This window comes from Nipponia nippon, unplaced genomic scaffold (genome assembly GCF_047370975.1).
Source record: "Nipponia nippon isolate SJK-2023a ecotype South Korea unplaced genomic scaffold, ASM4737097v1 scaffold_2, whole genome shotgun sequence".
NCBI lineage: Eukaryota > Metazoa > Chordata > Aves > Pelecaniformes > Threskiornithidae > Nipponia > Nipponia nippon.
In genome coordinates this window covers 54,435,965-54,508,053 of record NW_028262336.1, presented here as the reverse complement: position 1 = coordinate 54,508,053, position 72,089 = coordinate 54,435,965, and positions in this window count along the sequence as shown.

Below are 72,089 nucleotides of genomic sequence, written 5' to 3'. Positions count from 1 at the left end.
TCAATCTCCTCTTTTGAAGAATAATTACTTGCTTATGCACAACTGAACCAGAATTATTTTGAGATGTTAAGACATTCTTGCTCAAGAATGCATTTCTTAGTCTAATCACAGAAACAGTATCAACAGGTTATGTAAACACTTCACAGAAAATTATATGCAGTTCAATAAATAAAGAAATAAATAACATATAAAATTATAAAGAAATATAAAATAGTTTTGTGTATCTGAAACCATAGGACTAGAAAATTATGTTTAGGTGCTTTTTTTAGAAGTTAGTTGCTAAATTATTATTTTGAATAATATTATGTAGTTCATCATGTGGCACCAAATAACAAATATGCAAATAAGTATTTTCCACTTCAGTTTAATAATAAAAAATTCTTGGGTTTATTTTCTAATTATGAAAAAGAAATACTGTTAACAGAAACATATGCTCATAGATGTACTTAGTTGCACAGCAATGATGGAAGGAGGAAAGCCTGTTCTTTGACACAAGATAACATTAAGGCATTTCTGTAATGACTAAAAAGTATTTTTCAAAAAATATACTCAGGCTTCTCAAAATATTCATATTCATACTCAACCATTTGGAAAATACAATGTAAGAAAAATCAGTGAATTGATTACTGCTATATGTGTGAGTTAATTGTGTCAAATAGCACCACACATTTCCAATGCCATGAAAACAGAAAGCTTCAAAAATTATTAGAACTGAATGGAGCTTTCTTTCCCTATATTTTACTTTGCCATAACAGATATAACAGAGTTCACATTTATTGAAATATTGGTTACTTTGGATCTTTCATTCCTTTGAGAAGGGCAATAATTTGTGATAGTTTAGGACACTCAGAAAAACTGCTTATCTTACTTTTCAGTTACCAGCCCAAAGCAAAAAAAGCCCCATCCTTTCTGTCTTTAATTAATATTTTGTAATCAAGTATGTGAATTCACAAAAGAAACTAGTTCTTCTTCCATTGCTTAAGGTTTGTCCTAGCATAATGATATTCAGGAGATATCATCATTAAAATGCAACAGATTCCTGTATAGGAGTAATATATACTTTAAAAAAAAAAAAAAAAAAAGAAAAAAGAAAAAGTAGCTGGTGGGTTTCGGGGCTTTTTGGGTGAAGTTTTTTCCAAATTGTATTCCTTTTTTGGAGGACAACAAAAAGTCTACAAAGCTCCATTTGTAAAAACAAAAGACACTTTCCCATTTGGAGTTCCATCAAAGGAAAAGTATAAAAAACAAAGTTGTATGAAATACAAGTTTGGGAATTCTGAGACTGAGTTTCCATACTCAAGTGTGGAAATAATGTGTTCCCTGATAAGGAAACATTGGGGGTTTTATCAGTTGTTGTTGTTATGATTACTATTTTATTCTTTACATCTTTGACTGATGTAGATGATTAACAAGGCTGGATAAGAAGTAAAGAAAGGGAAATATTCCCAGTTCACAATTTGTTGCTGATGTTACTCAAAAATTAGGAACGTACCCCAATATATAAGTAAGCTAACTATATCGACAATAATCATGATCTCTCTCTTCAATTTATCTATTTATTATACTGTCAGAAAACAGCCTTCATAGCTTTGAAATTCAGCTCCTTTTAGGCAACAATAGCTACCAGCATAAAACATTTGAGGTATTACATTTGATAAACATTATTAATGATTATTCTCATATTTCTCTGATAGACAGCAAAGTATGACTAAGTTGTTACAAAGTGATTGTACATGAGTTCTGTTCATAACCAGAAATAATAAGAACAATTTAAAACTAAGTGCAAGAACTGCTTCTTATCAAAACTGTCAATACAAACTGTTAAGCCTCAAAGAATGCTTGAAATTAAGGAACAGAATACATATCCAGTGAACTTGACATTGATGTGTGATGGATGGGATTGATGTCAATGTTGAATACAAGGCGCCTAGAATATACAGTTAACCAGGTTATGAACAAGTGATTTAGAATAGCTGGAAGCGAGAGGACAGAGGGTACGACAGTGAGGGAAGGATCTCTCTGTCTCATGTGAGTTTGCTTGCAAAAATGAATAAATCATAGAATCATAGAATCATGGAATCATTTATATTAGAAGAGACCTTTAAGACAAAGTCCAACTATAAACCTAACACTGCCAAATCCACCACTAAACCATGACCCTAAGCAGCACATCTACACGTCTTTTAAATACCTCCAGGGATGGGGACTCAACCACTTCCCTGGGCAGCCTGTTCCAATGCTTGACTACCCTTTCGGTGAAGAAAGTTTTCCTAATAGCCAATTTAAACCTGCCCTGGCACAACTTGAGGCCATTTCCTCTCATCCTGTTGCTTGCTGCCTGGGAGAAGAGACCAACCCCCACCTCGCTACAACCTCCTTTCAGGTAGTTGTAGAGAGCAATAAGGTTTCCCCTCAGCCTCCTCTTCTCCAAACTAAACAACCCCAGCTCCCTCAGCCACTCCTCATAAGACATGTGCTCTAAACCCTTCACCAGCTTCATTGCCCTTTGGACACGCTCCAGCATCTCAGTGTCTGTGAGGGGCCCAAAACTGAACACAGTACTCGAGGTGCGGCCTCACTAGTGCTGAGTACAGGCGGGGCACTATCACCTCCCTAGTCCTGCTGGCCACACATTATTTCTGATACAAGCCAGGATGCTATTGGCCTTCTTGGCCACTTGGGCACACTGCTGGCTCATATTCAGTTGGCTGTTGACCAACACCCCCAGGTCCTTTTCTGACAGGCAGCTCTCCAGCCACTCCTCCCCAAGCCTGTAGCGTTGCATGGGGTTGTTGTGACCCAAGTGCAGGACCTGGCACTTAGCCTTGTTGAACCTCATACAATTGGTGTTGGCCCATCAATCCACCCTGTCCAGATTCCTCTGTAGAGCCTTCCTACCCTCCAGCAGGTCAACACTCCCACCCAACTTGGTGTCATCTGCAGACTTACTGAGGGTGCACTCAATCCCTTTATCCAGATCATTGATAAAGATATTAAACAGGACTGGCCTCAATACTGAGCCCTGGGGAACACCACTTGTGATCGTCTGCCAACTGGATTTAACTCCATTCATTACAACTCTTTGGGCCTGGCCATTCAGCCAGTTTCTTACCCAGCGAAGATACACTCCTCCAGGCTATAAGCAGCCAGTTTCTCCGGGAAAACATTGTGGGAAACAGTGTCAAAGGCTCTACTAAAGTCCAGATAGACAACATCCACAGCCTTTCCCTCATCCACTTAGCGGGTCATCTTGTCATCGAAGGAGATCAGGTTAGTACATAGTGTTTACAAATTTGACTTGATAGGTTACAATGGCCTTTTTCTGTTTAACACATACATTTTTTTCTTTCACTTTACTGCTCTATTGATTTCTTATGCCTAAAATATACATGCCAGTTTCATATCTTTCTTCTCATTTTCCAAATGCATCAGTTGGCTGAAAACTAATTCAGGAATTGAAGTTTTCCGTTATATTCACTGTTGACGATTTCTTCTGTGCAATGTTGTAACATACTTTCACTGTCCGTGTGTGCACTTCTGTGACAACAGACTAAGCTGTTAGGAAGCAATGGAAGATAGACATGTGAATTTCTGATGACAGGTAGCTGATAATTAATTCTCTTTAATTATATTTTTTTCCCCACCTGACCTCCAGCTGGAATGTTTACTCAAAGATTCAAGGTCTCAAAGACTGTGGCAGCATCTTATTACATTTTCCTCTGACTAGCTCAACCCAACCCTCTTTGTCTCAGTTATTGGCACCAGTCTGACAAGCCTTAAGGGCAAATGAGAGGGTGTCCACAAAATTGTGCCTTTGTCACCAGGACTTCTTGTACTACTAGCAAGCCAGTAACAAAATACTTGCTTGATATCTGGGAATTTTCCATCTTTATCATATACAATAAAATTTTATATTAGGTCTTTCCTGCAGGGCTTCAGTGGTAGGAAGATTACTACAAAATAGGATCTCATTGTTTGATTCATCATCAATCCAATCTTGTTTAATTCCTCCAAAGACAGGGGTAATGGAATTATTTAAGCTACTGATTGTAGTAACTGTTGAGATTCTGATCTTTCAGCCTATAAAAAAAAGCAGGAATTTTGATCGTATGTTTTACGGTAATTCTTATTAAAGCCTGAATTCTTCTATTAACATGACCATCACTAAAAGAGAAATGTTGGAAATTAGAAGATATCTAATCATTAGCTGCTGCTAATATCTAAATAATGCTCCCAGGTTATATAAACTTGACTGCCCCTTTTTAACTGGCTCCATCAGCTGTCATGAGGAGAAAACTGTTAGTTGTCCTTGAGCAGACTGCAACATCAATTGTTTTTCTCTGGATGGAGAGAGGAAGAGACCAATTCCTTCATTCAGAACTGTTCAAATCACTAACATTTGAATTTTACCATAATTTGTTTGGGTTGGTTTTTTTGTTTGTTTGGGTTTGGGTTTTTTGTTGTTGTTTTTTTTTTTTTTTAAATGAGATGTATTCATTGGAAAGCATTTGGCACAGCAAGGCACTACACACACTGTTGTTCTTGTCTGGAAGCTCTGGTTTTGTGCTACTTTTACTTCCAGAAAGACTGGGAGAAAACAAAGATATCATACATGTTCTATGGGAATAACAGAAAGTGCCTGTCTTCAGAAGATTACTCATGGCTCAAATCATTTGATTGACCGTCATTTAGGTGATGCATCAAAGTAATTATGGTGATTTACTCATTTACTTGTTCCCAATTAACTACTTTAAGCAAATTTGAGGCATAAGTTTTGCAGAGAATAGTACAGTTATGTTAATACTCCAAATTCACATCAGCAGGCTCCTTAACTCAGAAATGCAATAAAAATTAATTAAGAAAAGGATAAAAGTTTTATAATAGATAACTTTTATTTTACTTTACTTTTTGTAATGTAGATTAGGTACTAGATCCACAGACAAAGGAGTTCATCCATATAATGCCATTGCTCCCGTGGACCTTTAAATATGTTAAAGAGTTCTAACTTTCTAAGAAAGGGAAAACAAAGCCCTTAATCCATTCAGGCAGTGAGACACTGTGATGATAAACAAGGAATTTAGAACTTTAGAATTTATCAGTCCATATATTTAGCACCATATAAATAAAGAAAACCTGTTTCTTCAAAGGAAAGCTGATTATCTCTGGCTTTATATTCAATATGATATGTACCTTCGCAAAAAAACACATTTAAGTGGTAGCCTTCTACTCTGTATACTCAGTTCTTCATCTGTAGAAAGATGTGCAGGCAAAGACTCAATCAAGACCAAAAAAATCAACCTATGCTAATATCAGCAAAATATTCAATACATAAGTATAACTTAATAGCATATTTAGCTAGTTCTGCAGAATTTTATATGTTTCTTCTAACAGACAACTCTGGCTTTGATCTTTTACTTTATTCACTTGGACCAAATTAGAAAAAAATCATATTTAAGGAAGACAAAAATGAATAATATTATCAAATTAAGCACAGAGTCTCACTTCAATGGTTGGGACATAATATAAGATTTACAAGGTTACATTGACAACTCTAAAAACAATAGTTACTGTAGATGGAAATAGACATTGATCTTCTAATAACTGCAAGAGAAACAATCGAGCTCAAATTGATCTTAATGATTACTATTGACATTTTTTGTACAGGTGGTTGTTAACAAACGACATCAAACACTTTCAGACCAGAAAGCATTACAAATACATGTATATCTGAAAAAGAGCACTAAGCAAAATTCAGTTACTGCTCTTAGAGTCATTTAACCATTAAAAATTTCTTATACTCTTCAATTTCTAACGGGATTAATTTTCTTAGTGGCAAGTAATATGTAATTAAAATCTAACTATTTAAAGGTAGTTCCAAGATTAATTCAGACTTTATACGTTTCACATTGCATGGAAATGGACGATAGGTGGTGTATTTTTTGACAACTAGAATCAATATCTAATTACCTACAGCACATTCCAGCAATTCAGCATAGATGAGAACCTGAAGCATTTCTTTCTAAGGAAATCTCAAGAGTAGATTCAATTACGTCCTGAAAATTACTTCTGTTAGTCATTTGCATGCTTGTTTTATAAAGATTCTCCTTTCTTTACCCTGGTAACATTTTTATTAGTTTTCCTTAAGGTCTGCTTTCTGAAAGTTGCACTTAACCTTGTAACAATCACACAACTAGTTTCTCTGACATCAGTCTATTGAAACGTATCTACTCTGTGTACAACTACATATAAATTTTACAGAGTAAAGTCATCAAAGTTTGTATTTTGAACACTGACTTATTGACATAAATATAATTTGCTGAAAACCATCCGTACAACACTACTACTGGTATATTTTTGTGCAAGTTACAGCACATGCCCAAGCCACTAGAGTGACACAAGTGATACAGCAACAAGAGAGCAGAATTCAGTGCAAACAAAACACTGACATATTTCCAGCTTCTCAGGAGAGCTTTTTAGCTTGTGCTACATTGTTTTTCAAGCCAAAGCCAGGTAGTTTAAAATCAGGTCATAGATTTCTTCGTAAAATACAGGTCCAGCAATGACATCAGTATAGAAATAGTTTGAAACAGGACTTTATAAGCATGACCCACAATACACATAAAGCTTTAGTATGTTGATCCTGGAAAGTCTTTTTTATTACAATACTGCTTTATTTTCTTTAATTTTATTGAAAATGAATGTTACTGTAAGTTCTTATCTGATCTTTTTACAATTGAATAGTCTTCAATGAAATTTCATCCCTAATACACTGATATGTAAATACACTTGAAAAAAAATAAATAGCTTATTCCAACATCTAGAATCATTTGGAATTTTTGTGAGAATTTTTTTTTTATGAATTTTGGGAAATATCCATTTCTTTGGAAAAAATAATCAGAATGTCTCCTCAGAATTTCTGATTTTTTAGTTCAAAAAATTGATGTAACACTTCCCTATCATGGAGGCTCTTGTCAGTTTTACTCTTTTCCTGTCAGGTATCACAAGAACCCAGGGCTCTCCATTGATCACATGGCCAAACTGTCTTCATGGCAACTAGGCAGGGAGAGGGAAAGAACTTGGGTAGCCAGCCCTTAGCAGCGTTTCAGGAAACTGATGAAAATCTCCCAGATATATAGATGGAAAAAAACCCACAAAGTTATGGAAAAGAACTTTCTTAAAGTGAATTAATTAATGCTGTCCTTCCCTGCAAACTATTCCCTTTGAGAATAAACAAACAAAAAAGAAGAAAAATTATTTTTAATTAAATGAGGAGGTCAATTAATCTCTTTCTGAACAACAGAAAATATCTAAAATAAAACAAAATAAGAAAGACAGGTTTTTTCGCTGGACACCACTCTTAAGAAAGACATTCCAGTTTCAGCAGAAATGGCAAATACTAGACTTCTCTCTTTTAGTGTTCCCTTGTTTTATCTGTGTGATTTCCCATCTGGTATTGAATTATGCTAAAAAATAAAGTCTACTTCTGTTATTGTGAGTTTAGATGAAATGAACAGTGGAATAGCTTTGAAAAATAAAATGAACACTTAATGCCAGAATATTGCTTCTTTCTAAGACTTCTCAAGCTATGCATAATTGTGGGCATAAATTCTTTTTCCCTGCTCAGTACTGTGTTACTGTCATCCTTAACTGTATGAAAATCCCACAGTTTATCTTCCTGTTATGAGCTGTGTGAATTTAACTCTGTGCTTTTTTCATAGAACTGAAGAGTCGTCTTTCACAATAGGTTAATTTCATCAAAAAGTAAATAAAGTAAATAAAATATCCCTTCCTGCACTGTGTTCTCTCATCTAAGAAATATTCATCCCTTGATTGCTCAGGATTTAATTAATCTACTGGGTCAATGCAATTGGGATGATTGTGTAGTCATACCTTGGAAAGAACTTGCCAGTAACATGAATTCAATGCACAGCTATTCAAAATACTAAAAAAACCAAAACACAAAAAACAAAAAAAACCCCAACCAAAAACCAAAACAACAACCAAACAAACATAAGTTACATTTCTGATGCAGATTCTAGGTGAGACTCAGAGTATAACAACTGCAGCTTGTTCAACATGAGGTCTTTCTTCTGTATTTAAAATATTTTGTGAAAACAAAAGAAAGGGTCAAGGAAGACTATTATGGAGCAAAAGGTGCATACATATATAATCTATGTTGCAAAAAAAAAAAACTGAAAAAACAAATCCCCCGAAATGTGTATTTGAAGTTATATGAAACTTACCTTTCAGTTATATGAAAGTTACATTAAAGGAAAAACTGAAGAAATATGAACTAGTTTTCATCTATTATATGCTCTTAAATTATTTTTCCAATTTGAAAAGTTTCATTATTAATATACTTTCCATTCTCACAGAAGTCACTCTTTTTTGAAGATACTATAAAACAAACTTTTTTGTTCCTAGTAACAGCATGAACTTGTTGCATCTCTTAATTGTACACCACACATACATGCATACAACACACACATAAGTATATGAATAAAATTAGATCAATAAAATAGATATCATTTTGTTCTTAAAGGGATAGGATAACTTATACCCAAGCTATACCAGAAATTTGTCCTTGCTCCATGGTCAATAATGCTATCTCTCTAATTTCTTTCATCAATGTTTTGCTAGGTATCAAGTTGGTCTAAAAGTTGAATTTTGCAAGATTAAATGTGGACTCAGGTCTTAGATTCCTAATAGCAATGTATAGTCTTTCCCTAATGCTGATCAGATATCTATTTTCTCACACTTTAAAATAATGGGCAACGGAGGGGCAATTCATAGAACCCTACCTATATACTCTCAAAGCAGATGCAGTGGACATCTACCTTCTGAAATCCCAAGGAGACTGATTAATTGTCTTTTAGATAGCTTCACCCAATCTTCTACCACCTGCTAAAAAGGTCTTTTTACATCCTAAAATTGTTTGGGCCTACAGTGCTTTTATTTGAAACAGTAACCCTGTGTTCCCTTTATAGTCAATGGAGAGAAGTATACACTCCAAGAGCACATTCCATATGAACCGTTTCAACCATTAGCCTTAGAAAGGGATAAGTCTTCACTTAAACTTGTCTATCTTTCTCCTGGAACTAGAATTCTAGCTCAGGATTTAGCAGCTATATTACAAGTATCTAAAGTTAGGGGGGATAAATTCCAAAACAATCTCAATTTTAGTATGATCAACGCTGGAAAAAAATGAAATATTATTAGAAAATTACAAATAACGTAATAATTAAAAAAACCCAAAACTTTTGTTTGTCATTAGTATGTATATAAAAGATACAACACAATGACATTTCTTTCGAAAATATCATTTTTTCATATTAAGACGATATCAAAAGATTCAGTCTACAAGAGCCTGAAGGTGGTGAATGGAAATTAATTGAATTGAAAGGCAAGCAACTGAAAGTTTATCCCTACCTTGCATTTACATAAAATTTAGTCTTAGCTGCAAGTATAGACACTGACTTGCAGCCTTCCTGTAACTCCATTGTCTCTCGCAGAATTTAACCATACATACAGGTCTGTTGCTGGTTGATCTCTGCTCCAACAGAGCTGGAAGACCTGACTTATGATGTTTAAATTGTACTTGGAAGTGATGACTGTTGTTCACAAAACACTTTTTGGAATCCCTGTTTTCTCATCATGCAGCTTGGTAGAAATTAGACCTATTTTAGTTTTCCTTGTTTCTGTGATCTCAAATTTGTGCCCACAGAGAATAGTGAAGATCAGTGACATCAGACCTTTAACTTTGCTCTTCAGCCTTGGCTTAATTCACTTCTAAATACCCAGGAAACACTGACATGAAAAACTGCTATGCAGCTTTCTGTGACTTTATAGTGTAAGAATTCCCAGGGGTCAGACTCCTGCCAGTTTAGGTTCTGCTTACATGTTTATGTTCAGTTTATACTGCTTACATGGGGTAAATTAAACTTGACATACTGGAATACGCTGCCAAGAACATCTAACTTTCTACAAGATGTCCACAAAGCCCAGCATGGAAGAACTAGGATCAGGCTAATAGAAACTCATATGAAATAGACTCTGCAATGTTTTAGTTGCATTTATCAACAGAAACATACTGGTTTATGTACTTTCTTATGATACAAAAAGTAAAAAATAAAGAACTTTGTCTTTAGCTGCTGTGTAGACTGAGCTTCAGTTATGCCTCATCTGCTGGCAAGGGCAAGTAGCAATATCAATGCTCTCCTTTCCCGGAATTTGGGATTTAGGAAAATGCTAGCCTTTGCCAAAGCTTCGCAAGAGTTTGCTGATGCAAGGTGCCCTAGAGATGCAGTGAATGAGTTAATCTTCTACATGTTGGCTACATGCTGTCCTGAGCAGCTCTGCCACCTTTCTGAGCAGCAAAACCAAGGTGTAATCTTTCTGGGGAAATCGGGGTAACAAATTGCTTGAACAGCTATAACCACAATATTCTTCATGTGCTTTCTGTCACTAGGGCCGTCAAGCTTGAATAACTCTGGCTTCCATTAGTAGAAACTATCTAATGATCCATGAACATTAGGTTTATCTATTTTTGTATAACGAATTCCCAGTAATGGATTTTAGACCCAGATTTATTTATTTTTCTTAGTCAGGAACGAGTTTGTTTCAAAATTAGTAAATAACCACATGAATTTTAGCATTCTCAAAGTTCTTCTCTAGGCCAATTGGTTATTGTTTAATGGGTCCGAGGCATACATTTAGTTGGGAACTGGAGCTCTTTTAATGAACTGGAATAATTAATTTGAGATTCCCTGAGGATTTTATCTCTTAGAATACAGTGGGTTAGATATAGATTCTGAAAGAATTACACCTATAGGGGGAAAAGGCCTAAGGGAATTCTGTACAAATAAACAAACCAGTCATCCCTGCTACACCTTTCGTATGCATGGTGCATTACATTGTTTGAGAAAATCAGATCTATTCAGTGCACAGGGTTATCTGTGAGGTGTAATGATACTGTCAAATTTTGTGCCATTACTAGATGATCTTTCTAGTTCTTTGTGATGAGGAATTATAACTATTATGAGTGTCTCTCTCCTACTTGGAATACAGGTCTTCATGAAGCCTTCCCCGTTCTGCTTTTCGCATTTCCTCTCATGGACACAAACATGTTAACTTCTTACTACTTCAGGACTAATCCCAGTGTTCCCTGAGAACTCTACCTTGGATCCTGAGATATTTTCTGTGGCAAAGTTTGGACTTAAAAAAAAAAAAAAAGGAGGTGTTCCTTTTTTTTTTTAATTGAGGGGGTACCAAAGTTGACACATTTTGTTTTATCAGAAAAATTATAATGAAATGTTACTGTTGTCCCCAAAGTGGATTGTTGCAGGATCATTCTATTTATCTCCATCAACTGGTTTTTCTCAAGCAACTAAGAACAACTTCTGATTTAAACTGCTCCACTGCTCCTCCACCCGTTTTCCCTCCCCCCCCCTTCTTTTTTTCCCAGTTTTTTTTTTTCTTTTCCTTTGTCGTTTGTTTTCTGGATAGTCTTGTCTGGAGATACAAAGAATCAGGGTAAGAGTTTCACAATACAAACAGTTATGACAGTCCATTTTACTTAATTTACTTAATTCACTCTGTATTAGAAAAGTCAGAATCTAGAATTTAGTGTTGATAGTTAGACCAGTACAATAAACTGGTCTAAAACCATTTTCAATAAACACAAGAATAACTGCTCTTACCCCTCTGGCTCATTCAAAGTCCCAGAATATCTTTTCAATCTAGTACAAAACGGGCCACTCAAAGGGTCTCAAAGACCATCTAGTCTTCATAGGCAGTTTAGATACAGGCAAGGGGATTTGGTTAAGAAGACATGATTTCAGCTAGCAGATTTTAAAACTTTGGGTAAATCTTAGAGAGTATTTTTCCTGTTTTTATTTTCTTTAATAGTAAAATGTTGAATGTAGGAGAAAAAACTATTTTCTTTGTAAACACAGAAGGTCACTACTATATGCAAGAAGGAAGTAAATTATACTATTGATATGATTAATTGTTGATATTATTAATTCATGAATTGACATCTTATTCTTTTCAGAAATTAAAAGGATTTTTTAAATTCTTCTTAAAGTCAGTTTTTGCTATTTAATCAGATGGGAGTTTTAAACAGTCTGCAAGTGTTAGAAAATACATATATGAAAGCTATAACCAAGGCAGGTGAAGGTTTAAGTGTCCTGATGAATAAATGAAATGGAGCTTATTGGCTTGAATTTAAGCATCTACAAATGCAACACTAACAGTTCAGTGAAAGACAAACAGTTGTTTGTTGTGGGTTGTTTTTTTTTTTTTCTTCCCTCACCTAATAAGCCTAGAGGAACAAGGACTTTTGCCCTGTGGTGAGGACAGTGCTTTTAATGTAGCAAGTGAGAGGTGGGAAAGTTTAAGCTAAAATGAGGCTTGAGGAAGCCTCAGACATCTGTAGAACTTTAGGTAGATCAATAAGCTTTTACCTGGGAATTATAAAGGTAATATTAATACAACATGGTTCAACTTCTGTGTCCTAATAGATGCAAAATATCTGGGCCTACTAATGGTCATTCTGGAGGGTATGGAAACTTTGAAATCTTATGTCAGACTGTGAACTAGTCTGAGGTATGATCAGCTAATTTTAAGAGTAAGCCTAGCCTACAAATATTCCAGTAGTTGATCTTAAAATTAGCATAAAACTATTTGGTATTGTCTGTACAGAATGATATAGCACTTAAGAGTGCTCTCTGCATCATGCCTGAAATTTAATGTTAATTTTAATTTCAACAATAGCCTTAGACTATTTCCAAGATAGGAAGTGTTCGGGAGTTTGAACAAAATGTACGTGTTATACATGTACTTACGCATACACATTGTACCATCTGTCTCAGCTCTAGGAACTCTCATGGTATCAGAATAATATATCAAAACTTTCCTGAGTTCAGAAATCCAATTCAGTGTTTTAATTTGACAGTTCCAAATATCTAAACCTCTTACTAAATTTGAGTAAGCATTCCTTGAATTCTTAGAAAAACATAAATCAAAAATTCTGAAATTCCATATATAATAGGGAGTACTAAGTGCTGATCTAACAGCTTTGCTCCTCTGATGATGACAACAGTAGGGTTTTAACAACACAATAAGAGAAAAATCATCTCAACTGTTAATGAGGTTGAATAGTTTCAACACTGCCTTTCATTACCGTTTTTTCTTCCTATTTTCTGTTAGGCTGAATTCACCCTTCCATATGGCTGGTGCAAGGTGTCATTCACCTCATTAATTGCACCTCTATACCTTTTATCTTGAGCAGAATGCTACTTTGTAAGCAGGCAGAGGATAAATTGTGAGTGTTTTGACAGATACCTGAGAAGAAATCTTAGACTTCATTCACTCCCCTTCGGTGTAAGGCGTTCACAGGATGACTCACTAAATATTTCTGGGATTAAATGTGAAGTAAAATCCGTTGACAGTCATTGGCTCTGAGGTGTAAAAGGTGCAGGGACTCTAGTACACGTACTGAGCTGCACTGAGTTTTCCTGAAGTAATAAAATGCATACATATATTATTTATTTTTCTGTTTAACACTGTACTCCAGCTGAACAACTTTTCCAATTAGCTGTTATTCAACCAAGTGCTGCAGTAAGATATTTGATCTGTTTTGTGTATGTGCCCATGTGCCTTTTTTTATATTGACAAAAACTGTAAGATACTGAAATGAGAAAAAGACAGGTAGAGAAAAACAAGGAAAAATGGCATTTGAGTTTCTTTATTACTGAAAACAGACAGAGTAAAAACACAAAAGGAAGGAAGTGCAATGCAGACAAAAAAGACTGCAGAAGTCTTATGTGTGTTAATATAAAGGATGCACAGCAAGCTAAGTCAACATCAAAATATCAAAACCAACCAAACAAACAAACAAACAGGAAAAAACCAAAATTAAACAAACCATGTCTCAGAGAAGTCCTAAAATGAGCATGGGAGAAAATAGCTAAACACAAATTTTTTTTTTTTAATTTGGATTCAGATCAAGACAGGCAGAACTGCTTGAAAATCTGCTTATTAAGAACTGTATCCTCTGGCATAGGTGCAAAGGAACACTGTATTCCAGAAATCATCCTTTAACCGTGATCCACAGAGACAATCCTGTGCAATATAAGGAGTAGGAGAGCTGAAACGTGAATCAGATTCCTGTCCTGGCCCTGTGTTGCAGCCAGATGTGTTGAAAACCATAAATCCATGTTGCTCTACTGACATTTACTTGGTATTCAGTGTGAGCATAACCACTTTACTCCAAGAAAAAGATAGAGAAACCCAAAAAGTAGAATAAAAAGGAGAAAATTTTATTGTCTTGAAACTCAGCAATTTCCCTTCTGTAGAGCAGCTACTCAGACAAATGTAGTAGTTAAATGGTGTAATGTGCAATTGGACTGTTTTGATTATTCTGGTCTCCTGCTTCAGGTTTGCACAGTGACTGCTGGGGGGAAAAAAAAAAAAAGGAAGAAAAAAGAGTTTTCTTGTCTCTTTCTCTGGAGTCCCACATCTGGCAGGTTGCAAGCTAGGTGTTTCATTAAGGGCTAGAAATCCTCAAATGATTTTGGTGGAGGAGTACTCCATCCCTCATGGCACGTCATACCAGGTTTTATGACTCTGTGTTCAGATCTTACACAGTGTGAAGAAATGAATGGCATTGAATCTCATCATGGTACATCTGAACAGGGATGCAATGGAGGGAATATTTCTGTGAGTGCTTTAACAGACAATTGCTGTGTAAACTCAGTAAACTACAGTACTGATAGTTGTGGCTGCTGTTTTCAAGCATGCTTATGGGAATGCACATGGATGGGGTGGTGGAAGAGGAGTGTCCTAGCAGTCAGTTGGATTAGCTACACAGCTAAATTTTGATAACAGCTACATTTTGATATGTCAATTATCTAATTAAAAACTTTAAATGTCATGACTATATTTACTAAATATATGGCTTCCACTTTGACAAGAGTATCCAAGATTGGACAGTGTAAGAAAGCACATCACATCTAGTTCATGATCTTTTATTTTTTTTAATTCAGACTCCCTATTTTCTGCCTTCTAAATTATGCTTAGCATAATTCAGGGAACCCTACTTACTTCTGTCTTAAATCATTCCCCTTGATTACACCATTCCTCATGATCCACTCCTTTCTCTTAACATCCACAGTGGATTTTTAAGGAATCAACATTCATCGTATTTTCAGTTCCTACTTTTCCAAACTCCCTTTGAAAAGAACTAGCTGGAAATTTATCCTAGAAATCAAACCTGTCTCTGCATTTCTCATAAACTTTCAGCAGTCCTTTCTGGCAGCAACCCTTATCCTAGCCTGCTGAATTTGCACTGTACAAAGAGGAAAAAAAAAATCTCTCTTCAGTCTCTGTGTCTTAATATTACACATAATTTTAGGATACTTTTGAGATTTTGCCAAGCTCTTCTGGGTTTTACCAGATCTTTGAACTGACCTTGTTGCTCAGTTACAATTGTTCAAAAGAATAAGCCTGTCCTGAAATCCAGCATAGCCTTACTCTAATACTAATCTTATCTGTCTTGGCAGAAGCTCAAACACTTGGCAAAAGAAATTCTTTCTCTCAAACTGCCACCAGCACACCAGTCTGATTCTTCAGCAAGTATATATCCCACAGCTACAATTGTTGCTTGGATTAGAGGGAAGGACCCACTTACTATCTTTCAAAATATAGTAGCTCCTGGTAGCCTTATTCATCACCAAGCTGACATGAGTCAGAGGCTATATGTGCCTTCATTTTGCCTTACGGTATTTCTAGAATCAACCATAAACCTTACTTTTCATCCACTACTTTCCTAAATCTTAAACCTATTTCAACATTGTCTCTACTCTTAAGGACAATCAAGTAAATCCAGAAATTACTAAAATTAAGCCATTCATCCCAGTCAATAACAATTCTTACTTCAGTTCTGTGTAACTTGCAGGCTGCCCCCCAAAAAAACTCAGATCTTTCTTTCATGAACCTGAACCATAGTGCTAATCCTGTTTTAAAAATATCTCAATAATTCTACCTTTGTCATCAGAATTCATTTTCTTTCTCTAGCACTTAATATGATCTATGAATGAACTTAGCTACTTAACCCATCATTTCTTGTATAGTATCCCCAACAATAAATCTAGTCAACCAATAGCCCACCAATCCTTGGTTGACCTTAAGGTATTAGGTTACTGAAGACAGATCATATAAGCAGTTGTATAGTTAGGATCTACTAGTAGTCTAGATCTTAATCTCTTCCCAATCCTAAATCTAAATTTAGGTTGAAAGTAGCACACTGATTCTGATGACACTCTCTTAAACAATAAAAAAAAATGATATTTTTCAGCATCAGTCATCATCTTCATTGTATGGGTCTTATAAGATTCACAAGGGCACTTGAATCTTAAACTCCTATCCTTACCACGCATACCCATATCTTAAACATAACATAGCTCTGAAACACAAGTAACATCTATCCTTTACAAGCAAAAGACATTAGCAGCACTGTCAACAAATTATTCTTGTCCAAGCCCTTAAGATCTTGCAGGATACAGCAAGAAACCTGCATGATATGGCAACAATGCTAATAGTTCAGTTTGTTGACCAGCTTTCTATTTTTCTAATTTACCTACCTCTACAGGCCCCTATGCAAGCATAAGAGTTTTCTCTTTGACATAATTCTCCATGCTAATACAACAGACTATGCTGGAACCATCAAAAGGCTGGTTCTTCAGCTTCTTCTCTCTTGCATCCTATACTGAAACACATGGTACCCGTGGCTTTAGCTGAAGTTTAGGAAATTTCCAAGGGTGACTGAGGTTACTCTATTTGCTGAGTAGCTATCTCTTTAGGGGACTGTGAAAAGCTTTGGCAAGGTTGTTCTTTTAATTCTAGTGAAAGGACAGAGGGTACCCAGATGAAGATAAAATGTAGCAGCTAAATGAGAAGAGGGCAGCAAACTAAATTTTACATTCTTGGGTAGGTATCTCTCACACCCCACTTCATGTAGTAGTATATAATGAAAGAAGAATAATTTTAATTAAACTAGAAACTAAGTAAGTATTAGCTGAGGGAGTACAAAAAGAACAGTCCAAGCTGTGTGCTTGAACAGTATGTCTTATTGCCACTGGATTCTGTATGATTGTATTTCAATTAAAAAATCATTCTTATGGCCATGTTTCATATTTAAAATAATTGTTTCTTTAATATGTTCATTCTTACTTACTCTTGTATCTTTCCTCAGATTTCACCCTATCTTCACCTTCATTTGCGTTTCAGTGTAGGGTCTCTGAACACATCTTCATTGACTGTGGTGCTGTCCAGTCACATCAGCAGAATGAAAGCTACGTAGCAGGTGGCTATAGTTATAAACCTTAAGAAAAAATCTTGGACTTTTCCACCTCTTTCTTGCCCTTTGCAGTAGTTATTTTGCATGGATAACAAGCAATACTAACCAGCGAGGCGTGACTGTATGGTCATTGTGACATGCCGTCATCAGTGCTCTCCACAGTGATGGCTTTTCATCTGGAGCAGCAGAAAGACAAGAATAACAAAATGTTCCCAAGTTTTATAAATTTCTCCAGTTTCTCAGGGATCCCACAGTCCAGTCTGATGGTACTCAGACTGAAAAGAAAGTAAGGAACTCTTGCTTTTCCACATAGGCAAGAGGAACAGTTAGCCTTTCTTGTATGGTATTCCTTCTGGTTTTAAATGTTGTTATTTTCAGGTATGTAATGTTTTTCCACTTAGGTGAAAATTAGGCTGAATGACCAGCTAGCATGAAATTATAATTAGCTTAATTCTAGCTACTCAAAAGGTAAGATTTTCAGGTTTGAATTATAGGACAGTCTTTAATTACAAGAGATCTCATGCAGTTTTTACTTCCAGTACTCTTGCCTTATCAGGGCACAACATAAGCAATGTTCATGCAATGATGGGCTATTTGATGTTGTGTTATTTTTTCATTATTTGTTGTATGAGTAAGTCTTTCTTCTATGCTCTGGAAACAAAAATAATTACTTTTTGCATTTTGTTATGGTATTCTTCATTCACTGTACTTAAATACTTCACAAATATTAAAAAAAAAAATGCATCAGTTATTTTAGGGGATGTGTCAGTCTAATTTTATGCAGAAACCTGAGGCTCAAAAATATTTAGATTGAGGCTGTTGACAGTTTTTTTGAGGTTCAGTTTAATGTGTTTCATTAAAGAAACAGAGAAAAACTCTGGAAAAATTACCAAATAAATAATAATGTAGATGGACTAATGAAATCAGAAGTCATTGACATTTAGGATCTCAGAAAAAAACAAACAGAAAAAAAATACTTGTGTAAAAATAAAAGGAAAATTGAATAATTGAAAATATTTCTTCAGGAAGGTGTGCCTTGTTATAAGTGGCAGTGATGGGGCAGGAATATTTTATTTGCAACTTATGAAAATTCATGTAGTCATTAGTACATTAAGTTTGAACAATAACTAGTTTGTTGTGAAATCCAAACTTATTTGGTTCTTCATTGAGTGAGAAAAACCTCCAGTAACGGCCTTCCCAATCCATTTCCTTCTGATCATCATTGTAGAAATTTTGTTTAGGTAATTCAAAGCAGTTTACATCTGACAAAGTTTGTATGCTAACAGATATACCTGTAACAATCCAAATAATCACTATTTCTGTATTTATTGCACATAATATGTTTCTCAATAGATAAATTTTATTTATTAATTTATTTATCTATCTATTTATTTATTTAGAATAGAATAGAATAGAATAGAATAGAATAGAATAGAATAGAATAGAATAGAATAGAATATTTCTGTTGGAAGGGTAGTACAACGATCATCTAGTCCAACTGCCTGACCACTTCAGGGCTGATCAAAAGTTAAAGCATGTTGAGCATTATCCAAATGCCTCTTAAACACTGATAGGCTTGGGGCATCCACTGCCTCTCTGGGAAGTCTGTTCCAGTGTTTGACCACACTCTTGGTAAAGAAATGCTTCCTAATGTCCAGTTTAAACCTCCCCTGATGCAGCTTTGAACCATTCCCATGCATCCTGTCACTGGATATCAGGGAGAAGAGATCAGCACCTCCCTCTCCCCTTCCCCTCCTCAGGAAGCTGTAGAGAGCAATGAAGTCGCCCCTCAGCCTCCTTTTCTCCAAACTAGATGAGCCCAAAGTCCTTAGCCGCTCCTGATAAGACATGCCTTCCAGCCCTTTCACCAGCTTTATAGTCTTCCTCTGAACATGTTCAAGGACCTTCACATCCTTCTTAAATTGTGGGGCCCAGAACTGTACACAGTACTCCGGGTGAGGTTGCACCAACGCTGAATACAGCAGGATAATCACCTCTTTTGGCCAGCTGGTTATACTGTGTTTGGTGCACCCCAGGATGTGGTTTGCCCTCTTGGCTGCCAGGGCACACTGCTGACTCTTATTGAGCCTGTTGTCGACCAGCACCCCCAGATCCCTTTCTTCAGGGCTGCTCTCCAGCCACTCCTCTCCCAGTTTATACTTGTGCCTGGTGTTACTCCATCCTAGGTGCAGAATCTGGCATTTGGATTTGTTAAATTTCATCCCACTGATGATTGCCCAGTGCTCCAATCTATCTACATCCCTCTGCAAGGCATCTTGTCTCTCTCTTGAGTCAACAGCATCTTCCAGTTTGGTATCATCAGGAAACTTGCTAATGGTGCATTCAACTCCTGCATCCAGATTGTTGATAAATATAGTGAACAGAACTGGCCCTAGAATTGAACCCTGAGGAGCACTGCTGGTGACTGGTCGCCAGCCAGATATAGCCCCATTCACCTTAACCCTTTGAGTTCTGCCCTTCAGCCAGTTCTTCATGCATCATGGACCTGCTCATCCCACAGTTGGACAACTTGTTCAGAAGGATGCTGTGAGGGATAGTATCAAAAGCCTTACTAAAATCGAGAAAAACTACATTCACCACCTTCCCTTCATCCACTAGGCAGGTGACCTTATCACAGAAGGATATCAAATTAGTTAAACAGGACTTTACTTTTGTGAACCCATGTGACTGGGCCTGATGGTTGCATTATTCTTTAAATGCCTTTCAATACTACTCAGTATAATCTCCATAATTTTTCCAGAAACTGAGGTTAGACTAACAGGTCTGTAGTTCCCTGGGTCTTCCCTCATGCCCTTTTTGTAAATTGGTGTAACATTGGCTAGCTTCCAGTCAGCAGGGACCTCCCCAGACTCCCAAGACCTTTGGTAGGTGATCGAGAGGGGTCCTGCCATAACATCCGCTAGCTCCTTCAGTACTCTGGGATGAATCCCATCAGTCCCCATGGACTTGTGAACATTCAGCTCATACAGCTGGTCCCTTACAATTTCCCTGTCCAATAAAGGAAAGTCACTGTTCCCACGCTCATGGTCCAACTCAGGTGACCAGGCAGCCCAAGGTCTATCAGTATTAAAGACTGATGCAGAAAAAGCATTGAATGCCTCTGCTTTTTCTTTATCCTTATTAGTCAGATGACCATCTTCAACAGCTATTGGTTCAAATTTATGTATTCATGTTAGTGCAGGGACTTGACGTGTGTTTTTCAGAGGGGACCCAATCACTTCAAATTTTCTTCTCTTTCTTGTGTGTCATTTCAACTCTGATGCAGCCAAATGCATAGCCAGACCTCTTTAACTGTTTCTAAAGGTATGATTATCTTGGTGGATGAAAGGGTAATTAGAACAGCTTGCTTTTCTGCCAGAAATCCTCCCCAGAACTAGCAAGCTGTAAATAGGTACATGGTCATTTCAGCTAAAGATTCAAAAAGGCTGACAAATAGACAGTTAGCTACATCACTGACTTCTGAACTACTGACTGATTACAGTTAAGGCATAGAAGTTTCTATGTTAGCTCAATTTTTTATTTTGTCTTTGACCTTTATCTGGTATTCCAGAGCTAAGAATAGAAAAGAAAAGAAAAAAGTGTCTCAAGCCATTGCCATAAGAGTATTCTCAATCTGGCTATGTGATGAAGTTAGACAGTCAGTTGATACAAAACCTTACAGCTCCATTTACTTACTGAACCTTTGTTGATTTATGCAGCTGAAGACAAGGTATAATAATGTTGACAGGTATGTATTATCTTACAAACTTTATAGAAATGCCTTTGTGCAGTTGAGGTTGTCAATGAATACTTAACTACCTGGATTGTGTAAATAAGGGTAAAAGCAGACATATAGTAATATGCAATAAGAAGATATTTATTTTAAAGAAAAGACCTATGTATTACATTACTTACATTTGTACAATTGATATAATCAGTGTATATTATATATCTTATTTCTGTAGTGATTTTCATGAGATATCTAAGATGCAGAAGTATGCAATAATAGTGTACTCTTTCTTACTTTCTTGTCCTTTTTAAAAAACTCAGACCTCTTTTATATTCAGCTTGAATGTCTGCTTCTAATACTGTTCTAGAGCACAACAGTTTACAGAGAATTGAAAAAGCAATTTTCTTTGGACAGCTAGCTATTCTCCCTAATTTTCACCTGCCAAACTCTTTTCTATGAATGTTGACTCAATCAGATCAAATGCAGGCTTTAAAGATGTTTGATTAGCTGCCTGGCTTACCTTTAGCTACTCACTTTGCATGTAAACTGTCTACATACCCACCACTCTTCCTTTTCCACTGACACAGCTTTCCCCAGAGCTGCACTGAGCAATGTGGAAACAATCTAAGACAATAAACACTTTTCATTTATGGGCTACTGATAACTTCTGTTTTATTAACTGAAATAAGAATACACCAATAGTAAAAATGATATATATTACTTATATTGTGCACCTTCACTTTTTTATATTTTAGTTCAGTTCTTTATAGCAGTTCATTTGAAATCACTACAATAATGACTGAAGAAAGACCTTTACATATTTATTCTGCTGCACCCCAAAATACTTTCCAACAAATGGAATTTCCCAGTAATATGTCACTTCTTATATAAATAATATATTATTATTACATATATTATTATATATTATACATTATTATATATTATAATATATAGTTATATAAATAATAGTAATAATAATAGTAATAATAATAATAGTAATATTTCCCAGTAATATATCACTTGTTTTATAAAATTCAGTTCCCATAGGCTTCAGGCTTTTTCCACCATTACGTTCATTGAATAGTCTCTTGTTTTGTAACCAGTTCTCATGATCTCAGTGGAATGACTCAAAATAATCAAGTATTCTGTCTAAAATTTTAGAATCAATGAGTCACAAATTTTTACATGGACTATAAAGGGAAACCGAGGAACTTAATACCTCTAGCATGTTGCCTAATTTTTATGGCACTAAGTGCAAAAAATATTACCTGCTTACACTCTTAGCTGGCAGCTACTAGAAAGTTCTGAAAAAGCTTTTAGGTTTATAGAATGTGAGTGAGCTCTTAATGTGATAATGATGCATGTGAAGTTGTGTATATGTGAACATAATTGGACAAGTTTTAGACTTTGAAAGCTAAGTTGCTTTCTGACAAAAGCAGACTTAATATTAACTAGATAACTGAAGGACTTGAGAACCTAATAAAACAAAATTGAATTAAATAAAGTTAATGGAACCCATATTAAGCTTAAAGGTAATTGTGCTCTCTCTGTCTAGGAGCTGCTTTGAGCCTCGGGAATACTAGATAAGTATACACTTTCAAATTAGTTTTGTAAAACTATTATTCATCCATTCAAAGCATTGCCTTACTGCCCCCCTGAGTTTTATGACCAAGTCAGTATATATGTGGTCATACCCGCTGTATAACTCCTGGTGCCCCAGTGAGTAACCACGAGTTTTATCTTTAGAGCTAACTGAAAGAAAAAGAAAAAGTATGGTGTGACTGCCAGTGCGAGTCAACAGAAAAAAAAAAAAGAGTTTTCATAAGGGAACCTTAGAAAGTCTATGGAGCTTTCATTTTTTACCTAATCAATAAATCATTCTGATACTATGTGCTGTATTCTGTATTGTAACAGAGAAAAAAAAATCACAAAAAATCTTGTGATAAAAGACCCTTATCAGGCTAACTATAACTAGAAATGCTAAGGAACAATGCCTTATGCTAAGGGAAAAGCAAATCTTACATATTCATCAAAATGCCAAATCAGGCTTAGGCAGTTTTGATTTTTACTGATGATTTTTAAAGTTACATGCAATCCTTTTGTGAAATACACTTGACTTTAAATGGTTGATGCTTCTATTTATAATACGTTTTCCAGAAGCTCTTGTCTTCCTTAGTTTGTGTACAGAGTCCTTCCCGGTTTTCGAAATGAGTTAAAAGAGATCTCTGCAAAAAAGTTTTTATTTCAGATTGTTCTGTGAATAAGTAATCAAGAATTTGAGAGGAAGTGCATTAACTCAAGACACTGGTACAAGTTTCCAGCATGATACCATGATTATTGTTTCATCACTGGCCTACATTAAAAAGAAAATGTAAACACCCCTAAATAAAACAAAAAAACCCACACGGATGAGTCAAAATGGTTTTAACATAACTTGAAACATGGGATTAGAAGTGACCCATTAAATCATCAGTTCTTTTATTCCAGGGAACTTGTTTGATGAAAGTCCTGTCACAGACTTATTTTAAACTCTAGCTTTCTGGGTCACTTCGTGTCTATGGAACGTTGTTAAAGAAACTGACTGATCTAAAGATTAGAAGTCTAATTTCAAACATAAGTTTGTCACCTGCTAAATCTTTTTCCATTCATTCCTAAATCCTGAATGAATCTTCCACATGTATTCAAATTTTAATTTCACTTAATTTATTTTTACTCATTCATGGTATTTCAGATGAGAGTAATCATATAATCTCTTCACTACCATTTTTCTAAGGTGAAAATGGAAATTCTTTTGGTTTTCTTTTTCTCTTTCTTTGCTGACTACTTTTATTGGATTTCTCTGCAGCAGTTTCAGACTTCCTGGAATATGGGGAAATAAAAATAACCATAGGTTTACAGATGCAATTTCACCATTGTCTTCTATATATAATTAATATTACCACAGTTTGTCTGTATATTTTATAGTACATTCACTCTAGGATTAAATTTACCACTTCATGGCAGCAATATACTGACAGTTATCTAGTTCTTCCCTCTCTCCCTCTCTCATTTCTGCCTAGTTCTCTTTTATTATTCCACAGTACGGGTCTCATGTTTTATAGAGCAATGTCTGACTGGCTGGTCCTTATTTTGTCTTCCCATTTCCGATTCTTCATACCTTATGGTCATCCAGTTGCTCCTCTGAGAGTGTGCTGCTCCTCCTTCATGTTGATGACTTCATTAAATTTTTCCTTTTGTTCTTTCTGTTCGTCACTGAAAATATGAAATAATGTGCTCCACAAAACTCTTGCTTGAAAAAACAAACTGACAGCTCTCATCTAAAACTATGATTTTCCTCCTTTTGCTTCTTCTTTACCTCCTATTTTACACCTTTTTTTTCCCCTAATTCCTAGTTTCTTAAACATAGTTATTTGATTGATGATGTAGCAGCATCGAAACCTTTAATGAAAGCCAGATGTACTAAATTTAGTTCATCATCATGATTAATGCACATTAATTGGGTTGGTTAGCTACAGATATTTATCTGCTTAATGCTGTGAGTTGCTCAATTTTCACTGAAGTAACACTGCTATGAAATATGTTTTTTATCTTCATTAATCCAAAACACATCTAAGTCTTCTGCTATCAAATTTAGCAGTCAGATTTTGTATTAACCACTCTAAAACAAATATCAGAAACTACAAATTACTTTTTAAAAAAAAAAAAAAAAAGTGAGTATTGATTTCAAAGCAAAAAGACTCTCTGATACCAATTTCCACTTGTTCCTGTGTGGAACATGTTCTCCTGCACCAATGATCTTCAGGAAGAGCATGAGTTTTATCTGACCAAATAGAGGCTTTTCTACTATATAGATGTCTGAAATTTGGATGGTTAATTAAATTCCTTTGGTAGGAAGAAGAAGAATACATTTCCAAAGCTGAACTTGTCTCTTCTTAAGTTAGGCATCTGTAGTGAGTGGACCTTGGCTGGAGGCCAGGTGCCATCAAGCTGCTCTATCGCTCCCCTCCTCAGCAGGATGGGGCGGGGAGAAAAACACACAGCCATTATTTGTATTAATGCATTCCCAAGCTCAGCAAAATAAAGAGATAAGCAGTGCAGCCAACAAACTCCGTGACCCGCACAGGAAATTGACACTAAATAACTACTATAGTGATAGCACGCTTAATACAAAACTGCCCTTGCCTCATGCCACCCATTGGGAGCCAAAAAGGGCTGTGGTGTGTTGACCTTGGCTGGACACTAGGTGCTACCAAGATGCTCTATCACTCCCCTCCTCAGCAGGATGGCGCGGGGAGAAAATGAGATGGAAAAAACCCTCGTGGGTCAAGATAAAGGCAGTTTAATAAAAGTGAAAGCAAAGGCCGTGTGCAGAACCAAAAGGAAAACAAAGATTTTATTCTCTACTTCCCATCAGCAGGCAATGTCCAGCCACTTCGCAGGAAGCAGGGCTTCAGTACACCTAGCAGTTGCTCTGGAAGACAAATGTCGTAAATAATGAATGCCCCCCTTCCTCCTTCTTTCTCTTAGCTTTTACTGCTGAGCAGATGTCATATGGTATGGAATGTCCCTTTACTCAGTTTGGGTCAGCTGTCCTGGCTATGTCCCCTCCCAGGATCTTGCGCACCCGCAGCCTACTGGTGACGGGGGAATGTTGGAGAGACAGCCTTGATGCTGTGCAAGCACTGCTCAGCAGTAGCCAAAACGCTGGTGTGTTATCAACGCCTTTCTAGCTGCCAATACAAAGTACAGCACTATGAGGGCTGCTACGGGGAAAATTAGCTCCATCTCAGACAGACCCAATACTTCATCTTAAATAGGCCACCTAAAATTTTCTTCATAATACAGACTTCCCTGACAGTAAAAAGTGTTTGCAGTATTGACAGCTTTGTTGGAGGAAGGCAGCTAAGTTTGATAATGTACACTGAACATGTAAAAGTGTATTTCAAGGCATCAAATTACTTCTGTATCAACTCTGTATTATCTGTAGTTATATATATTTTGTCTCCTTGTACAGTGAGTTGTCAAAAAAAATGCTCCTGCTCTTGTATTGTTTTGATTACTGCTAGAACACTTTGAATAGATTAGATTTAGGTACTGTTAGGTCATTCTACTGTTTATTACACAGATTAATATTACATTTTTGTTTATCAATATAGTTTTTTACTATAAGCCAATTAAAGTTGTCCTTGACCTAAAGTCAGTGTGGGAGGGGAAAGGGAAAGGATCAAAACTACCAGTTCCGCCTAAATCAGACCATTACTTAACGTTTCTTTCTTTTATGTTAGAAGTTGAGCACAAGTTCCAAAATGAAAGTTTACACTCAACTGTCTCATAAAAGACTAACAAAAATAAACTATTTGTATGTGAGTGCCTAGCACTTTGCATAGCATGTTAAATAATTTTTTGTTTTAGTAGAGGTTTTTAGTTAATTGGTTGGGTTTTTTTTCTCTCTTAGGAGCTATCTAAATAGATGCATTGCATTACGCCATAGATAAAATTATGGCATTTGTGTCTCTAGTGACATTTTTCAGTATGGGTAACGTGACAGTGGCAGTTTATTTCTTTAGTATTTCCATTCCATCATCATTATTTGCTTTGAAGACTGTATAGATATTATTGGAATAAGAGGGAAAAAGATTCATCTTATCGTGAATGAAAGTGTCAATGTTTTGCCCTCCTCAATTTTCAGGACTCCTATTATGATTGTTTATTTATTTTTACCTTTCACAGAATAATTCTGTTGATTAGGTATAAAAAAGGCTTGTTTGGTTTTAGACAGCTGCTTTAAGAATTAATTACAAGCAAGTTATCCAAAGCCTGTTGAAATCAATAAAATACCAGAAATTTGTAAGAGCCTGGGGTGGGTCTCTAAGACTGGGAATGAAAATAGCTATAAAAATAGCTTTTTTCTTTTTTTTTTTCTTTTTTTTTTCTCTTTTTTTCTTTCTTCTCTTTTTTTTTTTTAATTTTGGTTGGTTTCTGGTTTTGTTTTGTTTTTTTTAAAGGGAATAATCTACTAGAAATATATTTCCTACTGCTTAACACAGTGCTGCATGGTTTAAAACATCTTTACATGTGCCATTTTACCAGAAGGCCTAATTTATTTTTTTAAAAAAAGCCTAATCTACTGGTTTCAGCTGGGACAGAGTTAAATTTCTTCATAGTATCTTGTATGGTGCTATGTTTTGGATTTGTGATGAAAACATAGTTGATAACATAGGGATGATTTAGCTATTGCTGGACAGTTCTTGCACAGCATCAAGGCCTTTCTTGCTTCTCACTCTGCCTTGCCAGCAAATAGGCTGGCAGGGGACACAGCTGAGACATCTGACTTCAACTCACCAAAGGGGTATCCCATGCCATATAACATTGTGCTCATCAAGAGAAGCTGGGGAAAGAAGGAGGAAAGGGGGGACATTTGGAGTGATGGCGTTTGTCTTCCCAAGTAACTGTTGTGCATGATGGAGCCCAGGTTTCCTGGGGAAGGCTGAACACCTGCCTGCTGATGGGAAGCAGTGAATAAATTCCTTATTTTGCTTTGTTTGGGCACATAGCTTTTGGGTTACCTATTAAACTGTCTTTATCTTAACCCATGAGGTTTTGCACTTTTATCCTTCTGATTCTCTTCCCCATTCCACCGGGGGGAGTGAGCAAGCAGCTGGGTGGTGCTGAGCTGCCCAGCAGGGTTAAACCACAACAACAAATAAAACATGTGATATGAATTTAAATTAGTTTGAATTTGTTATCTTTTTTTCAACTTTGGAACCAAGACTATATTTGAAAGCAAATTTTGTCATCAGAAAGTCTCCCAAAATTAGGATGGATAATGCAGTACAAGATGCTATTTCTCACCAGCACTTTCTTGCTGAGTGAAATCTCTAGTTGCTTCCTCCTGTTGTGTATTTCTCTTGCAATATTATTTATTTTTCAGCAGGGGTCTCTTTCCACTGCAGACACTGAATAGATTGTTACTCCTCATTGGCAGAAGATAGCAAGATATTAGGTGGCTGCTCCTGATAAGAATCCTGCAGGTAGCACTGGTTAGCATCACGGACTACTCAGAAGAAACAGAGAAAAAAAGTGGCTGAAGCCTAATGTGTCTAAAACAAGGAAATAAAATTTTTCCACCATTCCCATCATAGGTTATTGAATATGTTTCTGTCTTTATTGAACCTTTTAAAATTCTATAGCAAAATAAAATAATTCTATTTTCCATTTACACCTCAGCTAAATAGGGTAGTATTAATAATAGTAGAATTCCATTAGCAGTCATACGTTTATGCTTAAGAGCTGAGAAAATTTTATGAACCAAAAGTAACATATACTTTGATTTGTACCAATTGAGATTATGATTGATATACCTGAGTTATGAAGTTGGTTTTAGGGTTTTTAGCAGACAATGTAAAGTGTGAGAGGGAAGCTTTGGATTATAATCTAGATACTAGCTACATTTAAATTTTTCAGCACTATTGTCTCTCCCCATTGACTACTGAGAGAGATGAACAGTACGGTTCTAGAGTTTCACAGCAAAAAGTATTGGGATTGAATATTAGGAACACGTATCATAAGGCACAGAACATTTATCCCTCTGTAGAGCCTTCTAGCGTTCTGGCCCAATCACTAAACTCATTTAAGAGTTTCTGACACAAAAAGGTATTTAAAGAGTTGTAGGATTGTCTAAAGAAGAGTTAGGTTAAGTTTCTGTGAAGACATTTTAAACCATCTGGGAAAAATATATACATCTTGGTGCTTTTGATGTTCATTTATAAATAAAGCAAAATTTTTTTCTGGATATTAGCTGCTAATATTAATATCAATATTAATGGTAATGAGACTGTTCTAAAGCTGAGAAGTATGTCACAGAAAGACTCAAATATGCAAGATTCATATCGTGCCTTTAAGTCAAAATCTGTTGGCCTTCTATCGCAGTACTTAAATTTTTGTCAAGATGAATTATTTCTAATTGACAGATTAATTATGATTGATGACCTCATACTGATGAATAAGAGGTCTTCTGCTAAAGAGTTAGACATATTGAAGTATGATTTTTCTTGACCTTCATTAATAAAATTATAAAGAATTAAGAAAAAATGTAGCTTTGAAAACAGAAATTGTTAGTGATGCAATATTCTCCCTCAAATATCATGACTTAATAGATACTACTCCAAAAATAATGACTTAAGAGATTTAGGATATTTTCTCCAGTGTAAGTGCTAAATTCCATGTTTATATGGGGCATTTTCATTTGTTTCATGTACCTCAAGACTGAATTATCATAAATGTTTTGGCACTTATGTATTTGAGACACAGCTCTCTCTGAGTAATGAAATTGAGTTTACTTTTTGAAAGGATAGGAGTTTGATGCAGGATCAAAGGTTTTCATCCTCAGAACACACAGATGCAACAGATGTGGAAAAGGAAGGGGATATCACCTAACATACAATTACTTGAGATAACTCCTCAGGCAGTCTCATCAGCACGAGGGGATTAAGCCACCCTGGAAGATAGCTCTGGGTGAAAGTGGGCTGCCTCATGTTTTGGAAGTGTCTGAAAGTCATCTTATTTTAAGGTAAATGTCTAACATAAATGAGATTTATTCTGCTGTCAGAGTGCATGCTTCAGTCCTTTAACCATAAAGGGAGCCTCTGAGTGACTGACCGAAATCCAAGTGTCTACATCAGAAAACCCTAACATTAGTTGAAACAAATCTTCAAAGACTAAAGTTAAGTTTTTAAAGACCTGTACTTCACATAGTGCGAAAATCCTGTTATGTTAATTTTATAGAATTCCTTCAAACTGACAAAAGAATGCAAAGATATGTACACTTCAAAAAAAAATTTAAATTCTCACCACCTAATTCTTATATATTTCTAATGACAATGGTAGTGCATTTTTCAGGACCAATTCATTATTTTGGATTTCAATGAAGTGTTGCAGAATGTTAGGAAAATTAACAATTGATCATCCTGTGGTGTTTCTGCTACCAAATAAAGATTTAGACAAAGCTGGGACAGATACAAGAGGGCTATGCTAAAGAGACCTTTGTATATTTTATCTATCCTCTGAATGACGACTTGGTCCAAGGGCAAAATTAAGAAATATCAAGGGCCTGGGTGGAAAGGTGAGATATTAATTGTATATTTTACTCTATTTTATTGCAATCTAATAGATGGTAGGTGGTCTTCTGTCATGTTGTCTTCCAGTAGAGAGTTTCCTCTTTATACCCAATTTCTCTTTACACACATGGTTGCATTCCCTTAGCAAGCTTTATTTATTAAGGATACTGTATGAAATTAATTATTTTTTCCACGTTACAGACTTAGAGATTGTGCTGCTAATGTCTGATAATTTTAAGATGAAGCCCTAGGTGGTTTTAACTATCTTTTTTTGGCTGCCAAGGCAACAAGCAAAAGACTTGAAGGTGGCAGCATGATTGCACCAGCTCATATCAAAAAATTGTTATAACAAGAGCAAATAAACATGCTTGTTTTCTGCCTTGTATGTGGTGAATAACTACATTAAATCAATCTCAACTGTCCATCAAAGTCAAATCTTTTAAAACACAACACTGCGACTGAACGCTTTTTGAAATCAATATGATTGATGGCTAACAGCATGAGGTTTGCCCTACATTTCCATTTTGAAAGACTGACCTTTTCCACCATCTTTGATTTTTCTTTAATGGGCCTCCTTCCAAAATTTAGAAAGTAAGAATGAATAGCTTCTTATCATTATAGAAGCAATACAAACACTGTGCTGTTTCTTCCAGAATTATATAAACTGCAAATGAAAGATGAAACAGAAAACAGCAGAAATAAACCCCACATTTCTCAACCTGTCAGCTACATAAAAAAGGCCCATTAAAGCAAATGAAGTGGCACACAGAAAGGCAGCTGCTGCTACAGGAACACCTCATTGCAAATATACAGTAAGTCAGAGACATTTCATTTCTATTAATTTAAAAATACATCCAGAAAGCACACCAGATCAATCAAACTGACACTCTAACCTATGACTTCCAAGGAACAGTACCTTGTTGGGTCCAAAATGCCATAAGATTATTTGACTGAGAGCTAACTTTCCTTTGCTGCTTGAATACTTAAGAGAAGGAATGTTTTCAGGTCTTGGAAAAGAATAGCATTTAAAAAATTAAAAATGCTTCTGTCTTTATTTTTTTTTTAACATTTTTAAAATATCATCTGCTCAATGCAGAACTGTGTGATTTTAAATGTTTTTCTCCCTATAGATTACTCTATTTTGGAGACCTGAAGAAAAGAATGATCTCAGGTCACCTATGCCTCTTCATTAAGCATGGGGAAAAGGGAAGTGGGAAAAACTCACTCACAGAAGAGAAAAAGTTAAAATCTCCCACAAAGAGATACAAGTCTGGATCTTGTAATGATATAGCTATAGGACATTATATTTTCTTTAGCTGTGCAACCACATTCAGCAAATTTTGCCCCAAGACATTTGTTCCTGCTTCCACATTACAGTTGACAACACTTCCTATTGGGATGCTGTAGCTGTTAAATGTACATCTAATTAAATCACTTCAGATACAGAAAACAACTGGGTAAAAATAATTTACAATAACTAGATTACTACAATATCACTGAGGAAATGACTGAAGATATGCTTATTGAGTTTTTTAAATTGAAAAGAAAGTAATTTTTCTTACTGTTATCTTGGAGTTTATTTTCCATTTAACAGAAAGTTTATCAATATTCTCAAATCTTATTGACAAAATATTTACTTAAGGTTTTAATTTATTTAACTAGGAATCCAACATACACAAAATAAAGAGTAGTTTGTTTCACATTTTTTTAAAAAAAATATGTGTTCTGGCTTTGAAGTAGCTAAACTGGGGAGTAGAAAAAGAAATATACAAATAATCCCACATTTATTGAATCACAATGAAAATCTTGTAAGTCGAATTTATATAATATTAATCAAAAGACATTTGTCCTTTCTATTATACAGTTTTGTTTTGTAAAAAATATTAACTAATAAACATAAACAAAAAAAATTAAGCTAAGAACATAATCAGGAAAAATAGTAACTTTGTCAGTATTTTCATTCAGAAGATCCTGCTGCAATTAATTAATAGTGAGGGAAAGAAAAAATTATTTGAACCTAGGCTATCATCTAAAAAAATATCACTTTCATAAGCATTTTGCAACCTTGCAAATGGCTCTAGGTGGTTCTGCGTGAGCAAGGGGGTTGGACCAGGTAACCTCCAGAGGTCCCTTTCAACCTCAGCCATCCTATGACTCTGTGATTCTGTGATTTTGGTGAATCTAGATCTCTTTTTCCTTATTTAGATGAAATGTTTTTTTCAAATTGGCTATGGCTATCCACTGAGGGAAAAGAAACAATGCCATCTGATCTGGGTAGGTATTATATCACACACCAAGGAAAAGGATACTGAAAGATTTTCCAAGAGTAATTCAGGAGCAGGCAGTGAGTCAAGATATAGTTGAGCAATTCTGAATATGGAAAAAAATCAAATGCTGCTCAGAGCTAATTTACAAATAAAAGAAAAAGATTATATATGCCCATAGTATAATACACTGTACACAGTTTGCCCAGTTCCTTCTACAAGTGAATCTCAGCTGCTGTTTAAAAATGTTTAAAGAACATAATATGCCTCCTGGAGCATGTCTACATGCAAAATAGCATCTTTGCTAAAATAAAGTTTTTAAATTTTAAATGTGGCAACTGTACTTCTTTTCTCAGAGGAGGGAAAAAGAGCTTTTAAATATCAGATGCACATATGATGAATAATGCTACATTTTGGCATATGACAATGCCATATAACACAGAATAGCAAATAACAATTTATTCTTATCCAACTGCTGAAAGTAATATATTATTGTTATTCTTATTATTGCTATTATTGCGTAGTACTCCTCTAGATGTTTCACACAAAATATGAAAGGAGATGTGGTGCTCCTCTTAGATACTTAAACTTCAGAGGTTAAGACAATAATCTGTCATTTAGCACACAGTGTAATAAAATTTTAATCTTTTCTATTTATGCTTGGAGAGATGCTAAGGGATGAGTATATTTTCCTAAGCCATAATGTCCCCTCCAACTTTGTTCTGCTCTAGAGGAGGAGTTGAATTGCTACAAATGTCCATCTGTTGCAATGTACTTTTATGCCTGCAATGGCTGCTACAGAGCTGGCAAAGTCACTGTATTCCTGACTGAATCCTATATAGCTCTGGGAGATGGGATATAGCCAGTTTGTGGAGCCTGCCATGTCCACGCTGAGGAATCAGTGGTACAACACACTAAGAAAAGAGTAAAGGGCAGGTACTGCTCCCCTGATCCACTTTACCACCCCTTGTTTTCACCAGTTCCCATGATGGCAGTGGTCTGTCCTTAAATGATACTGGAAAAGATAGTAAGATGCACAAGTGTCAAATAGTCAAGATGCAGGTAAATGGCTAGTCATTGCAGACGTAAATGCAAATGGATAAACAACTCAAATGCTGCTTTTACAATGTGGAGTTTCGGCGCAATTTTACTACATTTTAGCATGTACGTTAGGGTCAGTGTTATGAAAGGGAGGTGATGGTGACTGAGCATTCAGTTTTCTGAATGAGGCAACCACAGTTCAATAAACAGGAGCACTGATAAAGCATCTGAAGTACAGTGGGCAAATGGAAGTGGGGGACAAAATAGACATGGGAGACTGACTTTCAGTGCAGTGGAAAGAGCATGTTGAAAAAGGGAATGGAAATGCATCATACAAGACTGAAAGCCAAACAGAAGTTTTCTATAACTTTTTATTTATTTGTCAGTGTACATTTTCTTCTCCTACTTGGCCTTTATGATCTTAGATTTCTGTTTTGAGAGGCTTTTTCTCATATGTTTCCAGAGATACAGCTTTAGCAGAAAATCCCCTGATGTTTATGACCACTGGTCAGTGCAAATGTATTGCTACATAAGTCCTGCCTTCTAAAGTATTTAGACACCTAGTTCATTCATTTTGATAACACTTAGGCATCCAAAGGTTCAAGTGTGTGTTTAGACAAATACTGTTTCAAGTATGGCTTCACTAGGATAAATATTGCCATACAAGGATTTTTATTACTGTAGTTGTAATGGCTAAAAAAATTGCACTAGCCAACATAGTTCTAGAAGTAAAATCTTGTAAGGGCAGACCAAACTCTTGCCTTTAAGAAACTAAGATGGAAGATTATGTCTCACTTGAAAGCACTGGGTAAATTTACAGCAGTAGATAAATGATGCAATTGGAAAAGTATTTTTTTTATAGATTGCTCTGAGAGTAATGCAGGCTGGCTGTGAAAGGAGTATTTTTAGAGGGTGAGAAGCTCATAAAGGGAGATGGTGGAGCTATAGGCCATTAATATAAGCAAGCAGGCATCCAGTACAGTGTGATGCAAATGAGAAATGAGTGACCTAGCAAGGCTTTAATCAGGCTGATGTAATAGCATAGATTTTATGCAAAAATAGGAACATGGGTTTGGACTTACTGACTTATTTTTATTTCTTTTTTTATTATTTTTCCAGCTGGCTTACCCTTCTATCAAAATGAATTAAAGCAAAGAAAAAGAAGAAACAAAGAAATATGTTACAGTATGTTGGGGCCCAAGTGTGAGCAATGAACTAAACAAAGAAAATGCCTTGAAACTGAGCTCCTCAGAGGATTCGTGGACTTTACCCACTAGAAATGAATGCTCAGAAAAGGTGTCACTCTCTATGATACTGCTGATCTGTGTAGAAGAAAAAGATCAAAGGGTAATTTGAAGACAGTCAGCAACCACTTTTCAGAGGAGTCAGATGAACTGCCAGTTTTGGCATTCTGTCTTAAAGCAAAGCCTCCAGCATTACAGCTGGCTTAATATCCTCATGTCATTAGTAAGAGAAGAATTGAGGGACGTGAATGCTCAGATAGGGAATGATATTATACTTTTTGAACAAAATGAAATGTTCACAAATATTAACTGTCTGCAGATTTGGATGGTTAAACAAAAAGATAAATATGTTCTCCATTTTACTATTTAAGATGCACTGTTGATCCTGTACAGATAATTCTGACAAAATTTTCGCAGATCTGTTCCATCAAGAAGAGGAATTACCTGCCTTTGGTATCAACACTAGCTGGTCCATAAGGAAATATTTTACATAGGGCATGGTTTTGCTTTAAGAGGAAATTATTGTTATTGTTGTTGTTGTTATTATTGTTATTGTTGTTGTTGTTATTGTTATTATTAACTTGTATATGAAAGTCTGCTACTCTGCCCTTAATATGTTTTTGCTCGAGCCAAAGAGGAGAAAGTCTGGGACTTGTGTTGATTTGTCACTGCTGCAGGAATACTCCATAAAGAAAAGATGAATTTTTATTAGTATATATGTAACAGATACCTTAGATACTACATGGTATTTAAGAATATGCTTCTGTGCACTGTGTGGCATTTACGCATAATTATTGGGTTTTGCAACAGTAAGGAAAATTCTTGCTATGAAAAGCAGGTAAGTTCTCATGTGCAACTTTCACATTCAGATCTCAGTATGGATGACTGTAGAAAAAAAGTGAACGAGTTTGAACATACGCTGGATAAAACATGTAAACATATAAAATGTGAAAAGGCATAAACTGCCTCTCACTCCCACCCTCGCCCTGCGCTGAGGGTTTAGGGACAGATTCCACCTGTTTGCTGGTCACTCTTTTCCATCTGCATGATCTCTTCCTTCAAGATGAGGTCTCTTTGGTTCGCAATCTCTAATGTCACAGCTAGGTTTTAGCTGCCAGAATCAAGGCTTTCTTTCACAGACTGGATGTATATATGAAAGAAATCGCATCCTTTCATTTTCTCAGAGCAAAAGCGTTTAGAGGATGCCTGTAGGTGTTTGTGTCACTGATCAGAAGATGCAAAAATTCAGTCAAAGGGCTTTCTGTGGAGGCTGCTTGCAAGGAGATGACTATCAGAAATTAAAATGAGGCCAAGCTCATATACAACAGTTTTGTCCTAGTCAAGGTTTTCTGAAGCAGTGAGAATGCACCACTCCATTCAACAGCTATCACTATATCTCTCCTCTTTATAATATTAATTCTCAAAAAGCCTGAGGAAGTTGCCTTTGTGAAAAGGATTTGGTTTATTTCCATTTGTTTTCAATCTGATGTCTCGTAACTTTATTGGTTGTTCCAAATTAACTTTCATGTGGTATGTTATTAGCATTTCCCCGTGACTCAGTATCACAAGATCTTTCTCCAAACCTTCACAGTCAGTGTCATGGTTTAACCCTGGTCAGCAGCTCAGCCCAGCCACCCATTCACTCCCCTGCAGTGGGATGGGGGAGACAACCAGAAGCATAACAGTGAGGAAACTCATGCATTGAAATAAAGACAGTTTAATAAGCAACCCAAAAGCTGCACATGCAAGCAAAGCAAAACAAGGAATTAATTCACTACTTCCCATTGACAGGCAGGTGTTCAGCCATCTCCAGGAAAGAAGGGCTCCATCACGCGTAATGCTTACTTGGGAAGACAAATGCCATCACTCTGAACATCCCCCCTTCCTCCTTCTTCCCACAGCTTTATATTGCTGAGAACTTCTTATCCACTAAAAGCTCTGACCACATCTTTGTGAAGTCTTACAGCACTGAAGTTGTTCGGTAATGTCTTTATTTGTCTAAACACCCAAGTATTTACTTAATTTGAATAAGGAATATTACCTAAGCTGCAATAATAAAAAATGTGCATTATACTAGACTGTTCAAATTTTAATTAGGCTTACAGTCACTTCTTGGGTCTACATACACAGTGCAGCTCCTTTTGCTAATAATGACATTTTGACAACACAACAAACATTGCTTTTCATAACTCAACATATGATAGGAAGTGAGATGCATTTGCAGCCAACAAGTCAAAGCAAAATATATAGTTCTAATTCTTAGCATCATGTGCTGACCTCCACATAAGTATTCATATACCCATAGACAAAGTGTTTTGGAAAAATTCAGCTGCTAGAAAATAGTCTCCTTTTTGTAGGAAGTGGCGTCTGTTGTTGTTGTTGTTTTTATGTAAACCAGCAATATAAATAACGGTCTTTTGGGGACCAAGGATATTACCACTATCTCTTCCACTTAACCTTTTCATTTGTTTCAGAGTAGTTGATTTCACAAAAAGATTACTAGACTTACATTCAAACTTTTCTATGTGCATAAATGAGTGCTTTCCACAGGCAACTAGTTGCAGCCTCAATAAATATGAATGTGAATTTGGAGCTAGAATTGAAAAAGATCTCCATTAAGTCTTCAGTATTGTAAACATAATCAATTTTTGATGCATCCTTCTAAAAGGAGTGAGACTGTCAACACGATTATGTACAAAAATCTTGGTTACAGTTCTCCTAATTTTAGTGGGGAAGAATTTTTTCAGGACTTGTCACTTTTGAAATTTCTTCCAAATATTTTTAATAGCTTAATTTTGGTGCAGAATTGCCAATCCTGATGTCTGGTGTTTATATCCATAATAAATAATATTGTTTTATTCTGAAAACCTAGGAAAAAAAAACCAAAACAGTGGAAATTCTACTGTCTGCTGGAAATTCATCCTCCAATTAATTTTTTTTAAAAAGTCTGCGGTAAAATCGATGAACCTCAAATTACTTAAAGTCAATTTTTAGTTAAGATTATGTAACAGATTTTGGTTAGATGACTCTTATGTTCTTATGAATAGAAACAGTGTCAAACAATAAAGATTTCACAAGTGTCCCATAAGTTACTTTGTATTTTTATTCCTTTTCTACTTTGTTACATATTTTTTCTCAATATTTTATTTCAGGTACCATACCTGCAAGTATATGCAAACAGTAAATTTGTATTTATATATGCTTTAGTATAATTTTATATAAATTTTACCTGAACTTTTAAGTGTCTGGATACTAAAAGTACAATAGAAAGCAAAACTGAATGAAATCAAAGGCAAAAATACCTTCTACTTTATTATCATAGTTCTTAGTTATGAAAAATTGCTCTTGTTGTCATGTTTTGAGTGTTTTTTTCTCAGTTCTTTGAGTCTGATGATGGCTACCTGCTGCTACCCTGTGTAAAAGACAAAAAAAAAATAATAATTAAATCCCTTTACTTTTTCCTGCTGCTCTGAATTTCCTATAGATCTTGTGTGCTTCCTGAAACTAGAGCTTGAGACCCACTCCTGCAATAACTGGAAACCCATTAACACTCAAACAGTTATGAAATCTTCTTGTAGGCTATTGTTTGACAAGGAGAACTTGAGATATTATGAATGATTCTTCCACTCTGTGAAAATAGAAGTTGACACTATGGATGTGTTTTTAAAAATCTGAAGTTCTAACTTTTAGGAGCAAAACCAAGGTACAGTAAAGATTTATTCGAATAAGAAACATAACTTTTTTCTTTACCTGATATGTGTCAAAGCAAGGATGATCAGTATACTAACATAAATTTGCTGAATGCGTATCTACTGCATATATGACAATATTATAAATGCAATGTCAGCCATCAAACATCAAGAAGATTCCAATCTTTCATCTGAAGTCTCTGAAGATGAAAAGTATATTACACAGTCAGATGACTAATTACCCAGTTAGCAGGGGAGTACACCACTTCTGATGTGACACGAGATTGAACTTCAATACAGGTAGGCAGTAATTCCACGAAGTACTCAAAGGTTTAAAGGCATTTCTATCCCATTTGAAAGGACAATGTGTTTACTATGTTGTATTCAAAATTACATAGTTACTTTTGAAATCTCTTAGGCTTCCTTTTTATTAATATTGATGACTCTTCAAGGCAATATTATTCTTTGTATTTGCTGAGGTTACTATGGTAGTTCATGGAATCTGCACTTAATAATTCCTCAATATCTACTCTGTACTGCTTCTGAGCCAAATCAACTGCTTCTGTGCCATCCTGGAAGTTTCTATATGGTTAGCAGATTACACTTTGTCAAGGGAAGGTCAATTTCATCTAAAAATAATTATTTCATTTACATTTATATAGTTCTATTCAAATCAGATGACTTCTAATGAAAAATACAGAATTCAATGAATAGCAAATTTTCCCATTGAACATTTTGCAGAAAGAAAATATTTTCAATTATTTTCTTTTAGTTTTTAAATAGTCTTTTGAACAGTCTGCTTTCCTTCTCTTTCTTTGCTTTCTTCAGTAAGTATAATGCAGTACGTCAGGAAAGAAAAACAATATATGCAGGTTTCCCTAACAGCATCTTTCTAATAAATTCTCTAAGTGTGACCCACTCACCTATGCTGGGAAAGTTTCAATGGGCTGTTTGAAATGCATAATTAAACACCTGTTATTGTTTGCAGGGCAAGTGCCAAATACTGCAACAGAAAAAATCCTACTGTTATGCTTATCCAATGAGATGGGAAATCGAAGAGGGTAGAATCTATTTGCAAGTAAAAAATATTTCTATAATATTTCCCATAATAACAAAGAGAATCTCCAACTCAAATAAATTGAATTTAATTTTACCATGCAAAAAGTAAGGGAGTAATCTTGCCTTCATAAGACGTAAAGTACTTGGAAAATTGACTTCAAGAGGACCCATGATATTTTTAGCTTGCCGAGAAAACTCAGTTAATACTTAATCAGTTATTTTGCCTGCGTAAATCAAATGTGCATTGACAAGAGGATTTGATTATAAGAATTCATTTTAAAAAGAGATTAGCTAGGAGTCTTGAATTAAAAGCTTTTTAATTTTAAATGATAGGAATATTTTTAACAAATAATTGTGGGTGAGACCATACTTTTTAAAGAATTAAAATAGTTAAAGAAACTGCTAAATTATTTATAGCAGTCAATGCGTCGCAGTTATCTAGAGAATTTTGATAACATTTTAGTATGCACTCAAACACTAAAATAATTTTAACGTAAAATAATGTAAAAAATATTGCTAAATATTAACTACGTCAATGTTTTATATTTGAATAGATTACAATCTAAACTACAGGAAGTATATAGCACTCTAATATTAAACCAACTTAAATATTATTTTATTTTTTAAAGTAGAGAGAGATTTCTAGTTGCCTGTGCTTCTTTTTAACTAGGATGATATAACTCAAAAATACTTTTCACTGCTTTATTGGCCTGTACTAACTTTTCTTATTCCAATTGGTTTAGATTCTAACATATCTAGAAAAGAGTCTAAATAGTCTTTAACCACACATGCAGGCTTTTGTGATACATTCTGAATGTAAATGCCATCTGGGGATGTCTCCCTCACAGCTGAATTTGGGCTGGTGTGCACCAATGTCCTCAAATCTTTCCCTTGTAAAATACAAGGAAACTTCTGACCATCAACCATAAATTGGTGGTGTTGTATTTACACCAGAACACTTAAGAATTTAACTTGGGCATTATAGCACTTAAAAGTTAGGCTCTTGGCTCAAAATACCCAAGATAGATGGTTGGATTCCCTATAAAGCCAATTAGAAGATGCTGGCATGCGGAGTACTTCCAGTGTGTAATACAGAATTGCTATGTTTTAACCATCTCTCTCCTTTGATTACAGAGGAAGGTTATGCAGTTTCATGAGGGACAGGCCAAGAGGAAGGAGACAAGGCAGGAGAACATGTGAACACATGCCTGACTCCAGGCAGCATCTCCCTCACTGTGAGCCAGTTGGTGGGTGGGCACCCCTGGGGCACAGGGAAATTTCTATGTGCACAGCCCAGAGCTGGAGCACCATCTCACAGGGTGGGATTCTCAGTATTATAGGTCACCCTCAGGTGCTAGGGAGTCTGAGTCCTCTCTCAAGAACCCAAATCCTAAATTGAGTGTGTTGTGAGCAATGCCTTTTGCACACCTCCTGTTCTATCTGGAGACTGTGGCACAGAAGTGGGGACAGAAAGGAATCAGGCAAAAGGAAGCGGTTACAAATCAGGTACTTAATGGTTCTACCAAAAAACCCTCCTGATCCTCGGGTAACAAAGAGCATTTTCTTAGGGACGCTCCCCCCCCCGCCATATATTCCCATACTAAGGGCAGGAGGATCCTTTTATTTGCTGCTTTGGGAAGCTTTGGCTCTTGTACCCTAGTCAATGTTATCCCATTCATTTACAAAACCTCCATTTAGGGCAATTCTTTAGATATTGCAGTCCTGAACACCTAATTATTTCATTGATTTTAAACATGATTTCTCAGTCCTGGGTGCAACAGGATCAACTGATTTTGGGGGCTGAGGAATATCTCAGAAGAAAAATGCTTTCTTAAGTAGCTATCCTTACCCATACTGTGGTTAAATCTTGCTCTGTTAGCCACATTTTTATGATTGCTACTTACATCTGGATGTATAATGACAATGAAAAAAACCCAACCAAACAAACAATCAAACCATTTAAAAGAAAATGATAATCATAAAATTTAGCCTACTTTTTAGAATGTAAGTAGAAGATACAGATTTTACTAATATATCTATAACTTCTATACATTAAAATCTGCTGCGAGAATCTGTTGGCAGAAGCTGGTACTGGATATGCTGAAACTCCAGTCTTTTCAAAAACCCTTTTCAAAAACCAAAAGACAAGATTCGCAATATCACATTTGAACACACACTGAATTAGAAAATGAAATTATGATGCAAATGATAAGACTATAAAAAGCTACTGCAATTCATTTAAAGTGATGCATACAGACTAATCAAAACACCACTACTGATTCTGAGTGTTTTTGTAGGGCAAGCACCTACTTAGAGCAGAGTGCTCGTAGTACAGCTGTGAGCCCACTTGTTTGCAAATCAGCATAAAGCATCTGCAGTGACAGGACACATAAGTATTTAAATTCCCTGCAAGAACAAGATCACATTGTGTTGTCAGATTCTAATATGCAAACTGATTGATTAAATAGATCACTTTTACTTGAAGTCCACCTCAATCTTTGTACCTTGAGCATATTAAACTGAATATTTAGACTTTTTTCTCTTCCAGCCGTACTACATGAAATAGGTCCACGTATGTGGTCTCCTAGGCAGAATTTTTGGTCTAAGTAGTGGCAAAGAAAAAAGGTAAGCAGTTAGAAATATATACAATCTGAATTTTTCCTTCCTTTTGGGTGTCAGCATAGTCATATCACTGTAAAACACATTCTACTGCCAGTAGAGGGCTTGAAGAAAAAGCAACACTAAAGCAGCGCTAAAGAATCACTAATTATTTGACAGACAAATTTGGTTTTATTGTGAAACAAGGAGAGGGCTGTAGGAGTCACAGATAAACAAAATTATAGGTTTTATACAATTATAGCAACACACCATATAGGCATAAAGTCCTGCTTTTGTCTTGTCCCTTGCCCTGCTGCAATATGAGCAGTAATGTATATTTTCACATAAGTATATTCTTAATCAGAGAGTAGACTCCGGGAAAAAAAAAGTTGTAGAAAGTTGTTTGCATAACTGTTTTCTTTTAAAATCTATTTATACCCAAAAGCAATGGGATTGAGAACTTCATGTTCTATATGGCATTATTCAAAGTGCTATTAATTTAAACAATTTCATTTATACAGAATGCAGAAATTAAAAATAATATATTTACTTTCAAGAAATATGCAAAATAAATTGAAAGAGCAATGATATGGTGATGATAATATGTGCAAAATATATAATTTTCAGAGTGTTGCGGCAATTCTGACAAAAATGGCATAAAATATGCAAATACAATACAATTAATTATACTTAAAGAAATGGTATTTTAATTACATGTCTATTAGAATTTCCAAAAATAATTCTCCTATGTCTACACTCTGAACCCGCACATTTAGCCCATCTTTAGAAGATCAAGTTTGCAGACTGTTTACATGTTTGATAGGAAGCTCAAATATGAGAGTAACCTGATTCAAAATTTCTCCAGGTTTTGCAATCAGCATAAATATGCTCAGTATAAAACTTTTGGTTATGCTTTCTCAGTGGATTAGACCCACTCCACTGGAATGTATGAATAGTTCAGATCTTAGTAAAGGGGAGCTGGAGCTAGTCTAATGGTGAATCAATGTGGTTGAAAAGAAAAAAGTCTTTGGACTTGTAAGTTTAAGCCCGTCTCCATCTTGCAGGCTAAATAATCTCCTAGATAAATAAATGTAATGACTTAAAGGAGTAATACTCTTCCTACAAGGAAAGCTGTTTAGCCTGTAGTCTCATGCAATAGCTATGTAAGAAACAGAAGTGGTATTACGTATCTTGAGATACATACATACTGCACCACAGTTTTCACATAAATATTCCATATAAATTCTTCCCATCTATTGACTTTAGCTGTGGTTCTGAAAACGAGAGAAACTCCAGAATCACATTATTCCAATCATATATTTTATGACTTTTGCTGTCTACTCTGCTTTCTGACTGCTAACCCATTCACTTTAGCTGTTCAATCTTCCCAAATTTGTCAAAGAAATTTTCCTGTATAAATCTTTACTTCTTTTGGCCACCCCGATAATGTTCTATGTATCACCAAGAATCTTTCTCTCTGCACAACATCCTCCTTAATTCTCTATCAAACAGTAGAATCTCCAAAGGATAAAGGAATAATTATAATGAGATGAAGAATAGCCCAAATGCCCAGACTCCTACTTAATGTGATTTCAGCAATGTTTTTCTGGACTCATTTAGCTGACACCATCTTGGCCAATAGTGATCTTGGATAGACAGTGTAGATGGAGACTGCTGAGTGCTCAAGGGTATGAAGTGTTTAATTTTCTGTGTGCTTATGTTGGAAAAGGGCTTCTCCTGGCACCAGTAGCAAACTAGAGCCAGGGACAGCTTCTGTGGCCCCTTATCATTTAGCGGCTAGGCTGATCTCAGGAAGAGGGTCACTGCTTTGGAAGTTGCCTGTGGGAATGGAAGCCTGCAGGACTTCTGAAAGGAATCTAAAAGTGATACATTTTCTTCTTGCTGTTGAGTTTTTGATAGAATGCTTTTCAAGATATTAAAAATTTTCTGTCATTACTTGCATGAATTTTATTTACATCCCAAGTACATTGGAACCCGGAAGCAGCTTAGCATCATTTAAATAATTTACATAATTTTACTATAAATCAGTTTCTCTGGTGGAACAGTGGATAATTTATAGTCAATTAAAATACATTAAAAAACCCCAAAGTTTTCATTTCAACAAGATCATACTGATTATATCTGTTGTGAACCCCAGGCTCCAGGAAAGTGGAGACATTTACTTTTCACATTACTACTAACAATTTTAAATTTTGGAAGAGATGTTTTTCTTAATGGAAAATGAGAGAATGTTCTCCTTGTCTAAGCCTGAGGTTAATAGAATGGGCAAAGAAACGCACATGCACACACTCTCTGATTTCTTTTATGTGGCACTTGCGTCTATTCATCTATAAAGTCCCATTAAGGTTGTGACTGACTTCTTAGTATGTATTTAAAGAAAATACATTGTGATGGAGAATAGTGGATCAGTTAATTGAAATTACATATCAGTATATCTTTTTCCTTTCTTGAAATAAAAAATTGTTAAATTCATTAATAGCTGCAAAAATGAATTTTTACAGAAAGAACTTAGCTTACCCTATATGCTGAAAATCCTCCTAAGCAAAGATGACTGCTGATGCTTTGTTATTGTGTGAGTGGCATGTGGTGCAGCAGTAATTCAGTGTGCAATTCTTGTCAGCCGTGATTCATTCGTGACATGACATTTATAATGTCAGAAAAAATAAAAAAAAAAAAGAAAAAAAGAAAATAACTGTATTTAGATAGTTTCTATTGCTATTGTGACTAATCGTCCATGGTACATTTGTTACCTGTAAGAGAGATGAAGATCTTTGAACGCTGGGAGATTTAAAGATTGCTTAGACAGCCTTTAATCAAAAAGATTATACAAAAGCATTCATAGATTGATGGATGTTTCACCCCAGAGAATTCATGACTTTGTCTGGGATATTTTTACAGTTTTGCAACAAACATTTTGTCACCTTGCATTTTGTAGGATTCAGGAAGAAGTTGAAGACTGTAGTGCTGTGCTAGCAAAATCTCAGCAACAGATATTTTTTCTCATTAGAAGTACATATCTTTATTGTAATTTCACATGGCATGCATGTTCAGAAAAGCATAAACTTACTAAGTATAGGCCTACAGCTTTTATTAATTTCAAAATATGGAGAAATATATGAACTCAAATTATGTACTGTATATATGATCTTGGAGCAGAGGCACAGCAAAATGAATTATTGGACTTTAGCTTCTCCTTCACAGGAAGGTAAAATTCTGTGAGAAGATGACTGCAGCATGATGCTGCCATCCACTTCCTTTGGGCTCCAGACAGGCTGGGGTTTACACCTGACGTGGTACAGTTCCTCATGAAAGCCCCTATGTATGCCAGATAGGACACTGAAAAAAAGCAAAAACTGAAAAGCAGCACTGTGAAAACTGTGTCTTAACGTCCAGAAATCCCATGGTGTGAAAAGTTTTAGTAATAAGGGTAAAATTCAGATACAGTTACAGGCAGCAAAGGGCTTGGCTGCTATGCCGTTTGAGATATCCAGTGATAACTAAGACAGGATGAGAGATATGACACTCAGCTGTGTCTGGCTGGATTACATCAGGGCATTTTAAATGGCACCAGGTAATTATTTTTAAGCAACCAAATGGGTCCCCAGCTGTTCACATCACTTACTGTAATGGTCAATAGAAATCTTGTCAATACTATCAGTGGGTCTTTATTCAGCTTAAATTTAGGTATCTAGGACTATTTGAAAATAGTCAAATATCAAAGACAGCACCTTGCCAGAAGTGCTGTGCATTGGCTAAGTTGATTTCACTTTTGCATTTATCTGTCACCAAGGTAACATGTGACACTGCTTAAAGCTTACTAAATTTGTTGTATCTGTGCAATATGTAGCTATTTAAAGCACTACAGCACTTTACTCTCTGTCCTCTGTGGTTGTCTTTTGGTTCTGTAACATGACTTCTCTACTTGCTAGTATTTGTCTTTTTAATGACTGCATTGTGAAGCATTAAGCAAATAGAAGAAAGAGCAAGTACCTGTCCCTGATTTATATGTATATATTAAGAAAAGCTGGAATGCAATTAAATAATTAGATTCTGGAACACAATTTATGACTGAAGAAAATTTAAAATGTGTCTTATCTTAAAGAACAGTTAAAATTGCAGATAGATGTTGTAAGAACTTTTCATTTGTATTTACACATTTATTTTTTTTTTCCTTCTAGAGAAAATGAGGTTTTGAACAATTTGAAAATCCTCTCTGGGATGTTCAGGTTTTGTTCCTTAATCAATATTCAGCAGAATAGTAATAATAATTAAAAACAAATTTAAAAAAAAATCCACTGGGATGGCTAAAATAATATTTTCATTCCTGCTCAGATTAATATGAAAAATAACAATTATTTTGCTGAACTGAATTAAACAGTTTCAGTTTAGTCCAATGCTGACCTGCATTTTTCTGCATTCTATGTTACTTCACCAGAATTACAGTGCTAATTGTATTATACCATTTATTCTACTCTTTAGATCAGAATTCCAAGTTAACTGATTATCTGATGAAGTACCAAAGTATTTTCTCTGCATAGAATATTATTATGTATCTCTGGAGTCCTGTAACTGTAGAAATTGTGGAAGATATCATGTGTCTGGGAGTTTCTCACATGTAGAAGAATGATACTTTGAGAAAGCCAAAATAGAATATCCGACATCTCCAAACAAAGACAATTCAATAGTGAGAGAAAAAAAAAAAACCTTATTTAAATTCTTCTTCAGCATTTTACTTCTCATTCCATTTTTTGAATAAATTTCCATTTCTGTATTTTATACATTTTTTATTAAAATATAAAAATATCATAAAGCTCTATAGGATCAGTTCTAACTAAAACCAGTGGGGGAAAATGTATTTTGAAATGAAGACAGAAAAAAAATATGTATATTTTTAAATTTTTTTTTCCTTTTGCAAAAATCCCAAAATTCAGCTACCTATTACCTAATATAAGCAATATAAGCATTTTCAGCTTTAAATTTTCACAAATTAAGTGGCTTGCTTTGTACATACAAGTTGCATCACTGTAATGATTTCATTGCAGTTGCAGAAGTGTATCAATTTAAAGGAAGAGGGCATAGCCAATTATCAAATGGAAAAAAATACATAGCATCATTATAAGGCAAGTTTTCCTTCTACCACAATTATTGTGCTGATGTGACTATTTGCATTAAAAGTATTTAAAAACAAAACAAAACAACTCCCCCCAAAATAAATAAAAAACCTCACCAGAATGGCATAGAACTTAACTGTAGATCATGCTCAAAATAAGCAACATTTAAATACTGAGCAAGCATAGACTTAAAATAATAATTAGTTATTTTTAGGCATTAGAAATGTGAAAATGATCTTGCTAATACAGAGAAAACCAAATTACTATTAAACTTAAGAAATAAGAATTTATATTCTCCAAGAAAGTAGTAGGCAATGCGTTGGAGAAAAGAAGCCTAGAATTACACAGAGACAATAGTTTCTCAACAGATACTAACTGTACAGTTAACAATGGGAAGATTAAAGTAGCACTACAGGGTAATTTTAAAACATGCTGAACTCCAATATAGAGGCCTCATTTCTGTTCGTAACACAACAGTAGAACCGACTGACATCAACTAGGAAGGTCTGATAAAAGAAGGCACTTCTATGGGATTAATGCGTCCCAGTCATCCATTCTGTCACTATCAATTTCAGTCGACTTTTTGCTCCCTTTTAAAAAAAGATAACAAGTAAATAACAATCATGGTCGTCTTAGAATAAAATTTTCTACCAAAGCAAACAAAATAAGTCTGGCATTTTCCTAATCTTTTTGATTACTGTTATTACGGGCAACAGTATTGCTCATTTTCATTGTTATTAACAATCTTACATTGAATAGGTTCACACCTTTTCTAATTCAATTATTTTAGTAAGGCACTTTGATAGTACTATCACTTATCTCTAAGGACGAATATAGCTCATTTCTAAGGAGGCTTTTCCAATCATTGCTGCTGTTAATAGTATTTTGGGTTTTATTGGGCAGCTAGTTTAGTAAACTTCTTTCTCTTTGGATACTCATTTTTCTTCCTTAGTTTTTCATCAGGGACTCAACTGAATGTCAAGAACGAAAAGAAAAAGGAACCAATGGTTTACCCATATGGTCTACTTTTTTACAGATTAGATATGAACCACGGAGACCGCATTCAAAAACCTCTGTAACAGAGAGGGTACAAAAGGTAAATATTTAATAAGGTGTCCTGTCCTTCCTCTTTGTCATCTATCCATTTATATAGAACTGAGTAATTAGTGTAACAGCAAAATTATCTAATCTGTAGTTCCTTAGGTCCTCTAGATGCTTCCTTTTGTAAGATTATTTGTAAATTGCTTTGAAATGTGAATAAATGAGCCACCTTTTCATTTATTTGTAAGTAAATGTGCTTGACGTGGAATTTGCATTTATTTTTCAACCTTCATTTTTCAGATGTATATTTTCAGTATTTTTGTAGAGGATTCCTCTTTTCTACTGCCTCTACATTTGGCTTTATTGGGTATATTTCTTTGGTGTTGATTTCAGAATGTATTTTTATTCTGTTCTTATTCCTCATATTATATATAATTTTGAAAAGTATTTTCATTTAGTATCATTGTTATATTGTCAAAACTCAACCTTGACACCTGAATCCTTATTTATTGTCTGCTTATTGTAGTAGTGTTTATTTCTCTTCCTCGTCTTTGCATCAACTAATATATGGTTTGAGTGCTTTCTGTCAAAGCTCTACTTCTGTTGCTTATTAATAAAAAAAGGTTTTGTTATACTGAAAATCGTTCTCAAGGTCAAAAAGTCTGACTCTTTTACCTTGAGAAGGTCAAAGCCAGATATAGCTTCCATTGGAGAAGCTCAATCCATCAAGCATGAAAACTGAACCTGATACAGCAAAAGTAATTTTTTACCTCGTCACAGTAAAAAAGTGGCATGAGATAGTCACATGTCTACATAAATCTTCATTCATTGTGCCAGGGGGAATAGCAACACAAAGTAATTCATCAGTATTGGAGGGTGTGTCTACTTCCATATCAATAAACTAACCAGGATGTCTTTTAATTAGACAAAGACATATATAAAGACTTACTGTTTCCTGCAAAGACTTAATGTTTCCTGCAAACAGCTGTCTAGAAACAACCAAAGATATAGATTAACTGTGTTAGGACATCATACGTTATAGCTTAATGCTTTTAAAAAGCAATTTCTCAACCATTGACCTATTTTACTATGAACATAATTAGAGACAGCACCAATTCTTCTTCAGAATACAGGAATACCCAGTACCCTTCTTTCTCCCTTGAAGCTGGAAAGAAACATCACACAGGTCATCTAGTACAGTGTAAGTAGAACACTATAGGAACAACATAGGGGGGTTTATTTTGTTTTGGTTTTTTTTTCAAGAAATCACTATAATAAACCAAAAATGGAACATAAATTAAAAAAACCAAAAATCTCCCATGTTTCAGATTAATTTGGGCTAAGGTTGTAAATTTACATAGTTTTTTATTTAGATCAGTGAGGATCTGTAGAGTGCCTAAGTCCATCAGTTAGGAACCAGTACTACTTACAGAAATATAGCTTGACTTTTCACATCACCTGGCAGACTTCGCCGCTGTTATTAGCTAGCATTCACAAAGCTGCTAGAGTGCTGGCACTGACTTACAACTAATGAGACCTAGCTCAACATGAAGTCCCTGAGGCATCAAACTAGCAATTTCAAGTTTCAGAATAGTCATTGCAATGCTTTGCTTTGCTCATGGAAAGCCTTATTCAGTATCTGCTGCTACCCAGAAAAGATAAGATAAAAGTATTGTTCAATGATACAAAATGTTATCACATATACAGAAATAACCAAAGCTATCTTGTGGGTTATAAAGGCATTTGTAACACTCTTATGGAATTTGGGAAATGAGTCTTCGATTCTTGTTCTTCTTAATTTGAAGCCCAGGCCTCAGCATAGTGCTTTCATTACTAACCACAAACACCCTTATTTTCAGGAGAGAAAGATCTGCCCAAAGTTTTATTTGATTTTGGTGCATGATTCAAGGGAAATGTTTAAATTTCAGAATCTCAAGAGAAAAACGACACTGAAGATCTTTGAAGAAGTGTGGTATCTTTATCTGAATGTCATACTGGAAGTTTTAGCTTAGTGTCTTCTAAAAATCTAATTTTTGGAATATAATTCATCCTTGGCTGTTTGGAGAACCTGATTGCAAAATATAGGACATAAGACTTTAGGTACTGAATGTGCATTAGATTGTGCTTTTAAACACTATAAACTCTAAGAATTTTTAGGCACCTCTTGTCTCATGTCAGTCTCTTGGGAGGAGAGCATTAGTCTGTACTACTGCTCTAGCAAATAGTCAGAGTCTGCAACTGGATCTTCTATTTTATTCTAATTTTTCTTTTCATTTAAAGGTGTCCTATCATTGATGATTCTATGAAACAGATGATGAGTAGAAAGTGGATTGCAAATGTATAGTGTTAGAAGATTTAGAGAATAAGGTGAATACTCTTTTCAGAACTTTTAAACTTGTTATGGTTATTACTTATGTTTATATATAAAGAGATTCATATCTGTGATTCCAAACATTTTTATACAAGTGGAATACAGAGGTGTTTTCTTCCAGACATATAGAAAACCCTATATTAAATCCTGCAAATTTAATTGTATGATAACATACCAGGTCAAAGTTAGAGACAGTCTCTGAAAATAATTGTTCATAGTTTGTTCTGAGTTGAGAGTATGCTTAAAATGTAAATCAGACAAATTCAATGCTATGAACCAAACTTGTTATTTTCTTAATATACAAATATTATCACAAAATTATTTTAAGAATAAATGAGCCTTTTTTGAAAACAGACAAACAAAAAAGTGCTCGTGAAAGCATTCTAGCATGACATAGTCTGAATGTCACAGACTGTTAAGTTTTGATTAAAAAAGAAAAAAAAGTTTAGAAATGTAGCAAGATGGAAACGAAGGAAAGCAAAACAGTTCATGAAGACTGGAAGTGTGAAGAACACAAAAAATAAGCCTATAGATTTAGATTAGACCTATACAGCCAGTCTTCATTCAGTGGCAAACTTTTTTTTTCTTTTCTTGTTAGTACTGAACATATAGTTCCTTTTAGATGAAGCTAACTAATTTTATATTGTTATTCTTTTAATGTAATCACTTTCCAAGGTAAAAATTCAAACAAATAACTGTTTAAAATACTCATGGATGTGATCAGACTGTAAAGAGGTGTCCTGGTTTCAGCTGGGATAGAGCTGATTTTTCTTCCTAGTAGCTGGTATAGTGCTGTGTTTTGGATTTAGGGTGAGAATAATGTTGATAACACACTGATGGTCTAGTTGTTGCTAAGTAGTGCTTACACCAGTCAAGGACGTTTTAGCTTCCCATGCTCTGCCAGGTACACAAGAAGCTGGGAGGGGGCACAGCCAGTACAGCTGACCCAGACTGGTCAAAGGGCTATTCCATACAGTATGATGTCATGCTCAGTATATAAAGCTGGGGGGAGTTGGCTGGGGGGCAGCGATCATTGCTCGGGGACATGCTGGGCATCGGTCAGCGGGTGGTGAGCAATTGTATAATGTATCACTTGCTTTGTATATTATTATTGTATTATTATATTGTTGTTATTATTATTATTACTACTACTCCATTTCATTTTACTTCAATTATTAAACTGTTTTTATCTCAACCCGCGAGTTTTCTCACTTTCACCCTTCCAATTCTCTCCCCCATACCACTGGGGTGGGGGGAGTGAGCGAGCGGCTGTGTGGTGCTTAGTTGCTGGCTGGGGTTAAACCAGGACAAGAGGCCAGTACAGAGAACTATAACTGTCTTCCACATGTTTACTTCTTTGATATTTTGAGTAAATTTAATATCTACTTCATCAGCAGAAGCATTATTTATCTCCATTATCACTGATAATGGCACATTTATCATTAATTTAAGTATTACTGCTTTGATTGTTGTTATTTCTTCTTTTCAGCCTTTTGAAGACAACATAGTTTAGATACTACAAACTGCCAAAAGGCAAAATTCTGTCTTCAGTTCTAGGAAGACGGGGATAGAAATCAGATGACAGCAAATATGGCCATGTATTACTGAAAACATAATCTGAGGACAACAAAGAGGCACTGGCTTTCCTGAGGGAAAAAGTGGCCCTCTTAAATCTTAATTGCTTGTAATGATGCATTTGGCAGAAAGAACAGAGCTTGATTCTGTCTCAAATTGTGCTCAGAAAGGTGTCTAGTAGAAAGAAATTTCCCCCTCTCCCATTATTGTGCTTCACAGAATCATAGAATCATAGAATGTCCTGAGCTGGAAGGACCCACAAGGATCATCGAGTCCAGCTCCTGTCCCTGCATAGGACAACCCTAAAATTCACACCATATGTCTGAGGGCGTTGTCCAAATGCTTCTTAAATGTTGCCAGGCTTGGCGCCATGACTGCCTCCAGGGGGAGCTTGTTCCAGTGCTCCACCACCCTCTGGGTGAAGAACCTTTTCCTAATATCCAACCTAAACATCCCCTGGCATATCTTCCTGCTGTTCCCTGGGGTTCTATCATTGGTCATCAGGGAGAAGAGATCAGCACCTGCCCGTCCTCCTTCCCTGTGAGGAAGCTGTAAACTGTGCTTATTCTATGATGAGTTTTAATCTGGAGACACTTAAACCACAAAAACATACAGGGTTGGTTTCCAGAAAAAGTCAACTGGCCAGTGAGATAAATTTGGAAATATTACTCTACAAGCCCAGAGACAACTTAGAAGATGGTAATGCCTTGGGGTTTCCTTCCATGTATAAATCTGCCTTTGTTTCACACCAATAAAGCTGGTAAAGTCAGTTTCATTGTCTGGAAAACAAGGAAATTCATGTTTTGCTAAGAATCTGAATAATAATATCCAGGTACAACTGCTAGTGTCTTTTCCCTATTTTCTGGAGAGGAAAACAGCCAGTAATACCACCTGAAAGGTCAAAAAAGAGGGAAGAGGTGACTCTCTGTGCAGAGATATAATTAGGAAACAGCTGAGCCAAATTCTGCTGAAGAATATAGTAAAATGAGCTCATACGTCAGTGTTAAATATAGGAATCTTAGGTTATTCATCTTCAGGTGCATTATCTATACAAGCAAATTATGAATATGAAGAATATGAAAAAGAAAATTAATCTCAAAGGGTGAATTAAGAGTATGACTATTAAGTAATACTAAATATGACAATATTTTTTCTCTCTCCCATTCCTTTTGTCACAGTCTCTTTTTCATAGCATAGAGATTTATTTTGTTCTTTTCCATAAAAGGAGAGAATAAATATAACTGGTATTCCAATGGGTAAAATGCTGTCTAAAGCATGAATTAGGAATTCCATAAATCTGATTTCCTAACATATTTCTCAAATTGTTATTTTCATAGTCACTAGTTATTTTTACACTACCTTGTTTCAGCTTTTGATGGTATTTGTTCATTTATTTTCAAAATTCTTCTTTAAACACAGAGATTTACTATCTGTACAAATCATGGCAGCTGGATCTGTGTTTTATTCTTACAGAACCAAGAGGAACACTTACTCATTATTTGTGAATTTAGACAGCCTCAGGAATCTGTACTTCTAATCCATACTGGCTCTAATTAACTTGAATCCTTGAGTGATGATATGAAGCAAGCAAATGTGTTTCTTTAAAACATCTGTATATGTGTATGTGTGTGTGCTTGTATGCATGTGTGGTTTATGAAAACAAACTTTTTTACTTCTCCAGCTGATCATTTCTTTTGTTTTTTTTTTTTTCTTAATTATTTCCCCCATCTGCTGTTTACACCACTTGAACATCAGTAATTTACATGGAGATATAAAATCTCATGCAACTAAAAATTGCGTTAGTAATGCAAAAGAAAAATCAGCACATGGTTCAATAGTCTGGAAAATAAACACTTTCAAAAATGTTTTAAAATACATTTTCTCCCTTTTCTTCATGGGGAAATGTTTAATAATGTACAGAGCATACACAAGCTGTTTTTAATCAAGAAATACTCAAAAATATATTACAACACAAAACATCCTCCTTTGTAGAGATTCAGATTAATTCACTTCCAGATTGGTTCAATTAAAACTGAGAAAGCACCAAAGAAATTACATACAAAGATCTTTTTTTCATGACAAAAATATTTCAACTCAACATTCTGATATAAAACATGGGTAAAATTTAGTCTTACTATATATGAATAAAAATTGCAGATATTCTATAAAGTGGTACTTGCAAATACACATGATCTTTGGTATGTATGTCTTGATGTACACAATAATGTGGCTACAATCATGTTGTGCACAGCAGGTAATTCCGCACCTTGAACAGGGATATTGGCATTGTCAACAAATAGAAATAGGACCAAATTAGTATACTAGAATTTAAAATTGCTATGTCATTACCTGTACACATTTACATCAATAACTCTAAACCCACTTTCTTGTAAATATTTGTTATACATTTGCATAGCATATAGTAAGATGCAGTTATAATTAACAGGTAGATCATAAGGAGTTACTTGGAAGCAAATTATATAAAAACATCACAAGACCAAATGTTGCCTTCATTCCCATATTTTTCTTGTTTTCAAAACATTTGAATTAGATACTTTATCTAAGATAGTTTATATATTTACAGTCAACATCTGATTTTTTTTGGCATATAAAGCTCTTTGGGCTGTCCACTTACATTGTCTGTAATTACATAAAATCTAAGTTGTTTAATGTTGATTCTTATCACAATCATCAAAAAACACCAAAACAAACAAAAACCCACCTCACCCCCAAAAGCCCTACCAAGCAAACAAGCCAAACCAACCATCTAACCAAAAAACCCCAAAACATCAAGTGCTTTTCTGAATCTTTGATGAAAGACAAGCTTATAAGCTTATGTCTGAATTTCTGATTTTTTAATCACCACAATTTATGTCCTAAAGAATCACAATACGGTCTACACCATAATAGCTGGATGAAGTGTGTCCTTAGTCACAAAAGTGTCACAACCAGTCCCACCAAGTGGCAAGGGGTGCAAAAAGACATGGAAATGGTGAAACACAGAGCATGGAAATGGTGAAACATCACCTACAAACACAAGTAAAAAGGAAGTATTTAAGGAATATAGGATAGTTTTTGTTTTGTGTTGTTTTGAAATATCAACCAAATATGGGGAAAAACATCTCTCCACCAAATCCCCACAAACACCATATAAACAGTAAGTTTTACATTCCTTCTGTCCTGAGGAAACATAGTTATGCATTACTTTTTATACTGCTTAAGTTGCAAGGGTCAAGTCCAGACTTACAGGAGTAATAATAGATGGAGAGTACCTGTAAAATACTAAATGAACACAAACATTTAGAGGAATGTAATTTTATTTGTTAAAAGAATGTACATAAGGTGCATACACATTGGCAAATCTCTTGCTAGTAAAGCAAGGATGGTTTTGTCATAATGCAAATACTGTAGACTTCCAGAAGAAAAATGGTCCTGCCAAAGGAGGATAAAAAAACATTTTAAAAAGTCAGTTTAGGTCAATCAAAGTGGTTTAATTTAATTAAGTTTGAAGTATTTAAATCTCAATTTTTTTATATTATAATTATCTTTTAATTACTTTCAACATAAGGTTCTTTAAAAGTATTTTATATGTGGAAATTGAATATTTTGACAGTTTAAAAATATTTTCAGTTGTATTTCACAGTCTGATACTAAAAAACTGATATCTTCTCTATAAATTTGTAGGTTATGCAAATCAGAATTTTTCAGCAAAGTCCAACAAATATGATAAGTCTCCCATACATTTTACTAGATGTAAATACTGCAACACACAGTTAGCAATTGTTCAACAGAATCAAAATTAAAAAACTGTAGGGTCAGTAGTGTTGGTTATTTTTCTGATTCTAGTTCTTTGTGTGAGGAAAGCCTTTTCTGATTCCTTCAGTGAAGAATTCTGTCGTGAAATAAAACAGCAATTCCCACTGAGTTTAGTCAGGTGATATTGGGAGCTCTAGTATCATAGCTAGATGAAGGAGCTTCCATGACAGCTGCTCATTTCCAGATCTTGAGATTCTGATGTAATTATCTTCAGCACTATATTTTTAAGCCTGATGGGGGCTGACCCAAGTAAAAGATAACCCTGCAAACAAGCTTGTCTTTTTTTTTTTTGTTTTAATAATTCCTCAAATGAAGAATAGGAAATAGAATAAAAAAACACAAGTATTGACTTTAAAATGTACTCAGGCTGATGTTCTTAGAGACTCTTAAATTAGTTGCTTTTCTTGTGTGTAGGTAGAATCAGAAAGATATATCAAATCTGAGTCTTTCAACAGGGGGATTTTTATAATAGCATCCTGTACAAAAAAAACCAAAACAAAACAAAACAAAAAAAGGAATAAAGTTCTTTTTGGAGCACAGGCTTGCCCTTCTAAGTTGAACGTTCCTCAATTTAGCTAACAACAACTGCGGGATGGAATTCAAGGTTTATTTCACAGGCTTTTCTAATGCCTGCAACATTTACCAGCCTATTCACATGCTTAATTTAAGAACTAAAAAATGGTTTATATATGTTTGCATCCATCTGAAACAATCATGGATTTATTATTACAATCATATCAAATTACAAAATTTTTGTTGGGAAAAAGCATGACTTCTAAAAGCTCAAGATATTTGCATTGGCACAAAATAAGTGGGGAATTCATGAATAATCATAAATGCATGTTTTGACAGAAAAATGACAGCAACACCCCTTTCAGAAGGACCATATCTTTTTTCACAGTTCAAGCAGAATTTGTTCTTAAACTCATAATTTTCTTCTTAAAGAATATATGTAAAATCATCTGGATACATAAAAAATAGGCAGAAATGTAAATCCAAAGTGAAATTCAGAGTGACTGCTACTGATTCAAATCTATGTCAAAGTATAGCTTTTTCAACATCTTAATTATTCTTATTAGGCTCATGAGACTGTTGTAGAATTTAAACCATAGTACTATTTTCTTTATAGGACTTTACACTCATACATTTCAAAACTCTACACATCATTTCTCCCATTATGCTAGTGATGCTAGTGATGTAGTGCATAAAATAAATATTTGCTGATATTGTTTAGCCTCTTCTATAGCACTCATGGTGTTTCAGCTATAGTTTCACAAGATGGAGTTCGTTGAGATCTATCTTGAGATCTATCTTGTTGAGATCTATACACAAGGTGAAGCTGTTTTACAGAGCTTGACACTGTCCAAATAGGAAGGTCCCACTCTTTCCTTAATCATCTTTCACTTCCTTAATCTTGGCTCCATAATTCCACTCTGTCTCTGGAGTCAGTCCTGGCTCTCTTGAGATACCACTGTGAGCTGATTTAGTTGCAATCCTTGCAGAAAACTGACCTAGCCAAAAAACCAGAAAGACAGTTTTCATGGATTAGTGAGCTGCATTTCCTCATATAGTGAGACATCATAATGGAGAACATAGATCTCCATGGCAAAAATATAGAAGTGGAAAGAAGTAAAATCTGGAAAGCCAGGAAGAAAAGCAAGGAGAGCTAATTTAATTTCTTATTTTGGAAGCGCCAAGCCATCCAATCAGCTGAGTTCTTCACGGAACTGCAGCCTCTTCACCATTCCTCCAAGACTTAGTATCTGAAACAGGTGCTGTGCCTTATACTCTCATCCCATGGTTTTCAGAAGTTTGTCAAACAATTACTTGTCATTTACAGAGTAGAAAATCATGTTGTGACAGTGTTTCACAAGTCTTTCTTCAATGGACATAGTAGTGAAACAGCCCTTCCTAGCTCTTTCCTTAAGGATCCTTTTATGAGGAATATATGATAAGACTAAGTGAATAGGAAGACATTGAACTCTCTAAGAAGTGCCAGTACAACTTCTGTGTTATCAAGATGGATCGAGTTTGAGCTGTACTTGTAACACTTGTAACCCATTGAGTTACTGTTAATCTTTTTTATGGGAAGCATACAGAAATCTTACCTAACCAAACATCTGATTTACATAAAGACATTCCACAAATTTAAATGTATGTTAAACTTTTAAAGCTACAAAATAGCTTTTGTAAAAAAAAACAGAAAGTTTTTACAGGAAAAAAAATGACCTAGTGATTTCCTTTGTGGAATTTTTTATAGAAGTAGTCTAAAGGTCTGTGGACACTAGAAGAGAAGGTAACAGGCTTGAAGGTGTTCTTCAGTTGAGAGCAAGCAGTAAATTGACACTCCTATGTTCATTACCCTAGAGGTTTCAGACAAATTATGAATTATTTTAATATTATCTACATCTCATTTAAAATTGAGCTAGTAGTTCACAGAGTTGGGAGCACATCATCTGACATGTTAGAAGTCTATATTAGGACAAGACAAACCCTGTTTCTCTGTATTAACTACAGAAGTATAAGGTATCTGACTCATATGTACACATCTCCAGCATGGAAAGCTACATTTGGCTTTATAAATCAAGTACATTGTTTTCCTAAACTCACAGAGCTGGAGGCCTGAAGGTAATTAGATTACCTAGCCTTACTTAGCCTGACCTTTCTATATGTCATAACAAAGATCTATGTTCTTCGCATTTTCACTGTGACAAAAACTGTCAGGGATACTTATGAAGCAGTGATGGTCCCTCTTTGCTCTGGTTCTTTTGTTCTTTTTTTTTTTTTTTTTTTTGACCCTCACATGCACAGAAAGTGCAGTTCATCTTTTCCGTGAGGAGGATTTAGTTTATGTTTGAAGAAAAGAACTAGCTGAGGCAACAAAAGAAGTCTTTTGTTTCATTTCTAGTTTTAGCTCTGTATCAGACCAAATACAATATTTCCAATTTCCTACTTTTAATTTTTTTTCAGCTTGTATTTTTCACACAATGAAAGAAAACACAAATTGTTTTACTAATTATTCAGTTAAGCATGTGGCACCAAGGTAATTATAGGCATCTCCATAGGTGCAGACACTTCAGCATCTAGAAAAACATAAGGAGAGGAATTGGTAGCATACGATTTAGTGTCCATGAGAATCATTGGGAAATCATATTCATTAATCAGGAACACAGTTCATTTTAGAAAGATTTTAAAGATGCAAAGTGATGCAGGTGCAGGATATGGGCTATTTTTAGAATCTTTCAGTGAGGGAGAACATTTGAAATTATAACATTTGAAATTATAAATTTACATATAAATTTACAATACATTACAATACAATACATTACAACATAAAAAATACATTATAACATTTGAAATTATAAATTTACATATAAATTTACATAGGCCCACACAGAATCAAACAAACAACAAGTTATTAGTCGTGGTTTTGGAAGAACATGAAGTTTACACTTATAGTAGATTTACATAATTCATCAGCTTCAGGATCCTAAACCCATCTCTTTTCCAGACATTTTTTAACTTTTTATGGTTTTCAAATATAGTGCAAAGTGTAAATATATTTACCATATAATGAAATTTCAGCTGAAGATAAAATTTAAAAACTTATAAATAAAAGGAGTCTTTAACACTAAGACATAAAAATGACAATTGCATATTTCAACAAGTATTTGAGAGAAATATATATAAAGTCAATGACATATTCATGAATTAATTTGGCTTATCTTGGTTTTTAATATTTAAATGTCCTCACCATATTTTCTTCTGATTAAAAAAAACATGGAAAAGGGACAAAAAATAAGGAAACTGGGAAACAAGGAACTGGTTTATCCTACTTCCTGGATTTTATCTTACAGTTGCTTGATTTTGCCAAACTTTGGCTGTTAAGTGTTTAGACTGAGTTACTGATCTAAGCTCCATGTATAAACAGGGGAAAGGAATCTTCCATAGGCAAATGATTCCTCCTTAAGGCAGATAGTGAAGGTAAATAGGATGCAGTACTCACTTGTAGATAAGAAGAGGCATGGTCTGCAGGAACCCACCTATGTTCTCTGATGGCCCAGGAGGGCTACATCTCCACCCTAGATTTTAGTAAACTAGAACTCAGTCATATGAACTTTATCTCTGTTTTTTGTTTTTTGTTTTTGTTTTTTTTTTTTTTTTCTTGCAGTTAAGGGCAGGCAACTGTTAATCTAGAGTCCCCTTCCAAAACTGAGTGATGTTGCTTGTGTCTCCTAACCTGTTCCCTTTCTGGTCTTTGTCAGGATACTGTTGTCAGAACTGAAGCTCCTTATTTTAGAGTCTTGCCAGGACCTTCTTTTTGCTGTAATTCATTGCCACTACTTTTCATAAGATATTCCTTGGGGGTAATAGCTCCAGTTTTGTGTTGCAGAGTACTGACATTAGGAGCTACTGAAGCCGTTAATTGCTCTCTGAGTCTAAATGCAGCAGGTCCTTGCAAAAATCAAGTTTTTGTTAAGTGACATAGCCAGCAGCACAAATAAATTAAGATTAATATTATTCATAAAGCATCTCTGTCTCCTATTTTTCATAGCTCTCTGGGCCTAAACTGGTTGAGAATGAATCATACAGCAAACATGATGGAGGCAGCTGCAAGCATTGCCATAGAACTGGGATGCAGTAAATGAAAATTGTGACAAATATGTAGTTAGCTTAAAACAACTGTGTCTACGTTAAAAATGTTTCAGAGTCTAATGCTAAGTTAGAGTAAAATCTTTAAAAGACCCTTCAAGATTTCTGAAGCTAAGAAATAAAAAAGGCAAATGTCTTCAGCCCTTCTGAAACTCCCTCACTGTATTCAGTCAACCTTCCTTATTACTTAGTCAAGTAATTGATTTTGCAACCTTAATGAAAGCTGTGAAAATCAAGGCATTTTGAGTAAAAGGTCTGGATACAGGTAAATGGCTATGAGGTATTAAAATCTATAGGAAAAGACATTGAGACTTAAGTGCTGTAACTGATGGGAACATGATAGCAAAACCAATTAAAGACTGTATGTTGTATCCAAGGTATCATTAGCCAACCTCCCTGCTCTGAAAATCCAAACCTGATTTTGATATACATACAAGAGGTAATTCCTGTTTGTATGGCATTCATCAAATTGTATTTAAAATAATACTATAAAATTTGAATATTAATATAAACAATTGTAATAGAAGAAGGAATCTATTGCTCCACCACCAGTGCCTTTCCAATTTTTAACTACTATATTCCCATGGGAAGCAAAATCTTATATGAATCCTTTATATTGTCCTGTATCATTTACCCTACTACATTTGCAGCTTATCAAGATCTGTTTTAATTTATTAAATACGATGATGATGATAATGATGAAGAAATTTTGTTGTTCCAGCCCACCTTGTGCTCCTGTTTGAACCTTCAGTGAAGTTGTAATGATTAATATGTGATAATGCCACCCTTCCAATAGCAACAGCTTGTGCATTAATAAACAAAGGATTTTCAATTAATTCAAGGTGCAAGCAGATGGAGAAGTTGGCTCAGGAGGCAGAAAGCTGCTTTTTGATCAAAAAGACATTGAGTACTCTTTTTCTTTACAGTCTTTCATCCCTAAAATGCAGGTTCTTAGAAGGTATCTCTTAATTGTCCATGACCCAGCAAAAGAGTAAATTCTGCACAGTTAATTAAACAGCCAAAACCAAACAAACAAAAAAAAACAAAACTAAAGCCCCTACAGCTATATTCTTTGTATATTTACATCTTGATTGTGTGCAGTTATGTGACAGCAACAGTCAGGTATCAAATAACCTGCCTTCAGCAATGGAGATTCAGGATATTGTGTGATATTGAATTGTCATGATATATACATAAATAAAAAGATTCAGAAATAATAAGACACTAATAAGACAGACTGAGAAAGACTGACAACATTTTATTACTTCCTGTTTTTTATTACGATCTCTTCAATTCTTTGAATATCTAAGCACAAAATCAAGTTTTTATTAAGTGACATAGCCAGCAGCACAAATAAATTAAGATTAATATTATTCATAAAGCATCTCTGTCTCCTATTTTTCATAACTCTCTGGGCCTAAACTGGTTGAGAATGAATCATACGGCAAACAGGATGGAGGCAGCTGCAAACATTGCCATAGAACTGGGATGTAGTAATACACTACTTGATATCACTCGATATCTAAGCATATTCTTTTCTTTTTTTTTTTTTTTTTACCTTAAGAAACCATTGTATTCATTTCAGAAGAAAAATATTTAGGTGACATATATTATATTTGCTGCATCTAAACCTCCTAAGGTTTGGATCTTTGGAAAGTGATTCTCTCTGACCATAATCAACTTTTTGTTAATTACAAATTTGTGTAATTGAACTATAAAATGTTTAGATTTGCACTGTGTCTCTAAGGTGATGATTTTGCATACATTCATACACTAATAACTGGTGTGCTACGCATTCTGTTGACTTTAGTTCATTATTTGTGTTTAAAGCAAAGCATACCTAAAAGAACGTATATGTTCTTGACCTGTTTCTTAATAATAAACAGCTTGTTCAAATGCCAATTTAATTTAAGAGCAGACTATCTATTTTTCATCCTTAGGAGCATGTTTTTCCTTGTGAATCCAACTGATATGAAATAATTTAATTCCCTTGAAATTTTGTCTTTATAAGAACTATCTCTTGCCTTACTTTTGTCAATGAAAATCCCTGAGCAGATAAAAAAAACCCCTGACTTAGATAAAATAGCAGAAAGACTACCTGTTGGAGAGTTGCCACAATCATAACCCTATTTTTAACAAATATACTGTTATTATTGCTGCATGATCTAATAGCTGGACACCTCTTTAGAAAAATTTCAGCAACATAGAATGATAGCCAGTGTCATGTAATCAAATTGCTCATGTCATTCTGCATTGGTATCCAAAAACAGATACATGAAATTATTTTATCCATTGCTACTGAGTATTGCACATGATTTTGTGGATGGTATGGGAATTGTACAGTACAAGAATTTACAAGTAATCAAATCTATTGTTTAAACAGATGATTTTACACACAAAACATACAAACAAACAAATTCTAGGCTGGAGGTATTGTAAAAGCATTCTTTGAAGACAAACAAATTTAAAGGGAAAAAGAGGGACTGACTTTGCATGAATTATTTGGGCTACACATTCACCAAAAGCATGTTTCCTTACATTTCTAACAACTCACAATAAAGTATCAATCAAAAAAGACAGACACAGGACAAGAGTGTGATTATTAACCTCTGGACAAGACATTCTGATGCTGTGCCCCCAGAACAGACCTGTGAATGAGAGGTGGATAGATCAGTGACTCTGCCTTGGCTGGTAGCAACTGATGCATTGGATGGAGGGTTCTGACCTGTCCTGTAATGAGGTTTGTCGCAAGCATGTGTTTCTACCATATATGGTGAAAATGTTTCAGAATCATAGAATTATAGAATCACAGAATCGTCTAGGTTGGAAAAGACCTTAAAGATCATTGAGTCCAACTGTTAACCTAACACTGCCAAATCCACCACTAAACTATGCCCCTAAGTGCCACATCTACACATCTTTTAAATACCTCCAGGGATGGGGACCCAACCACTTCCCTGAGCAGCCTGTTCCAATGCTTGACAACCCTTTCAGTGAAGAAATATCCAAACTAAACCTGCCCTGGCACAACTTGAGGCTGTTTCCTCTTGTCCTATCGCTTGTTATTTGGGAGAACAGACCGACCTCCACCTTGCTACAACCTCCTTGCAGGTAGTTGTAGGGAGCCATAAGGTCTCCCTTCAGCCTCCTCTTTTCCAGGCTAAACAACCCCAGTTCCCTCAGCCGCTCCTCATAAGACTTGTTCTCCAGACCCTTCACCAGCTTCATTGCCCTTCTTTGGACATGCTCCAGCATCTCAATGTCCTTCTTGTAGCAAGGGACCCAAAACTGAACACAGTACTCGAGGTGTGGCCTCACCAGTGCCGAGTACAGGGCAATGATCACTTCCCTAGTCCTGCTGGCCACAGTATTTCTGATACAAGCCAGGATGCTATTGGCCTTCTTGGCCTCCTGGGCACGCTGCTGGCTCACATTCAGCTGGTAGTCAATCAACACCCCCAGGTCCTTTTCTGACAGGCAGCTCTCCAGCTGCTCTTCCCCAAGCCTGCATGAGGTTGTTGTGACCCAAGTGCAGGACCCAGCACTTAGCCTTGTTGAACCTCATACAATTGGTGTTGGCCCATCAATCCACCCTGTCCAGATTCCTCTGTAGAGCCTTCCTACCCTCCAGCAGGTCAACACTCCCACCCAACTTGGTGTCATCTGCAAACTTACTGAGGGTGCACTCAATCCCTTTATCCAGATCATTGATAAAGATATTAAACAGGACTGGCCTCAATACTGAGCCCTGGGGAACACCACTTGTGACCGTCTGCCAACTGGATTTAACTCCATTCACTACAACTCTTTGGGCCCGGACATCCAGCCAGTCTTTTACCCAGTGAAGGGTACACTCAACTAAGCCATGAGCACCCAGTTTCTTCAGGAGAATGCTGTGTGAAATGGTGTCAAAGGCTTTACTAAAGTCCAGGCAGACAACATCCACAGCCTTTCCCTCATCCACTAAGTGGGTTGCCTTGTCATCGAAGGAGATCAGGTTAGTCAAGCACAATCTGTCTTTCATAAACCCATGCTGACTGGGCCTGATCACCTGGTTGTTCTGTACGGGCCACATGATGGCACTCAGGATGATCTGCTCCATAACTTTCCCCAGCACCGAGGTCAGGCTGACAGGCCTGCAGTTCCCCAGATCCTTCTTCTAGCCCTTCTTGTAGGTGGGCATCACATTTGCTAACTTCCAGTCAACTGGGACCTCCCCAGTTATCCTGGAATGCTGATAAATGACTGAAAGTGGCTTGGTGAGCACTTCCACCAGCTCCCTCAGTACCCTTGGGTGGATCCCTTCTGGCCCCATAGACTTGTGTGTGTCTCACTGGTGTAGCAGGTTGCTAACCATTTCCCCTTGGATTATGGGGGCTTCATACTCCTCTCTGTCCCTGTCTTCTAGCTCAGGGGGCTGGGTACCCTGAGAACAATTGGTCTGACTATAAAAGACTTAGGCAAAGAAGGTACTAAATGCCTCAGCCTTTTCCTCATCCTTTGTCACTATGTTTCCCCCCGCATCCAATACAGGTTGGAGATTCTCCTTAGCCCTTCTATTGTTGCTAATGTATTTGTAGAAACATTTTTTGTTGTCTTTTATAGCAGTAGCCAGATTAAGTTCCAGCTGAGCTTTGGGCCTTCTACTCCTCTCCCTGCATAATCTCATGACATCCTCGTAGTCCTCCTGAATTGCCTGCCCCTTCTTCCAAAGGTCATGAACTCTCCTTTTATTCCTGAGTTCTAGCCGAAGCTCTTTGTTCAGCCAGGCCGGTCTTCTTCCCTGCCGGCTCATCTTTTGGCACCTGGGGACGGCCTGCTCCTGCGCCTGTAAGATTTCCTTCTTGAAGAACGTCCAGCCTTCCTGGACTCGTTTTCCCTTCAGGACTGCCTCCCAAGGCACTCTGTCAGGTGTGCCTCAGCAGGCTCCTGAAGAGGTCAAAGTCTGCCCTCCAGAAGTCCAAGGTAGCAGTTCTGCAGACCTCCCTTCTTACTTCTTCAAGAATTGAAAACTCTATCATTTCATGATCACTATGCCCAAGATGGCCTTCCTTACCAGGGTAGGAAGCTTTCTCTTCACATCCTTATCCCAGGCCCCAGGGAGGCAGCAGACTTTCCTAAGAAGTGGGTCCGGTCTGCATATTGGGCCCTCTGTACCCCTCAGGAGAGAGTGTCCTATGACAATGACCTGTCCTTTTTTCTTTGTGGAAGCTGTTTTGATGCCGGGTGTAGGCTGACGTAACCTTGGCGACACCTCTGAGCTGGATGTACCATTGTCCCTGGCATTGTTTGGTTACACTTGCAGAGATTCATACCTGTTTTGTAATGGCACCTGGGAGGGTGGGGCAGTCACAGAGGAGACGCGCCTGCTTTGCTGGGCAGGAACTTGTCGCAATTGCACCCTATCCCATAAGTCACTATGTTCAGCTGGGTGGAAAGAGGACAGGCAATCTTCTGTGTCACGGATCCTGTCTGCCTGCTGGGCAGGCAGGTAGGGTGCGATTCCAGTAATCTATCTCTCTCTCGTATTCCCTAATACTCTTCAGCCTACTTACCTCCTCCTGGAGCTCTGTCACTAAGCAGAGGAGCCCCTCTACCTGGGCACACCTCCCACAGGTGTGCTCACTGCTGCCATCCAATAGAGGTGTAAGAGTAGGGTGTACCCTGCAGCCTGATACCTGGGTGGCAGCGTGTTCCCACTGGAGCTCTGTCTGGGAAGCTGCATTAGTCATGGTGGGTGCAGAACTCAACGAGGCCATGGCTTTTTGCTGGGTGGAGACCATCGCTCCCTGGTTGATCTTCAGTGCCCTTCCTGCATGCCCTTCTGCGTGAACTGCCACGCAAACTGCTGTGCCATGACATGCCCTTGCTGATGCGCCACGCCCTGTTTGCCCACCCTGTTCACGGCAATCCTGGTCACTCATGCTCCCTAAGGGCTTTCTTTATGTGTGTGGGAGGGCTTTGCTGACATTTCTCCTGGCCCTGCCCAGGTCACATCAGCTGCTGTCGCTCGAGCTGCAGGCTCCTGGCAGCTCTCTCGGCTCCCCTGAGGCTCCCTGGGATCGGGAAACCCCTCTGTGCACCACTCTAGAACACTCCGCTGCCAATCCTGCTGGTTCCAAAGCTGCTTGCCTCAGCAACTGAGTGCTGGTTTTGTCACTAAAGGCCAACAATGCCTTTTTTTACTTTTGAAAATAGTACTATTAACAACAGTGACAAAATTTGTATGTGTAAATTGTCCTTCTGTGACAGTATAGTATTTTTATTCCCCATAGTTTAGAACACATTCAGAATATGAACCATTCTATTTCAATAGTATGGGAAATAACATGGAATCTGTAAAACACAGTCTTTAAAAACTGCAAGTGCTCAAAAAATAATCTCTTCAGTGATGCATTATTTTAAATTAAATCACTGGAAACACTACAATTTTGAACAACAAAAGAAAATTACAATCAAAGTGCATTTGTGGTGTTAGGCTAGCAATGCATGATCTTGTGAGATAAATGAGGCTTGATAGGGTCAGAATGTTCTTTAGGAAAGCACAGAAAGACAAGGTAGAATAGTCTTTTACATTCTCTTTGCACCATATCTTTGTAACATATTGCTCACCTTTACTTACTTACCATTTTGAAAACCAAGTTTCATTCAGTTAGTTTTTAAACTTTGTACTGAACTCCACTGTAGCAAAGGCAGAAAAAAACCATAGCATATACAATAACCAGCTCTTTTGCTTCTTTGTGGTTGCTGCAAAGAAGTAAGAGAAAACAACAATAAAAATCAAAATAATGTAAAACCATTTTTTACTCCCACATGACAGAATAAATGATATTAAAATCACAAAAAAGCTTTGGCTTGAAATGTCCGTAACTGAAGAATAAAGGAGACCCTGCCCAAAAGAAAGGGGTAAGCAGTGAATATGACGAACTGTCTCCTACCAGCTGTTGCAAATGGGGATGAAGACAACCGCTCTGTTGAAGATAAGCATGCCAGTTTGCATGTAACTCTGTTGGCTGCATGCTTTTCCTTTTGACTCTTACGACATGTGTGTTGTGAGGAGGAGCATAATTATCAAAGAAGCCATTTGAAAATATTATTTCAAGCATTTGTTTAGAAATGACAATACTAGTAAAGAAAGGGCCACATACCTCAAGAGAGAGAGAAGGCATAACCATGTGTAACTGTGGTTGAGGGTAAGGTAAGCGAAGGAAAGAATACATGATAAAAATAGTACTAAGACAGTAATGTTTAGTTGACTATGAATTTGCTTTAAATCATTTAGACAATGCCTAAACCAAAACCTTTTGGAAGCCTGACGAAAAGATTTCTTTTGTTTTTTTAAGAGTTTTGGACTAGGCCCACAGAGTCTCTATGTGAATCTTTACCCACCTGTTGAACTAACAGCAACTGTAGCTAGGTCAGCTCAAGCAATAGGTAACATAATACAATTTAGACCTACTTTTATTAGGCAAAGGTTGAAGAAAATAAAACTATTCATTCAGTTATTGCAACATACTATGATTTGGAGGCATAAAAATAAAATAAATTAAGTTGAATTTTGAGCCTGTTATTTGGGATGAGTAACATCTCATTTTGTTTGTGACATAAGGTTTCAGCAGGAATTGGCAGAAAGCATGTTCATCACAGCAGGCACACAAGACTCTGGCCCAGTATAGATAGCAGAGACGTCCATAAATTTTCCTGGCAAAGAGTTTGTCAGTGGCTGTGCAACATAAAGCTGCATTTATTCTGATTAGATAATAGAATAGAGAACAGATTAAATTAAAGCAATAGTTTTGTTTTAGTTTAATTTAGATTCTGGCTTAGAGAGTAAATGCTGGAAAATTTGCAGTTGAAAGTGAAACTCCAGACTTAGCCCAAATTGCATTATGACTGTTGTCCTGGTTTCAGCTGGGATAGAGTTAGTTTTCTTCTTAGTAGCTGGTAGAGTGCTGTGTTTTGGATTTAGGATGAGAATAATGTTGATAACGCACTGATGTTTTGGTTCTTGCTGAGCAGAGTTTACACTAGTCAAGGACTTTTCAGCTTCTTGTGCTCTGCCAGGTGCACAAGAAGCTGGGAGGGAGCATAGCTAGGACAGCTGACCCAGACCGGCCAAAGGGCTATTCCATACCATATGACGTCATGCTCAGTATATAAGCTGGGGGAAGAAGAAGGAAGGGGGGGACATTGGGCGTGATGGCGTTTGTCTTCCCAAGTAACCGTTACGCGTGATGGAGCCCTGCTTTCCTGAGGATGGCTGAACACCTGCCTGCCGACGGGAAGTAGTGAATGAATTCCTTGCTTTGCTTTGCTTGTGCGCGCGGCTTTTGCTTTACCCATTAAACTGTCTTTATCTCAGCCCATGAGTTTTCTCACTTTTACTCTTCTGATTCTCTCCCCATCCCACCGGGGGGAGTGAGTGAGCGGCTGTGTGGTGCCTAGTTGCTGGCTGGGGTTAAACCACGACAGTCCTTTTTGGCGCCCAACGTGGGGCTCGAAGGGTTCGAGATAACGACAGATTTAATTGGAATGTGCTAGATCGAAGTTATAGCAGGTATTGCTGTTTAGGTATTAATCGGCAGGCTTCTGTACTTGCCATGGGGCTTGCTTGCCTTACTGTATATTAGAGTCTAGTGCTCGTTAGTGGCTGCTTTTTGCTTTTGCTGCTTGCTGAACTGCTTATCATCTTACTCTGCTGTGCCTGGGAACATTTTGATAACAGCAATAGCCATGCGCCTGGGCTGGCAGATGGCCAGGGCATCGCTGCTGTTTCTGTGCTGCTGTACTGGACAGGCTGGAACTCCAGTGTGAACTCGAGTCGAAGGGACTGTGACCTGTGGATGAGTCCATGCGGGAGCAGGACACCCCGAAGCGTCTGTGGACGTGGATAAGCCCATGCCAGAGCAGGTATGTCTCGAAGCATCTGTGGCCGTGGTTATGTCTGTGCCGCAGCAGATATACCTCTTGAAGGGATTGTGGCCCAAGGATAAGTCCACGCTGGAGAAGGTACACCTCGAAGCATCTGTGGCTGTGGATAAGTCCATGCTGCAGCAGGTACACCTTGAGGCATCAGTGGCTGTGCATGAGGTCATGCTGGAGCACCTCAAAGCGTGTGGCCATGGGTAAGGCCATGGTGGAACAAGCTTACTTCTGAAGAGACTGTGGCTGCGGGTAAGGCCACGGTGGAGCAAGTTTACTTCTGAAGAGACTGTGGCTGCGGGCAAGGCCACGCTGGAGCAGGTATATCTCTGAAAGCATTGTGGCCCATGGAGAAGGCCATGTGGGAACAGGTGCACCTCTAAGTGACTGTGGCTGTGGATAAATCCATGCCGCAGCAGGTATACCCCTGGAGAGACTGTGGCTCATAGACAAGGCTCCGCTTGGAGCAGGTAAACACCTAAGGGACTGCAGTCTGTGGATAAGTCCAAGCCGGAGCAGGGGCAAGGGGAGGAGTCCATTGAAGTGTTAAGCCCAATGGTCTGGTCCAAAGGGGCCAGGGGTGGAGATTGTAATGGAAATACCTTTAAATTGTTGTAACCTGGGATTTGAGTTGCATGTTATGGGAATTACTATAGCAAGAACCCCTTACTGCTAGCCAGGCTAGGAGCAAGGGGAGGAGTTCCTTGCAATATTAATCCTGGCCCAAAGGGGCCAGGGGTGGAGATTGTAATGGAAATACCTTTAAATTGTTGTAACCCATGATCTGAGTTGCATGTTATAGGAATTACCATACCAGGAACCACCTGAACCAATGGAGAAGAAGCCTTACAAGAAGCAGTGCAAGTGCAGCAGTGACCCAACCTGAGCTGGCTTTGGTGCCCAATAACTCCACGTAACACACCACCTCTCCTGTCCTGAGTGACCACCATCACAGATGGAGCCCAAAGTCTCGGACTAAATGAACTCAATGGACATTATGTGGACATTTGTGGATGTTTATGGACATTTTACAGACATTTTACAGGGGTGGTCCATAAAATAAGTGGGGTGGTGGTTAATGAGGATGTATTGGATAATGTGGGACCTGAGCATGATGTAAATGGTATGGAATAAGGGGTGGATACTGTCCTGGTTTCAGCTGGGATAGAGTTAGTTTTCTTCTTAGTAGCTGGTAGAGCGCTGTGTTTTGGATTTAGGATGAGAATAATGTTGATAACGCACTGATGTTTTGGTTCTTGCTGAGCAGAGTTTACACTAGTCAAGGACTTTTCAGCTTCTTGTGCTCTGCCAGGTGCACAAGAAGCTGGGAGGGAGCATAGCTAGGACAGCTGACCCAGACCGGCCAAAGGGCTATTCCATACCATATGACGTCATGCTCAGTATATAAGCTGGGGGAAGAAGAAGGAAGGGGGGGACATTGGGCGTGATGGCGTTTGTCTTCCCAAGTAACCGTTACGCGTGATGGAGCCCTGCTTTCCTGAGGATGGCTGAACACCTGCCTGCCGACGGGAAGTAGTGAATGAATTCCTTGCTTTGCTTTGCTTGTGTGCGCGGCTTTTGCTTTACCCATTAAACTGTCTTTATCTCAGCCCATGAGTTTTCTCACTTTTACTCTTCTGATTCTCTCCCCATCCCACCGGGGGGGAGTGAGTGAGCGGCTGTGTGGTGCCTAGTTGCTGGCTGGGGTTAAACCACGACAACTGTACAATACATAATATATAAATTCTGCATTTTCATAGTACCTTGTAGGCATTTTTTGGTTTCAAAGTCTTAATTGAAGGAAACATTCAGTGAATAACTGCATGTAAGTTCAAGAATTCAGAATTAAATGAAGAAACAAGAATGCTGCAGAACAGTGGGCCTCTATGGAAATCCATTGTCTGTACTGAGATCCCCTGGTGATCTCAAGTTCCACTGCTCTCATAAGAGCAGCAGTGACTCGAAGGTTAGAACACTATAATTTCTACAAATATCTATAAACTGTGTACATCTCTCTGATAGTATACAAACAAAATATTGAGAAGGATTTTAGACATCATTGTGGAAGAAATAGAATAGAAAGAAGTAAAGCTCAGGTTAAAACAGATAATCTGGATGCTCAGGATGTTGATTTTTTGTTCAATGACCTTTAATACTGATAAAAGAAAAAAAATACTGAAAAAGAAAAAAAAATCTAAATTGTGTTATATAGAGAATAACATCGATTAACACCTTTCAGTAGAAAAGATATTTGCAAGACTGTTGAGACATATTTGCAAATATTCCTTCACAATAAATGTCACGTTCACTAATCATGTTCTAAACCACGTGGTACTGTTTTATGTTTTGTTTTGTTTTGTTTTGTTTTGTTTTGTTTTGTTTTTTTACAGTAGACTGTTGTACATCTATTTACTGCCCAATAAATGATTTAGCTGTTTTTAAAATCAAACCCCATCTATGTGAAACCTGAAGTTCTGAA